This window comes from Zea mays, chromosome 5 (genome assembly GCF_902167145.1).
Source record: "Zea mays cultivar B73 chromosome 5, Zm-B73-REFERENCE-NAM-5.0, whole genome shotgun sequence".
NCBI lineage: Eukaryota > Viridiplantae > Streptophyta > Magnoliopsida > Poales > Poaceae > Zea > Zea mays.
The window spans coordinates 156,676,708-156,747,745 of NC_050100.1; the positions used below are offsets into that span (position 1 = coordinate 156,676,708).

The 71,038-nt window shown below is 46.0% G+C and overlaps 3 protein-coding genes across 5 annotated transcripts; 1 reads left to right on the forward strand and 2 right to left on the reverse strand.

The window, feature by feature from the left end:
* Positions 1–14,167: 14,167 nt before the first annotated feature.
* LOC109939953 (protein MAIN-LIKE 1-like) lies at positions 14,168–17,881 on the forward strand. Of its 2 annotated transcripts, XR_002748359.2 has the most exons (9): positions 14,168–14,257; positions 14,334–14,500; positions 14,573–15,079; positions 15,157–15,343; positions 15,426–15,634; positions 15,725–16,019; positions 16,089–16,172; positions 16,249–17,416; positions 17,492–17,806. XR_002748359.2 is itself a non-coding variant. In XM_020538515.3 (8 exons), exons 1-8 carry the CDS (start codon positions 14,186–14,188, stop codon positions 16,525–16,527), a joined length of 1,800 nt encoding a protein of 599 aa, XP_020394104.2. In that variant the 5' UTR covers positions 14,168–14,185; the 3' UTR covers positions 16,528–17,881. The 2 variants fall into 2 exon arrangements, 1 of the variants encoding a protein (XP_020394104.2); XM_020538515.3 differs by having other exon boundaries at positions 16,249–17,881.
* Positions 17,882–17,957: 76 nt separating this feature from the next.
* Positions 17,958–19,119, reverse strand: LOC109939552 (uncharacterized). Its single transcript, XM_020537732.3, has 3 exons — positions 18,686–19,119; positions 18,419–18,611; positions 17,958–18,334 (listed from the first exon to the last, which is right to left on the reverse strand). Exons 1-3 carry the CDS (start codon positions 18,796–18,798, stop codon positions 18,038–18,040), a joined length of 603 nt encoding a protein of 200 aa, XP_020393321.1. The 5' UTR covers positions 18,799–19,119; the 3' UTR covers positions 17,958–18,037.
* Positions 19,120–20,257: 1,138 nt separating this feature from the next.
* On the reverse strand, positions 20,258–28,667 carry LOC100191655 (KH domain-containing protein). Of its 2 annotated transcripts, none has more exons than XM_020553012.3 (7): positions 28,230–28,667; positions 24,763–24,869; positions 24,461–24,646; positions 24,281–24,379; positions 24,018–24,089; positions 23,611–23,727; positions 20,258–21,789 (listed from the first exon to the last, which is right to left on the reverse strand). In XM_020553012.3, exons 1-7 carry the CDS (start codon positions 28,576–28,578, stop codon positions 20,647–20,649), a joined length of 2,073 nt encoding a protein of 690 aa, XP_020408601.1. In that variant the 5' UTR covers positions 28,579–28,667; the 3' UTR covers positions 20,258–20,646. The 2 variants fall into 2 exon arrangements, with proteins under 2 accessions (XP_020408601.1, NP_001130556.1); NM_001137084.1 differs by lacking the exon at positions 28,230–28,667 and adding an exon at positions 25,776–26,203 and having other exon boundaries at positions 20,362–21,789.
* Between the last annotated feature and the right edge of the window lie 42,371 nt (positions 28,668–71,038).

Below are 71,038 nucleotides of genomic sequence, written 5' to 3' on the forward strand. Positions count from 1 at the left end.
AGTTGGGACTGAGATTGTGCAGCTCCACCCCGTAGACGTGCAGAATCGCCCGCATGAAACGACTTGCCGGCACTCCGAACCCCCGCTCGTGAAAAGAGACGAAGCTCAGCACATACCCCGGCGGCGAGGACGGGGCGGCTCCGCTCGGAGGGGCCATCCACTCCGGCTGCGAGTCACCGGAGAGAGGACGAAGCAAACCATCAGGAACAAGGGCCTCCAGATCATCCGCCGTGACGGTGGAGAAAGGCCACGGGTCGCGCGGCGAAACAACGGTCACCCGGTTGGCCATCACCAAGCAGAAGAGGTGGCGGCGGAGAGGACAAGGTGTGCGGTTTCCTTTCTCTGGCTATTCCCTCAGGTTGCGAAAACCTAAGTGGGAGGCGAGGAGCAGAGTAAAGAACCGTCACCGGTCCCTCTCCCGAATATATAGAGGCCCAGGCGAGACCCGTTCAACACTTCGCCCGAACCCGCCGCGAGATTCAAAACTCAAAGGCGAGACGCCCGTTCCTCGAACGGCTCGCGCGCGCACAACGGCTGCCCCACGAACCACTCGTCCCGTCGCATTAACTCTGCGGCAGGACAGGCGGCACCTTTGGCAGGCGAAGCAGGCGACGCTTCACCTCCGCCATAATGACCACGTCAAAAAAGGTGTGCCACGACGTTCGATTTCGTATCCTTTTCCTCTTCCTCTTTCTCTCTCTTGCTACAGGGACCGGGAAAGGGGATACTCCGAAAGGGATCCTTCTCCGCGAAGGAAGCGGGCCCCGAGCCCCCTACTGATCAGAGGTTCGAAGGCTGGCCCCTCGGAAGGGTTCGACAGCCGCCTCAGAGCACTCGGGCCCCGAGCCCCCCTACTGATCAGAGGTTCGAAGGCTGGCCCCTCGAAAGGGTTCGACAGCCGCCTCAGAGCACTCGGGCTCCGCGCCCACCACTGGTCGGAGGTTCGAAGGCTGGCCCCTCGGATGGGTTCGACAGCTGCCTCAGGCCACTCAGGCTCCGCGCCCACTACTGATCAGGGGTTCGTAGGCTGGCCCCCGAAGGGTTCGACAGCCGCCTCAGAGCACGCGGAGCGAGAGATGACTCTGGGTACGTTCGATACACAACCAAGGCTCGGGCTACGCTCCCGAGGTACCCTAGGACATTTCCGAGACCAGCGGGAGCGATTTTGTAACGGAATCCCATCAGAGTGAGGCATCGAGCCCTCGGACCCTATCAAACGGGACCGGGTCCGGCAAATCACCTGTAGGTACTTTTGGAGCGCGCCTCTGGGCCACTAGCCGACCCTTATCGAACGGGGCACGGGCATCCACTCGGATCACCCGCTAGCAACTCACTGGAGACACCATGTTCGGCGCCCTCCGAGGGCAACATGGTGCTTTCCCCCCCCCCCCTCCTCCTTGCGGAAAGGCGACGCAGGGGCGTATGAAAAAAGCTGTCTGTCCTTGACCGTTCTCTCGCTCTGTGCGGAGGCTCGGGGGCTGCTCTCGCAAACCCTGCTCCGGCCGAACCGTTGACAGCGTCAACATACCAGCCCGAGAACTTGGAACCTGACTATGCACCCGGGCTACGGCCAGTTTGCATGAGGGAACAACCAGACCGGCCAAAGCATCACGAAACGCGCTAAGACCTCGAAGGAGTCAAACCACTCCTCCGAGGCCTCGGGGGCTACACCCGGCGGGTGCGCTCGCGCGCGCCCACCGGAACGAAACGCAACCGAGAAAGGCTGGTCCCCTTGCAAAAAAGTGCGACAAAAGCCTCCAAGCGAGTATCAACACTCCTTTCGAGGCTCGGGGGCTACTGTCGGGGACCATAATTAGGGGTACCCCCAAGACTCCTAATCTCAGCTGGTAACCCCCATCAGCACAAAAGCTGCAAAGGCCTGATGGGCGCGATTAAGGTCAAGGCTCAGTCCACTCAAGGGACACGATCTCGTCTCGCCCGAGCCCAGCCTCGGGCAAAGGCGGCCGACCCCGGAGGATTCACGTCTCGCCCGAGGGCCCCCTCAAGCGACGAACACACCTTCGACTCGCCCGAGGCCCAGTCTTCGCGGAGAAGCAACCTTGGCCAGATCGCCACGCCAACCGACCGTATCGCAGGAGCATTTAATGCAAGGATCGACTGACACCTTATTCTGACGCGTGCTCCTCAGTCGATAGCCGAAGTGACTGCAGTCACTTCGCCGCTCCACTGACCGACTTGATAGGAAAACAGCGTTGCCTGCCCCGCTCCGACTGCTGTGCCACTCGACAGAGTGAGGCTGACAGCAGCTAAGTCCAGCCTCGGGCGCCATAGGAAGCTTCGCCTCGCCCGACCCCAGGGCTCGGGCTCAACCTCGACGCCGGAAGACGGACTCCGCCTCGCCCGACCCCAGGGCTCGGACTCAGCCTCGGCCTCAGAAGACGGTCTCCGCCTCGCCCGACCCAGGGCTCGGACTCAGCCTCGACCCCGGAAGATGGACTCCACCTCGCCCGACCCCAGGGCTCGGACACAGCCTCGGCCTCGGAAGACGGTCTCCGCCTCGCCTGACCCAGGGCTCGGACTCAGCCTCGACCCCGGAAGACGAATTCCGCCTCGACCGACCCTAGGGCCCAGACTCGACCTCGACCTCGGAGGAGCCTCCGCCTCGCCCGACCTCGGGCTCAGACCCGCCACGTCACAGGGAAGGTCATCATTACCCTACCCCTAGCTAGCTCAGGCTACGGGAAACAAGACCGGCGTCCCATCTGGCTCGCCCCGGTAAACAAGTAATGATGGCACCCCGCGTGCTCCATGACGACGGCGGCTATCAGCCCCTTACGGAAGCAAGGAGACGTCAGCAAGGATCCAACAGCCCCGACAGTTGTACTTCCACAAGGCTCAAGCACTCCTCCGACGGCCACGACATCACATGAACAGGGCGCCAAAACCAACTTTTTTGCAAATTGGCCCTTTTCGGGTTTTTTTCCCACAAATACGCCCCTGACAGTTTCATTTCAAAAAATGGACCCTTATCTCGGCGCCGTCATCATTGGCGCCGAGCTTCCATGTGCCGGCGCCAATACTATTGGCGCTTATACGTCAGACGTGGCGGTTGGCTGGCAGTGACGTGTCAGGGGGTCGGCGCCAAGATCTACGGCGCCGACCCCCGTGTCGGCGGCTCAACACGTGTCCGGGGGGTCGGCGCCATAGATCTTGGCGCCGACCCCCTGTATTCAACCTCTGTCGACCTTCTGTGCAAAAAAAATTGAACTCACCGCCGCCGCACAGACCCCGCGCCGGCGCTGCTCCTTCCCCGGCCCGCGCTACTCCCCGGCGGCGCTCCACCACCGGCCGGCGCCGCCCCGCCCGTCACCGGCCGCCGCCGCCCCGCCCGCCCCCGGCCGGCGCCGCTCCTCCACCGGCCGGCGACGCCAAGCCCGTCCCCGCCCGGCGCCGCTCCTCCCCGGCCGGCGACGCCCCGCCCGCACCCGGTCGGCGCCGCTCCTCCCCGGCCGGCGACGCCACGCCCACACCCGGCCGGCGCCGCTCCTCCCCGTCACCGGCCGCCACGCCCACACCCGCACGCCACCGCCCCGCAAGCGCCCCCGCCGCCCCGCCCGGCGCCGCTCCTCCCCCGACCGGCGCCGCCCGGACACGCCACGCCCGCCCCCCGGCAGCCCCGCCACGCCCGCCCCCCAGCAGCCCCGCCAGCCCTGACCGCGCCGCCGCCCCGACACGGCCGGACGCCTCCCACCGCCGCCGCACGGCCGTCGACCCGTTCCGGGCGCGCTCCTCGGTCGCGCTCGCTCCTCGCCCGCGTCGTCGACGTTCATCCCCGACCGTTTAGGTAAATTTTATATGGTTTTTGTTTATTGTGCAAGCATTTTGTGTTAATTATGTTAAATTGTTTTGCTATAATTTGTGGTTTTTTGAATGTGATGAATGTTAGTTATTGTGATAAATGCTAATTTGATTGAATATTATGAATGTGAGTCAAATGTGCATGTTTTTTATCCTCCCCGTGCAGGGGAGGTGCTGTCAAAATTTGCAATTATTATATATGAGTATTTTATAATGTGATTGTTGGGGCCATGCTTCGTTGCGCCGAAGGTCTTGCGTGAAGAAGCAGCTTCGGCTGAAATCGTCCCCAGGAAATGGCCGAAGGTTCCTTTTTATAGAGCTTCGGCGTTGCAAACCGACTTAAAGATGAAAAGACTACGTGGACCTTGTCAGATTTCCATAAGTCATTGATAAATGTAATGGACATAAATGTAATTTTACGTGGGCTGCGTCCCGCGTCTATAAATAGATGAACAGTACCCCCGTACTGTTCACACTGACTTGGCATTTGCTTTTGCGTCACGCTTGTACTTTTTACCTTCTCTCAGGACCGAAGGTACATTTGTAATTTGAAATCATTTCTATTTTTCCATGTTAATAAAATAGAAATGATTCTATGATGATGCTTATATTATATTTCATGCTTTATATGAGTCCTTCGTCATTACTTGTTATGTTTACGAAGGTATGTCTCTTATGACCTTCGTCCGAAACTCATTATTTCCCGAAGGGACATAATGCTTCGAAGGACGAAGGACTTTAACACTTAACACTTTTTATGTTGCCTTGTTCTTAACTCTTAGCATTTGAGAACAAGTCCCCAACATTGGCGCCCACCTCCGGTGAACTCACTTCCACTTCGAGTTTTTTGAACACCTTCGGAAGCTATAGACCCTCGCTATGGCGCCGAAGAAAGCTTCAGCGACTGGGGCTGCAGCACTGCAACCGCTGGACCCCAACCAGCTCAATACTTTGCTAGGAAGCCTCCTCAGACCCTGGAGAAGCTGCTCCAAAAGATGGACGAGTACATTCGTGCTGACAATGACTTTCGCCAAAGAAGGGAGGAGGCCTTCAGATTTTCTAAAATGACCAGGGGCTTCGGAGGAAGATCCTATCCGAGGCATGTCAGGTCCATCCACAACTCTACTCAGAATGATGATAAGGGGAGTCAGCAGAACAGACCGCAGTGCTCCTCACAGGCTTCGGGGCAACAACAAACTTTCTTCCGGCCACCAGCTCCAAAAGGCAGAGGCGCCAGGGGCTTCGGCGGAAGATTCGGAGATCAACCAAGGAAACTGTTTTGCTTGTTCTGTGGAGAAAGCAAGGGCCATACCACCAGGACGTGCCATATTACAATCCAGAAGCAAAAGGAAATAGCCGAAGCTGCATCTCAACAAGCTCAGCCGAAGCAGGTCATGCATACTGCTTCGTATCATCCACCTTACATCCCACAATACATAGACAACCACCCTGCAGCTTCTGTAGCTTCGGCAAGTCAACCTCAAGCTTCCTGGCAGCAGCCTCCGCCTCCACCTCCACTGCAACAGGGTCAACAGCCAGAAGGGAGTCAATATGCCCCACACCAAAGGGACTTCAGAGAACAATCCGAAGCTCGCACAGTCAACAGCACTGTGCCAGAGTCGAAGCACATTTATTGACACATATCCTACCTTTGATAGCAGTCTTTTCTATTCAGTTTTATTTTCTGTGAAACAAAGAACATTGTTAGTTTTCATGTAACAATTTCGTTGTTTCCCACGAGGAAAACCCATTTTCTTCACAGGCTTTACCCCATTCAAGTTATTATTCGGAGACGAAGCAATAACCCCGGAAGAAGCCAAAGCTGGATCAATAAGAGTAGTAGCTTCGGCAGAATCAGGTCCCGAAGATGCTTGCCTTGTGGAAAAGGATGCTTTAGAAGGGATCAGGCTTCAGGCCGTGGAGAATATCAATAGATATCAGGCTGAAACAGTTAAATGGCGAGATAGAAAAGTCCGGTTAAAAAATATTGAGCCGGGACACTTGGTGCTTCGGAGAGTGGCTAACCCAGATACAGTGGGTAAGCTACAGTTGAAATGGGAAGGACCATTCTTAGTAGTATCTTCGTCAAGGCCTGGATCGTACAGATTAAAGGACATGGATGGCAACCAAATTCCAAGGTCTTGGAATGCGGATGAGCTTCGGCGATACTATGTATAACATGATGTAATTTTTTATGTTTTTTCTTTTCTTTTTCATGGCACCCTTTTCCTTTCCGAAGGGGGCGAAAGGTTTTTAATGGGGCCATCATGTGTAATTTCCTTTTTTAGTCTTATAAGAGCAAAATCCCCCAAAAAATGTAAATGTAACAGCTGAGAACGCACCATCGAGTGCAGGAACTGAAAAAGAAAAAAGAGAAGAAGCTCCAAAGACGTCCCTAAGGGGATGCAGAGCTTATACCGCCTAAGTAAAAGGCGAAGAAACTCCAAAGACGTTCCTAAGGGAATGCAGAGTTTATACCGTCTAAGTAAAAGACGAAGAAGCTCCAAAGACATTCCTAAGGGAATGCAGAGCTTATACCGCCTAAGTAAAAGGCGAAGAAACTCCAAAGACGTTCCTAAGGGAATGCAGAGTTTATACCGTCTAAGTAAAAGACGAGGAAGCTCCAAAGTCGTTCCTAAGGGAATGCAGAGCTGATGTGTGGTTGATTCCAAGGAAATAATGGTTGAGTGTGGCTTCGGTTATATGCTTTGGACATTCATTCGCACATTACATCATAGCATTTGCATTCATAAGCATTCATTCATAGCATTTGTGTTCCTAAGTGGTTGCTTCGGCAAAAGGAAGAAGTGGTCTTTTATGTTCCGTTATGTACAAAAAAGAAAAAGCTTCGGCAAGAGGAAGAAGCGGTCTTTTATGTTCCGTTATGTACAAAAAAGAAAAAAGCTTCGGCAAGAAGAAGAAGTAGTCTTTTATGTTTTGTACAAAAAAGCAAAGCTTCGGCAGAAAGAAGAAGTAGTCTTTTATGTTTTGTACAAAAAAAGCAAAGCTTCGGCAGAAAGAAGAAGTAGTCTTTTATGTTTTGTACAAAAAAGCAAAGCTTCGGCAGAAAGAAGAAGTAGTCTTTTATGTTTTGTACAAAAAAGCAAAGCTTCGGCAGAAAGAAGAAGTAGTCTTTTATGTTTTGTACAAAAAAGCAAAGCTTCCGCAGAAAGAAGAAGCAGTCTTTAATGCTTCGTTGTGTACGAAAAGAAGGGAAGGTGTTTTTCGCCTTCGGCTCAAAATATTGATTTCGTCCACATCAAAGCGTCTTAATAAAAGGGTAAGGATATATTACAAGGTATGTACAAAGTTCCTTGAGAACGGTTTAATTGTATTTACAACAAGTTGTTACAAATTTTCTAGCCTACTACTACTAATCTTCTTCAGGCTCCCGCTTCGGCGGCATATTCTTTAATCACCTTCAGCTTCGTCATCCTACATGAATCCAGGTATCCAGAGTAAAAATCAAGTATGAAGGAGAAGGTAAGTACAAAGTAGGATTTCTTACTGGTTCAAGATGACTTCGAGCTTCGTCTCCAGCCTTCTCCCGCCCGCCTTTTGTCCATATCATTTTTAAAAATCTATTTGAGATACTTCGGGCGAGGTCAGGTATATCGTCCAGGATTGATGGAGACAGGGTGAAGTTGGGCCTGTTGACGATCTTTCCATGCTCGCAGCCAGCCTTCAGGAATGCTGCAGCAGTACCCCGAGAAGCTACCCAGGCACAGAAGTCACCGTGCCCAGCTATAACTTCGTCAAGTTCTTCAATTTCAGCTTCGATATGATCGAAGGCTTTTGGTAAATCTTCATCCGAAGGGGTAAATTTCCCGCTGCTGGCTCCAACTGAGTAAAAGATCTTCTTTAGTTGTTGGATACAATTGTTGCTAAAATTCAAACATTTATCCTGAAGGCTTGTTAATGATTTCTTCAAATTTGAGTTGGCTTGGACTTCGGCTTCAAGTTTAGAATTAAGCTCTAGCTTTTCTTGTTCAAACTGTTTTGATTGACCGATAAGCTTCGAATTCAATTCTGATATTTTAGCTTCGGTCTCGGCCAGCAAGCCTTCGGTTGATTGAAGTTCGAAGTCTTTCTTTTCAATGATGACTGATTGTTCTTTTATTTTGCTCTCTAAATTTCTAATTATAGCTTCGTGTTTTTTGTCCTCTAAATCCTGCTGCATCTTCAGAGCCTTGCTCAGTAGCATGCTCTGCACAAAAACAGTTTTCGTTAGTAACATTTTCATTATCCAAAGCAATAAGGAACAGAGAAAAGATTGTTTACCTTGAAATTGGAATAAAATAAGCTGCCGACGATATGCTGTCGTCGGTAGCGGCTGATATCTGTCTCTAGCTTCGGAAAACCGATACTCTTTGACAGAGTACCGATGACCTTAGCTCCGGTTTGGTCTCGAATGCAGCCTAATTTTTCATCGTCCACACCTCCGAATAGAAGAGCTCCTGGCCTGTATCCGCAAGATTTGGCATAGTCCTTTAGCTCTTCTATTTCGTCCTCCGAAAGTTTTTGCCCAATTAAATTTTGAAATGAGTAGGCTTCGTCGTCCGAAGCGACTTCGGCTATTTCTTTCCCCTTCTCAGGCACTGCGGCCATGACTTTTTTAGCAGCAGCGGCAGCTTCTTCTGCAGCCATGTCTTCTAAAATTTTGTCGATATTCTCAATGGTAGTCTCTAAGTTCACATCTTCGGCTGTAGCGGCTTCGGTAGCCGCGACCTCCGAAGGTGCGACTTCGACGTTTGTTGTGTCTTCAGCAGCTGCTGTTTTCTGAATTGATGCTCTCGGTGGCGTCTTGTCAATAACTTCTGTTACGGCAATAATTCTTTGCCTTTTTGCTTTGGTTATCTTCGTTTTTTCCGGCTCCGCCACCTTTTGAAAAAGCTTCGTCAGTCGAGGCCCTAATGGACTTAGCTTCGTGGGCATGGGTTCAGTCATTACCTTTAGAATTTCCTCCACGTCGCTGGTAGAAGGTGGTGTGGGGGTCCCCTCTCCTTCGGATAGTTTTCGCTTTGGAGTTGATATCTTTCTCTTGACAATTTTCTTCTTTTTTGGTGGTTGTTCTTCATCCTTGTTTAAAGCTTCGGCCTCTCTTTTTCTTCTCTGGCCCTCAGCATCCTTGTTCAGCTGCGCATAGTCAGGATATTCGAAGCCCAGTGCATCGAGCACTCGGTTCAGCCTTCGCTTCGGACGGGTACCGAAGGCTGCTGTCATCAGTTGATCTTCTTTTTTCGAATAATTTCCAAGAATTTCATTACACATCACCTCAACTGTGTCCAGCCACTCTTGGCAGGGCTTCTTAAAATATTTCTTGAATTTGAAGTGGTAAGGAAGCCGGACAAGATCCCCTTCCTTCTTCTCCCCCTTTAACTTTGGCATTTCCCATTTTTTCAGAGTAGGGAAGACTTTGAATGCTAAGAATTCTTGAACCAGATCCCTGGTACCAATATGCTCTGCAATGATTCTGAATTCATCCATTGCCCGTTGAGTTTGACCCTCTGGTGTCATGTTGCAGTGGGGTCGGGTTTCTCCGAAAGTTAGCTCGAGTGGACTTTGCACAAGCTTCTCCTTGTCCTCATCGACCTTGACATAGAACCATTCTGATTTCCAGCCTGCCGGCCATTTGCTTCGGTAGCTAATTACAGGAAACTTTGCGGTTTTCCGGTAGGCAAAATTGTAGCAACCGAAGTTTTCATGAAGCCCATCTTTTCTGGCCTTTGTTTGATAATGCAATTCATGAACTCGACAGAAACTGTCAGCAAAAGGCTCCACTGCTTGGCTTCGGAGGGCCCAAATATAAACGCTAAGCCTAACGATAGCGTTAGGAGTTAATTGGTGAAGGTAGATGCCAAACCTCTTCAATATCTCCGCAACAATCTCGTGAACAGGGAATCTTAGCCCAGCCTTTAAAAAGCTTTTGAAGATGACAACCTCGTCCTTCTCTGGCTTCGGGGTGGTCTCTTCTCCCCCGAAGCGAAGTAGCTTCTTCTGATCTTCACTGAAAAAACCTGCTTTTACCATCTTGGCGAGATCAACCTTTGAAACAGTCGATTTTCCGAAGTCTAGGTGGCTGGGTTTGCTGGGCATGGCAATACGGTAGTCATCTTCGGAGTCGGTTTCTTCAATGTTCCCTTCTCCTTCGGCAGCTGTCGGGTTTGCTCCGGCAGCAGCTATTTCTTCCGTAGTCACCAGTCCGGAGCGCTGCATCGCTTCGGAGATGGGCACAGTCTCCGAAGCTTCAGTTTCGTCCCCCTCACGCTCAACCCTAGCTGTAGAACGAACTCTGGCCATTTAATCATGAACTTGTGAAACTTTAATACTTTTTTCTCCGAAGCAGGCTTCAAGATGGAGCTTCGTTCAAAACTGACAAACAAGCTTCGGTGATGGTTAAAAATTTTGGCAGCAAAACAGTGCAAATAGCAGTAAATGCTGTGGTAACTTCACACCTACTCGTCTGTTTATATAGTGCTGCAGGTAAGAAGGCGAAGCGGCAGGGTTTTTACACCAGGCGGGCAGTAACTTGTACTCGCTGCGCAGTGGACCGCAAAGACCAAACAGTGACTCTGCAAGGTGGGACCGACACGATCTCGGGAAATGAATCGTTTCTCGGCAACGAGCTCAGGGAAGGTGTTTTTCGGACCTTCGGCTTCCCGAAGCTTGAGAGGATTTTTTCACGGTTCAAGCTCGTTACGAAAAACGATCTAGCGCCGCGAAAGGGGCTACTGTTGGGGCCATGCTTCGTTGCGCCGAAGGTCTTGCGTGAAGAAGCAGCTTCGGCTGAAATCGTCCCCAGGAAATGGCCGAAGGTTCCTTTTTATAGAGCTTCGGCGTTGCAAACCGACTTAAAGATGAAAAGACTACGTGGACCTTGTCAGATTTCCATAAGTCATTGATAAATGTAATGGACATAAATGTAATTTTACGTGGGCTGCGTCCCGCGTCTATAAATAGATGAACAGTACCCCCGTACTGTTCACACTGACTTGGCATTTGCTTTTGCGTCACGCTTGTACTTTTTACCTTCTCTCAGGACCGAAGGTACATTTGTAATTTGAAATCATTTCTATTTTTCCATGTTAATAAAATAGAAATGATTCTATGATGATGCTTATATTATATTTCATGCTTTATATGAGTCCTTCGTCATTACTTGTTATGTTTACGAAGGTATGTCTCTTATGACCTTCGTCCGAAACTCATTATTTCCCGAAGGGACATAATGCTTCGAAGGACGAAGGACTTTAACACTTAACACTTTTTATGTTGCCTTGTTCTTAACTCTTAGCATTTGAGAACAAGTCCCCAACAGTGATAAATGCTAATTTGATTGAATATTATGAATGTGAGTCAAATGTGCATGTTTTTTATCCTACCCGTGCAGGGGAGGTGCTGTCAAAATTTGCAATTATTATATATGAGTATTTTATAATGTGGTTAGTATATTAGTGGGTGGTGGTTATATTTGTACTTATTTAGGTACAAATTAGTGGTTTGTGGTTAGGTAATAACCATCCACAGTTTATATTGAATGTTTAATTGGTGTTTCAAATAGATGGACAATTTTTTGAGCTTGTATCATGGAGGCAATGTGGAACAAGATCCGTATGGAAATGCCAAGTTCATTGACATGCGACACGTGCCGGTACTATTCGATGGTAGACCCTCCTTGAGAGATGTGTTTACAAAGGCTAAACAAAAGTTAGGTTTCCATCAAGCTGATGACATTGCGGTTGACGGAGTGCTTAATATCGGTCATCCACCAAATGTCATAAGACGAGTCATCCCAATTGATTGTCAACTGGATTGGGATAATTATATTACTTCGGCTATGAAGACCCATTTGCAACTCATGGAGGTTGTGGTGCGTCCGGTTGTAGTAGACCGTCCCCCTGAAGATTTTGATCGTGCTATCGATGACGTGCCAACTGTTCCTGATGCTCAATCTGGCCCCAATTTGATCCCATTAAGTCAGCCAGGAGATGGTCTGCAGACAGATTTAGCTGCGTGTATCCCTTTGGCACAAACCAATTGCAGTAAGTCTTATTGGCATTACATCTTCATTTTGGACCATGAGCACTTTGCTCATTCCATTTGACGTGGGACTGATCATCTTGTACATGTTGCAGGAGAGACTCCTACTCTTGTGGTTGATCCTCAGACTGAGGCACGTGGCTGCTTCGGTGATGGTTTTATTGCCTCCAACAGTCCTGAGTTTAGGAATGAAGAGGAGCCATATGACTTTGCTATGGCTGCCGATTCAGATGATGATCGCCCGGTTGGTGAACTCACAGAGAGTGACATTGAGATGTTGCAACGTGTTTTTCCAGACGGTCGGGATCCTAGAGTGCATGAGTTCAGCGATCTTAGTCTTTCTCATCAGGCAAATGCAGAGGGCAGGGATGATGAGCTGCTTGACGCTCCTGAGGCCGGTCCTAGCATGATGATTGAAAAGGGTAGGGTCTTCAAGGACCTAACTGCCTTGAAGAGGTGGTTGCAGCATTATGCAGTCTTACGTAAGAGGCCGTATAGAGTACTTCATTCGTACGAGAAACGTCGTTACACGGTTGTATGCGACAAGGATAACTGTTCATGGAGGGTTTGTGCTAGGATACAAAAGATCACCGCAAAGTGGAAGATAACAAAAGTAGTGGGGCCACACACATGTGCTGAACATGAGTTAACGATGAAACATCGCCAATTGACATCAACCCTCATTGGGAAGCGACTTATGGGAATACTGCAGTCGGAACCAAATATGAAGGTTAGGACAATCATGAGGATCGTGGAGAATGTGTTTGATGGGTACAAGATAACATATGGTAAAGCTTGGAGGGCTAAGCAGTGTGCGTGGAAGATGATATATGGGGACTGGGAGTCTGGGTACGAGCAGCTACCTGTTCTTTTAAATGCAATGAAGGCGGTCAATCCAGGCATGCATTATGAGTACATCCCTAAACCAAATGCATGGATTGATGGGAGACAGATATTCTTCCGTGCGTTCTGGTGCTTTCCCCAGTGTGTGGATGCCTTCCGGCATTGTCGTCCTGTCTTTTCAATTGACGGCACGTTTCTTCTCGGCAAGTACCAGGGCACTCTTCTAATTGCCATATCCGTTGATGCAAACAACAAGCTAGTTCCCCTAGCATTTGCTCTGGTAGAGAAAGAGAACAAAGACAGTTGGGGCTGGTTCCTGCGACTGGTCCGGATACATGTGGTTGGCCCAGGACGGGAAGTTGGTGTAATATCAGATCGGCACCAGGGAATACTCAACGCGGTCCGTGAGCAGATCGATGGGTACCCTCCTTTGCATCACAGGTGGTGTACTCGACACCTTGCTGAGAATCTTCTGCGTAAGGATGGTGTCAAGGATAACTTTGAGCTTTTCCAGGAGACATGTCGACAGCTGGAAGACAAGTTCTTTAGAGAAAAGTTAGAAAAGCTCAAAGTCGCAACAAATGCCGAAGGTAGAGATTGGTTGAATGGATTGATGCCGGATTTGGAGAAGTGGACGAGAGCTCACGACTTAGGTGGATGGAGATATGAGTTCCAGTGTAGTAACATGGCCGAGTCATTCAACAAATTATTGTTGGGCATACGTGGTATGCCGGTCACTGCTATAGTGACATTTACCTTTTACAAGCTTGTGGCATGGTTCAATGATAGACACACCCACGCAGTTGGATTGCAGAATGAGGGAGAGAGATGGGCTCCAAAGCCTAAGACCTTTCTAGAGAAGGCAAAGGAAAGGGCAAACACACACACTGTTGATTGTTTTGACTTACAGTCAGGGACATATGAGGTATTCCTTCAAGCTGGTACTACTTCTGACGGCGAGTCACAAGAGTCGAGGAAGCATGTGGTTGTCCTTAATGACTTGTCATGTACTTGTGGCGCACCCAGGCAATACCATTTTCCATGTTCTCATCTAATCGCAGCTGCTCGAGCTCGTAACTTTGACTTAGAGAGGAGGATACCTCAAGAGTTTACTATTGATAAACTAGTGTTGACTTGGAGTCCAAGATTTATTCCTTATCGTGACGCGGGTGAGTGGCCTCCGTACGATGGCCCAAAGTATGTCGCTGATCCAAGTAGTCGTTGGACCAAGCGTGGATCCAGGAAGAGGACGAGGCACAAGATGGTTATGGATCAGGTTGGTGGTAGGAGTAGAAGGGGAAGGAGAACACCATTTCTTACCGACCCCGAGCAGTATGAGTGTGGCAAGTGCGGTAGACTTGGTCATAATTCACGCACTTGTCGTTGGCAGATTAGCGAGGTTTGTATTTTTAGTTTAATGATACTACCTTAATTTTATTTAATAAGGCTATATTACTTACTAACATTAATTTCATTTTGTAGGATGGCACAGTTCCACCTTCTCGACCCGTTCTACGACGAGAGCCACCGGGGGCGCCTTCTGTCGGAAGGCCAGGTATTTAATTGTAAATATCTTTTGTAGATTTGTTGTTGTACAAATGGTGTTGCTTATATAATATTTTTCCGTGTAGGACCTAGCAACGCTTCGTTCTAGGACACACAATGGGTTCCTAGACATGGTGTTCGACGACAGGTACACTAATTACCTCAGACGAGCAGGTCTAGATGTAATATCTTACCAGTTACGACGCGGGTTGCCTACTATTGATTCGGCGGCCATTACTGCACTTGTGGACAGGTATTGTTATGATTTTATAAAAATATTCTTGAATCATTGAGCTCTTTTACACTATTTTTTTTAATTATGTAGGTGGCGTCCTGAGACACATAGTTTTCATCTTCCTTTTGGTGAGATGACAGTCACATTAGAGGATGCACAGAAGATACTTGGACTCAATGTTGGTGGCAGAGCAGTGACAGGCCAATGTGACTCTGACGGATGGAGGGCTAGAGTTGAGGCCTTTCTTGGTAGGGAGCTTCCTGCTGAGGGCGTTGAACGGACTGCTGGAGTAGGCATCACATGGCTCCGTCAGTCTTTTGGTGTGTGCCCTGCTGATGCTGATGAGGCTACAGTCCAGTTCTATTGTCGAGCTTGGATCTTGCACATGTTTGGTTGTGTCCTCTTCCCAGACGCCACAGGAGACTGCGCGTCCTGGATGTACATCCCATGTCTAACCGACTGGGATACAGCTGGACAGTACAGTTGGGGCTCCGCTGTGCTTTCTTTTTTGTACCGGCAGCTTTGTGAAGCTTGCCGTCGTACGTCCTCCTCTTCGTCTATAGGCGGTTGCGTCTACCTCCTGCAGATATGGATGTGGTACGTCTTGGACCGAAGTCTTCAAAATTTTATTTAATAAGGCTATATTACTTACTAACATAAATTTCATTTTGCAGGTTTCGCATACCAGTTGGTCGACCACGTGTTTTCCAGCCTAGACCCTGGCCATGGATGATTCATGGAAATGATCGTCTTCGACCGACGTATGCTTATATTTGGGACCAAGTGGCAGCTCCTTTTGCGAGAGCTAAGAGGGCATACATGGAGTATGTTAACGAGTTTGACACCCTTTCTGCCTCTAGCGTAAGTACTCAACAATGAAAAACTTATCGTTATGAAATTTGTTTTATTATACTTAACATAGATTGCTTCATTTTTGTTTTAGGTCACATGGCAGCCATACAACGCACCTGAGTATGCTGGGATGATCTTTAGTGTAGTATGCAGCAGTGAAGATGAACTCTATATGATGCAATGTCCTTTGGTCTGTTTCTGGTGTGTTGAGTGGCACCTACCTCACAGGGTTCAGAGACAGTTTGGTAGGAACCAGCTATGGCCGGTTGAAGATGTTCCTACTTCAAAGGAGCTACACAAGTAAGTTCGCAATCTATAAATCCAGTTTGCAATTTATAACATCAATCATTCTTAACTTTGTGTTATTTATATGATATGATTTGTGTGTAGATTTGACCGGCGGAAGCAAAAGAAGATAACGGACTTTCGTCAACATCATCTGATATTAGTAAATGATTGGGAATCGGGTGCTGAGAATGTATATTCCAACGATGAGTTGCACAACAATAGTGATTACAGGCGGTACCAAGCTTGGTACCAGGGTGCGACTCGTTGTAAGCTTCGCCAGCAGTGGACAGCGGAAGACTACGCCGACATTGATTCTTCAGACGATGAAGAAACGGAGTATGACCTGACCACTAGACTGGGAACCCAAGTGGAGGCGGCACCCATATTAGATCGAGTGGTAAGTTTTACTCGATTTTAATACTCGACATGTATAAATAGTATGTGTGATGCAAATTGTGTTGTACAGGGTAACACATTGCGACGGTCGGTAGAGGACATTGATCGCCAACTTTTGACTACGGGCGACAGCAGCATGCGCAGCTTCTTGCAGGTAAGCCCACATGCATCGTTTATAGCCTTTAGCGTGTTATGAATATGTTGTAAACTAATATGTCTTTGGCATGCAGCGTTTATCTAGGCGCCTACGTGGAGCTGCTGCTCGCTGTGGCTGCAGGACTACTGTTGCACATGACGTCCATGTACCATCGTGTACCGACACAGCAACGCCCTCCACAGGTCTTGGTGCTGGCTTCGACTACGATCACGACGAGATAGGACCTTCACAGCTTGAGGGGGCTCCTTCGACACAGCCATTACAACCACAGGATCGTAGGCGACACCGCTCTCCACAACGTTACACTCCAGGCACCGACGCTTTAGGCAAGGGTAAGACTAGGAGACGTTGAATTGGTTTGGACTCTATGGACTTGTTATGTAACGTATGAATTATATAGACTTGTAATGGACTCATTTGGCCTCTACGGGCTTGTATGACATTTTAATGGACTTGTATGAATTCTATGGACTTGTAATGAACTTGTTTAGACTTTTATGAGCTTGCTTGGAATTGTTTACAATTGTATGCACTTGTATGTTATGCTTATCTATGAGTATGTCTTGGATTGACAAAAAACAGAGAAAACTCTGCCGAAATTTTGTGAAATTGTTGGTTATGTCATGTAGCCTTTACATAACTATTACATAGCCTTTTCAGAAGCATTAATTTTAGGACTAGCATCTATACTTTTCAGATCCATTTCGTAGCCTTTTCAGGAGTGCTTATATAGCCTTTTCAGAGTGTAAAAATAGCCTTTTCAGGATTGTATATATAGCCTTTTCAGAAAAAGAACATAGCGTAGGACATGTAGCCTTTTCAGAACTAGAACATAGCCTTTTCAGAGTTTTTGTACATATCTGATGTTTATAATCTATTACACTATCTATCCTTTAGCCTATATATACACGATCCTTTGTACATTTGCTTCATTGTGCAATAGAATGGCTTCAGGGTCTTCTAGGGGCAAGGGTGCGGTAAATGAGAGACGAAAGGATGGAGGGAAGTTAACTCCAATGTCTTTTGATGGCCCTCTTGGTCCAGATTTTTTTGAAGAGGCGGTTTTTAACTTTCCAGTTCAAAGTAAAAAAGATTTCAACAAAGAGGTTAGACTTAGGTCCTACGATAATAGGAGAGAAGATTGGCCGAAGTGCATGCATGGCGAGGATTGCTTGGTGCAGATGTTCGTTGAGGGTGGAATTGATGGAGGCCGGCGTTTCTTCAGATGTCCTTATGCATATGTACAAATTAATTTCTAGTCCTTTTTTCTAAATACTTTTGTTGTTCAGTGAAACTAACTATAAACATTTATGCAGCATTCATTGGTCAAGGAGAATTGTGGGTTCACTCGTTGGGTAGATCCTCGTCCAATTTTTCCTCATGCGGAATACATATCCTACCTACAGAATAGGATATTTGATCTAGAGAGAGAAGTAAGCAACAAAAATGATGAGGAAGAAAGAGACACAAACAATGGTGGTGCTTCACAGGTGCAAGTATGCCCAGATCCATATTGTTGCTGCCCTTGTCACAACAAGAATGTTGGTCCTCCGTCGTCTCCACCGCACCCACAGCAGACACCAACAATGGGAGGATACTATGGGGAAGGCTCAACTCAATTTGGAATGTGGGAGCACTACTAGAAAACTCTTATGTATCAATTGCTTTTAGCGTGTTGGTTATCTATTTCAATTGCTTCAAGTCGCCTTCAAGAATTGCTTTAAATCTACTTTTCATCAATTATGTATTTATGTAATTTTTCATCAATTTGAAGGTAATTCATTACGAAATATCATTGTTCGACAATACATATTACCGAATAATAAGTTCATTATTACATAACTTCAAATAAAACACCAATACTACTGAGTACAACGGGGCCATTTGCCTTTGCGAAATGCATCAGGGTTCTCCTCCATTGCTTCCTTTGCACGACGTGCACGCTCAAGCTTCTTCTCCTTATCTTCCCTGCATTCAGCAACACGCCTCATTTTCTCTTCGTCTTCACGTTGTTGCTCGGCAGCAAGCTCCTCTCGTCTTTTTTTCATCCTCTCTTTGTCCTCTGCATCCCACTTTTGAAGATTCTCCAGCCACTTCTTATCTTTCTCTGATATTTCGGTGTCAATCCACTGCTCAAAAACACATAGCGGTGGAGGAGTCTACAAAATGTGCAATTATTAGTACGCAAAAAAACATTTACAAAAACATTCACAAATGTAAACATATTACAAGACTATTCTCACCATTAAATTCATCCGACGTTGAACAACAGTTGGCTCAAATGCAAAGTTAGCACACATCCAATACCTCTGTCGATAGGTGTCATGATCTTCAGACTTATCGACCTTACAAGGATCACCACAAAAACACATAGGCACTGGAACACCACTTGGCAAAGGCAGCGGGTCGAAGGCAGTTCCGGTCAAAGGACCCTTCCTAAATTTCCATAAACTCTATAACAATCAGAAATATAATAGACTCACAAAATAAGAGGCAGATCCAAAACTTACCTTTGTTTAGCATATTTACCACGCCTAGACATCTCTAGTTTAGAAGAATTGAAATGAGCACAGCAACAAGCCAGACGTAGGGTACTATTTATAGGAACGTACCTCGGCGCCATAGATCTTGGCGCCGAGGTAGGCGTCGTTGACCGGGCGCCTACCTCGGCGCCAAGATCTATGGCGCCGAGGTACGTGCCACGTCAATCCAGATCACACCGGCGTCTGACGTATAAGCGCCAATAGTATTGGCGCCGGCACACACATGCTCGGCGCCAATGATGACGGCGCCGAGCTAAGGGTCCATTTTTTGAAATGAAACTGCCAGGGGCATAAATGTGGGAAAAAAACCCGAAAAGGGCCAAATTGCAAAAAAGTTGGGCGCCAAAACCTCTCCGGCTGCCACGACGACATGTACTTAGGGCTCTAGCTCCTCTCTGCTAGACACGTTAGCACACTGCTACACCCCCCATTATACACCTGAGCCCTCTCCTTACGCCTATAAAAAGGAAGGTCCAGGGCTCTCGTACGAGAGGTTGGCCGCGCGGGAGAACTGGTCGTCTCTCTCTCCCTCGTGGACGCTTGTAACCCCCTACTGCAAGCGCACCCGACCTGGGCGCAGGGCAACACAAAGGCCGCGGGTTTCCCCTTTGCCTGCCTCTTCCCCCCTTCGTGCTCCGTCTCGCGCCGACCCATCTGGGCTGGGACACGCGGCGACAATTTACTCGTCGGTCCAGAGACCCCCCGGGTCGAAACGCCGACAACAATACAAGAGCAAAAGGCTACATTGCAAGACACAATCAATAGATCAAATCCTTTCCAAGCCTCCAAATCAACTCAATTGCTTAGTGACTTGAGAGAAGATGTTTTGTGTTCTTTTGTTGCTCTTGTTGTTTGGATTGCTTTCTCCTCATTCCTTCTCTTCTAAGTGTTTTGTAAAGCAAGCAAGAGACACCTAAATGTATGGTGATCCTTGTGAGGTCTTAGTGACCCAAGTGATTAAGGAGAAGCCTCGACCGATCTAAGTGACCAATTGAGACAGAAAAATGGTTGAAATAGAACCGGCCTTTGTAGCCTTCTCAACGAGGATTAGATTCTTTATAACCGAACATCAATAAAATAAATCATCGTGTTCACTTGCATTGATTTTCACTTGATTTGTTTCCTCTCTTTCCTCTCTCCAAAGTTTCCTTACTAATATTGATTTGAGTTTGCTACCAAAGTTATCCGCATTAATTCAAACAACTCATAGTAAGAGAAACAATTTTCCGCATATCGATTTAATTTTAACGCTAACCTCGATCTTAGTACGAGTTTAAATTTATAAATTTCAAGTTTCCCCTCTAGAGGGCTTTCATCCCTAATACTATAACTAATAAAGGTTTTAGTTCCACAAAAGGAAATTCACGATCAACTATCGCCTGCTTTAATATACAGCGTGCAAAACCAACCTTTTCCCGTCCACAAAATAACACCTAAGAATTTTAATTTAGGTTTAGAGACTCAGAAAAAAGAACACCGGCAAAAACCAAAAGCAGATTTCCATGCAGCTTAAACCTTTTATGATCATCTTAGACAATATTGAAACCAAATTTTCATCCATAACTATCACCAGCTTATGGAAACGTCCGACAGTTGTACAGCACACATAATAACCAATGTAAAAGGAGGCTAAAAACAAATATAGGACAGTATATGTCCAGACCAAGCCGGTAGGTACCCATTAGAGTCCAACAAGAGTAACCGCACAAACACATATATCACCAGTCCAAACATCTAACCAGCAATAAAAAAACAACAAAGTACTAATCAACAGCACGGAAAGAGCGATTCATGGGGTCAAAACAACAGGCAGAAAGATATAACCTGTAGATGTGGAGCCTAAACTAGATGTGTAATATTAAGCAACAGTGGAGGAAACGACACAACAGAGGCTTGTAAAAAGTTTGTTCCCAATTAGCTGTTGAAGATCAAGTTTCCGCAGAAGTTTTGGCACCCCCATTGTTGTCAGGAGCTGGCGCAGCTGTTGTTCCAGGGGCCGCGGCAGGTGCGGCAGAGTGATCCTGGGATGCAGCAGGAGCTGCTGCTTCAGTAGTGTAGGCTGTAGGCTGCCCATAGCTTCCACTACCATAAGCATCGCCATAAGACTGCTGTTGGCCATAGCCCGGGTGGCTTGCAGTGGGTGCACCAGGGTAAGCTGGTGGTGCACCGTATGCAGGTTGGCTGTAACCATACTGCACATAACCACCCTGAGCAGATCCAGGAGGCGGAGCTTGTCCATAAGGTGAAGATGCAGGAGGTTTCTCGCCGTGTGGAGAAGGCTGCCCATAAGCGCCCGGACCATATCCACCTTGCTGTGGAGGTTGGGTGCCATAGCCAGGCTGGGGTGGTGGAGCACCATATCCAGATGGAGCTGAACCTTGAACTGGATAGCTTGCTGCAGCACTAGTAGGCGGTTGACTGGCATAGCCAGGGTGGCTTCCAGCAGCTGGGGTTGAAGTTTGCTGCCCCGGAGATGCCTGGGTGGCCCCACCAGGACCACCATAGCTGGACCCATCCTGGGTCGAGTTCGCAGCTGATCCATAAGCAGATGCACCATATCCCTGCTGGTCATAACCAGTCTGCTGAGAGTAGCCCTGCTGCTGGCCTTGGGTCTGGTAACCAGAGTAGCCATCATGTCCATATGCTTGCTGCCCACCACTATGCTGAGTATAGGTAGAATCATATCCTTGTGAAGCATATGTTGAAGGCTGGCCATAATTGTAGCTAGTGGCATCAGTAGAAGCAGCAGTCCCAGGGGCAGATTGTTGTTGTTGAGGTTGCTGCTGCTGGCTATAATAATCATACCCAGTACCAGGGGGAGTTGTATGAGATTGCTGGTTTTGAGACTGATCCCACCCAGTCTGATAGCCACCAGATGTTGGGGGATAGCTACCATAAGGTTGCTGAGGTGCACCATACTGTGGCGGTGCCCCAGGATAAGCCCCAGGCTGCATATAACCATAACCAGACTGCTGGGGTGGCGCAGAAGGCGGGCCCCAGTTTGACTGAGGACGAGGAGGGTGATAGCCCTGCTGAGAATAGCCACCAGACATTGGATTCCTGGCACGATTCTGCAAAATATAGTTTGCACATGTGTATATGTATACATGAAAGGGGCATGGAGAACAGAATAGAAGAAAAAAATAGCAGTGCAGATAGCAGACATACAAAAGCAGAAGACATATTGTAGATAAATTCAATAACCAACAAGAAAAATGGAGGGAGCAACTCACCGATCAAAATCGTCAGGCTAGTGATGCCCATCTAGCGTTGCCCATGTGCAAAACTATGGGGCTAATGAAGATTGGACTAGACGAACATATACATATACATATGTTGAATAGCAATGCCGTGGAATAGAGTTCCAATAGATGTCTAGAGATGTATGTGATATAGAAAGGTGCTTTCACTACCATCTAAAATATTCAATTCATTGCTAAATGACAGGATATATAAAAATCAGCTAGATTACTTTACTGAGGTTGAAAAATATTAAACAGAATGAAGCATCAAAGACAACATTCAAATGATACTATTTAAGCACAAAAACAACATTGGACAGCAACCTGCAGATCCACCAGGCACATATAATAGAGACAGATAACACATAATAAAATAGCTTCATGCAGGGTTTTCTGAATCCTTCGGTTGCAAAACAGTTTGGCATATATGATATTCAGGAATATTCCAAATTCCAAATAAAAGTTATGTACAAGATGGACTGTATTTGGATCCCAAATTTTAGCCTCGTTTACCTATTTTTTCCAGTACAACCCTTCTTTAGTTGCACTATTTACTGGCTTCTTTTATGATCTATGCACAGTTTAGAGAATATAAATCCTTAATTCTTGGGATCAACTCTAAAACAAGTATAGTGAATCAGAGGCAATAGTAAATGAGGATACAACTCATAATCCACCACCAAGTTGTATAGGTGGCAATAGTGGACAAAAAGGAAAACCTTGCCTCCGTAATGATCACAAACATCATATCTACAATCAACTAGAACAAAAGGATCTAAATACTAAATTGGTGTGCATGACCACCATAAACAACCAAACACCTGGTGACTTGGGGCTGTTTAGAGCATTTCTCCCTCGCAAACAAGACACGAATAAAGCAATGTATATGTATCCCTTGTGCTCCAGAGGGACAGGAGAAGTAGATGAAAATTTTGAAATGATAGAGGCCAGAAACAGCATGTCAGCTCAATAATCCATAAACCATGCTATAAGTGAAAACACATTGTTCTATCCAGTAGGACATTGACATTAAACAGTAACAAACCTGCTCTCCAGGATAGTTTGCAGTCCTCCTGGCAAGCTATTGACACTAATTGGCTCTTTGTGGAGAAATGAATAAACAATAACCACTGAGCAACAAGGACTCATTGGTCTTTGCCCAAGAGTATCATCCATATTCCATATGACGTGAACAATCATATGAATTTCAAATCAAGACTTGTCAAAACTTTAGCTGCAGATTCTATGGAATACCATTTAACAGGCCTACGGTAGTGGCTAATTGATAAAGAACAAGTTAGTTTACAAATACAACTCTTCGCTTTATTATATAATACTTAAGTCATGAAAACCTTGCCCAAAACTATTAATAAGCTATGTTCAGAAAAAGGGAATAAGTCGTATAACAATCTCCTTGCATGTTGTGGCTGTACCCACGAACAATATGTTTCAGACATTGGTTAGCACAGCAGTATAATCAATGTACGGCGGCAAAGAAGCAAAAGAAACAAGATTTTCAAAAAGAACAGGGGAAAATCATAAAACAATATAATAAACAGAACGAACCAGAAGCAACCTAAATGACAGGTTAAAGCACAAGAGAGCAAAGCAATCACAGATATCAGACACAACAAGAGAAAGAAAGCAGACCTCACTGGTAACCTCAGCCACCAGCTGCTTTGCATGTTCAATTTGTTCTTGAGTGCCATCAATATGCACAGTTCTTTCAGTTGAAGTATCACCAGCAGGCAGATGCAAAGGAATAACCTGCACAAGAATTTGTAAGGACAAGAATAACATGCAAACATGGATCAACAGAAAAAAAAAGTAGACCAAAACGATTTGAGTATAAATGAACAGCTTAGACCAAATGGAGTGGTCAAGGCAAAATATGAACGACAAACTCAAGGATGACAAAATATCAATTACTTGGATGTGGCATTTAAATTTACTAGGCAAAGAAAAAACAAGCAGGACAAACAACCACATGCAAACTTAGTGTAACCTTATTTCTGATTGCAGCTAAGGTTAGGAATGTGGATAACAAGATTGCAAACCTGAATGCGGGCTCCAGATTTGGCCTGCATAGACTTTATGGTCTCACCACCCTTCCCAATAATCAATCCCACCTAAAAAGAAAACAAAAATCAGAAGCAGAAGAAAAAATAGCATTGTGAGGCAATCGCCACAATACTGATTGTTGATTGATATAAAATTGACAAACAGGCACCCATGCACATGTCAAAAACTTGTGGTATTGTGATAAAGTGTATTTTTTGTATGATAAGGCAAACCCTCGTCCAATCGACAAAGTGCATACCTTATTATTAGCAATTTTCATCTGGAATGTCTCAGCGCCTGGCTGTGGTGCATTGTATTTCCGGCCACCAGATACAGCACCGGATGACCCAGCATCAGCCTAGATTGCAAGATCAAACATTGTAATATAGATGAAAACACACAGAAGTAAGCAAAAATCTAGGAGCATAATGAGTAATACCTCTGCTATAACTTCTTTGATCAACTGTTCAGCTTTGCTTATCTGCTCAGGATTGCCAGAAAGCTCAACTTGCCTTGTCAGTGCACCAGGTTCAGCTTCATGGTCTCTCGTAACTTGAATCTTTGCTCCTGATTGAAGTTGGATATACCTAATAGTTTCCCCAGCTTTTCCAATAATAACACCAACCTACCGCAAGTCGACAATAGTGCAAGTTGAAGGGGATATAAATATCACACTTCCAGATACACTTTCTTATACGACTATACATTCAGAGACGGAAAATAAACTTTACAAAAACTTACCCTTCCATTTGGAATTTCAATCTTTTTGCTTGTACCCTGATGTCCACCATATGAGTACTGTGGTGCACTGCTCTGAGAAGATAACGGTGGGATAGAAGCCCCATGCCCTGATACAGAAACCACCATCATTCTGAATCCATTTGCTATCATCAGAACTTATGCTGATTATTGAATTATGAACTATGATAAATAATAAATTCATATGGGCCACTAGTCATGGTAAATGAAGGGATGCATGCATAAGCACAAAAGCAACAGATACACATTATGCTAACTGCAGAAATTAAAATTGAATTAACATGCTACTTTAAGACAGTGGATAAAATCAGTCTTGAGTCAAGACAGTGTATATGCACAGGTTCGATTTTGCATTGACGCAAGGTTTTAAAAAGAAACAAGGCATCCAAACAAAGGAATTAAACATCTAGATCTACACCATGTATGAGCAGATCAATGAATCCTATAGTTTAGCAAAATCACAATAATATCTGAGATGTTTCTAGCCAGTCTATCCAGAAAATGGCATGTTGTGGAAGAAAATACTAAATGATAATGACAGTGAGTACCTCAAGATGACAAATGTTTTAGGCCCTAGACTTCTCCACGAGGTGAGGCGTGTAAAACGAGCAAAAAAAAGATGAAGAACGCTGATTGATTTGGATTCGCATTGCAGCTTGTTACGAAAAAAAACTAACCCTCCCCAGTTGCATCCCGTTGTTATATTAAGGTGATCTTGGCCTGCGAGCTCTCAAAAAAGTATTCGAGATCGTAACAATAAGATTGTGCATCTAAATAGCTCACAGGTGGCAGTTTCATTAAACATGAACCAGGTTTGAGCATCCGCAGCCCCCGCACATTGATGTATCGATCCGTCCCCAAAATCGAATCGTGACACCGAGCATAGAAAACACCCCTAATAATTTTGGACGAGAAGCCGAGTCCTCCCCAACCAAGCACAGACAAACAGATCTACGGGACCAAGCATGGGATCAACGAGAAGTACTGTCACGCACCACCACCGGCAGAGGACGAGAAGCCAAGTCCTGCGCCCCCGATGCGGCCACCACCACCACCACCGCTGCCACCCAGGGAACTTCCTCCACCGAAGCCGCCGACGTCATCGTCGCCGTTGTCGACGCGAGGGCGCTTGGCCTCTGCGGCGTTAAAGATCCGCGCCGCGATCTCCTGCGCACGCTGCTTCGCGAGCTGGATCTCATCGGGGGGCGGCGCAACGCTGTTGTACGACGGGGCGCCGCCAGCGGGCGGCGAGGCAGGCGGCGGGCCAGAAGAGAACCCCGTGCGCCGCGGCGGCGGCGAGGGGTCGTCGTACTTCCGCTTGGACGAGTAGTGGTCGTCGGCCATGGCGGAGGACGGGTTTGCTAGGGTTTGGGCGGCGGCTGCGGGAACGAGGAAGCGATAAGACGGGGGAAACCCTAGCACGCTTCAAGGTGTCGATGCCTCGCCAATTTTTTAAGATGTGGTATATACCGAATTTTTTCTATTTCAGCCCTACTTTTGAAAAATATTTACGTTTGGACCCCAAAAAAATTTATATGCAAGTTTGGACCCAATACTCGGCGCCCTAGACTGTGGCGCCGAGGTAACACAGCTCGACGCCACAGCTTATGGCGCCGAGATGTGACGTGACAGCAACGGCTCCCTACGCCTAGGGCTGATATGGCACTGACGCGGTGCCGATGCGGCCTCGTAGCTCGGCGCCACAGATCTTGGCGTCGAGCTACGGATGCCTATAAAAACGGCCGCGCGGCTGGCCGAGAGCAGCATACTTTCTCTCATTTCAAAACTTCGTCAAAATTTGCTGGATTCAAAGATTCGAGTTGGTTCACTTCGTAGACCAAGGTATGGTGTCCAACTGATTCGTTTTGTATATTGGGTTGTTAGTTTCATACTTGCTCATAGTTTCATAGTTTAATAGTTTGTATAAACCTATTATATTATCATTTCGATTATTAGTTTCATAGTAGCTTATAATATATATAGTATCATTAATATGATGAGTATATTTTATTTGATAGTTTGTGTAAATCTATTATAAAGCATATTAGGTACAAGTGATAATTATAATCGTTTATTAGATGAAAGACATGTATCGAGAGGCATTATGGCAGAAGAGAGATCGTCCTCGGGAGTTATATCCGGACGTATCTAGTAAGGATGCTCTTGTTCCTCCTGAACTCCCTGTGCCTAACTGTGACTGTGGCAGACTGGTTTGGGTATGTCAATCCAAACATCCAGACACGGTTGCTCGCTGCTTCTACCTTTGTGGCGGTTTTGACGTACGTAGCTTATGACTTGTGACTTAATTTTGTTCGCATTTATTATTTAGTAGATGTGTAATAGTGCTTGTTGAGGACTTGTTCTCAAATGGTAAAAGTCAAGAACAAGGCAACACGAAGTATTAAATGTTAATGTCCTTCGTCCTTCGAATCATTATTTCCCTTAGGATATAACGATCTTCAGACGAAGGTCATGAAGGATGTACCTTCATCATCACGGTTATAGGAAAATGAAAGATGAAACATATAAAACATGAAAGATAAACACAAATAAGCACATAATAATATCATTCATATATTATCATTATACAAACTTGGATATTTAAATACGATATTTAATTACATTTATACCTTCGGCTTGATAGAAGGCAAAAATCCAAGTGTTGCGCACGAGCGATTACAAGATAGCGTGAACAGTACGGGGGTACTGTTCACCTATTTATAGGCATAGGGCGCAGCCTATGTGAAATTACATTTATGCCCTTTACAATCGATTACAATCATGACACAAACTATCATGGGTTTATTGGTCATTTCATCTTTAAGTCGGTTCACTCCTTCGTCTTGAAACATGTCATTATCCCGAAGCTTTATAGGTGATAGCTTCAGCATTGCTTTTGAGAGGATCTGCTGAAGGTGTTTCTTTCTTCAGGATCTTCGGCTATGAAGCATACCCCCAACAGTAGCCCCTTCGCGGTGCTAGATCGTTTTTCGTAATGAGCTTGATCCGTGAAAAAGTCTCTTAGGCTTCGGGATGTCGAAGATCCGAAAAACACCTTCCCTGAGCTCGTTGCCGAGAAACGATTAAAATAATTCGGTTGGCATTGCAGCTTGTTACGAAAAAAAACTAACCCTCCCCAGTTGCATCCCGTTGTTATATTAAGGTGATCTTGGCCTGCGAGCTCTCAAAAAAGTATTCGAGATCGTAACAATAAGATTGTGCATCTAAATAGCTCACAGGTGGCAGTTTCATTAAACATGAACCAGGTTTGAGCATCCGCAGCCCCCGCACATTGATGTATCGATCCGTCCCCAAAATCGAATCGTGACACCGAGCATAGAAAACACCCCTAATAATTTTGGACGAGAAGCCGAGTCCTCCCCAACCAAGCACAGACAAACAGATCTACGGGACCAAGCATGGGATCAACGAGAAGTACTGTCACGCACCACCACCGGCAGAGGACGAGAAGCCAAGTCCTGCGCCCCCGATGCGGCCACCACCACCACCACCGCTGCCACCCAGGGAACTTCCTCCACCGAAGCCGCCGACGTCATCGTCGCCGTTGTCGACGCGAGGGCGCTTGGCCTCTGCGGCGTTAAAGATCCGCGCCGCGATCTCCTGCGCACGCTGCTTCGCGAGCTGGATCTCATCGGGGGGCGGCGCAACGCTGTTGTACGACGGGGCGCCGCCAGCGGGCGGCGAGGCAGGCGGCGGGCCAGAAGAGAACCCCGTGCGCCGCGGCGGCGGCGAGGGGTCGTCGTACTTCCGCTTGGACGAGTAGTGGTCGTCGGCCATGGCGGAGGACGGGTTTGCTAGGGTTTGGGCGGCGGCTGCGGGAACGAGGAAGCGATAAGACGGGGGAAACCCTAGCACGCTTCAAGGTGTCGATGCCTCGCCAATTTTTTAAGATGTGGTATATACCGAATTTTTTCTATTTCAGCCCTACTTTTGAAAAATATTTACGTTTGGACCCCAAAAAATTTTATATGCAAGTTTGGACCCAATACTCGGCGCCCTAGACTGTGGCGCCGAGGTAACACAGCTCGACGCCACAGCTTATGGCGCCGAGATGTGACGTGACAGCAACGGCTCCCTACGCCTAGGGCTGATATGGCACTGACGCGGTGCCGATGCGGCCTCGTAGCTCGGCGTCACAGATCTTGGCGTCGAGCTACGGATGCCTATAAAAACGGCCGCGCGCCTGGCCGAGAGCAGCATACTTTCTCTCATTTCAAAACTTCGTCAAAATTTGCTGGATTCAAAGATTCGAGTTGGTTCACTTCGTAGACCAAGGTATGGTGTCCAACTGATTCGTTTTGTATATTGGGTTGTTAGTTTCATACTTGCTCATAGTTTCATAGTTTAATAGTTTGTATAAACCTATTATATTATCATTTCGATTATTAGTTTCATAGTAGCTTATAATATATATAGTATCATTAATATGATGAGTATATTTTATTTGATAGTTTGTGTAAATCTATTATAAAGCATATTAGGTACAAGTGATAATTATAATCGTTTATTAGATGAAAGACATGTATCGAGAGGCATTATGGCAGAAGAGAGATCGTCCTCGGGAGTTATATCCGGACGTATCTAGCAAGGATGCTCTTGTTCCTCCTGAACTCCCTGTGCCTAACTGTGACTGTGGCAGACTGGTTTGGGTATGTCAATCCAAACATCCAGACACGGTTGCTCGCTGCTTCTACCTTTGTGGCGGTTTTGACGTACGTAGCTTATGACTTGTGACTTAATTTTGTTCGCATTTATTATTTAGTAGATGTGTAATAGTGCTTGTTGAGGACTTGTTCTCAAATGGTAAAAGTCAAGAACAAGGCAACACGAAGTATTAAATGTTAATGTCCTTCGTCCTTCGAATCATTATTTCCCTTAGGATATAACGATCTTCAGACGAAGGTCATGAAGGATGTACCTTCATCATCACGGTTATAGGAAAATGAAAGATGAAACATATAAAACATGAAAGATAAACACAAATAAGCACATAATAATATCATTCATATATTATCATTATACAAACTTGGATATTTAAATACGATATTTAATTACATTTATACCTTCGGCTTGATAGAAGGCAAAAATCCAAGTGTTGCGCACGAGCGATTACAAGATAGCGTGAACAGTACGGGGGTACTGTTCACCTATTTATAGGCATAGGGCGCAGCCTATGTGAAATTACATTTATGCCCTTTACAATCGATTACAATCATGACACAAACTATCATGGGTTTATTGGTCATTTCATCTTTAAGTCGGTTCACTCCTTCGTCTTGAAACATGTCATTATCCCGAAGCTTTATAGGTGATAGCTTCAGCATTGCTTTTGAGAGGATCTGCTGAAGGTGTTTCTTTCTTCAGGATCTTCGGCTATGAAGCATACCCCCAACAGTAGCCCCTTCGCGGTGCTAGATCGTTTTTCGTAATGAGCTTGATCCGTGAAAAAGTCTCTTAGGCTTCGGGATGTCGAAGATCCGAAAAACACCTTCCCTGAGCTCGTTGCCGAGAAACGATTAAAATAATTCGAGCGCAAGGTGGCCCCGCCATGTAGCAGTTACACGCGTCCTGACGATTCACCTTCTCGGGCTCTGTGGCCCACCGTTCAGTGGGTGCGGGCGACTGTTTGTCTGGTGCGGAAGACTTGACGATTTGCCTTCCCACCTGCGGCACTATATAAACAGACGGGTAGGTGTGAAGTTACCACAACATTCATTGCTATTGCACTATTTTGCTGCCAAAAATTTGACCATAGCCAAAGCTTGCTTACTGCATTGCCAACCGAAGCTATTCATTTTGCTCAAGCTTCGTAACAAGAAAGAGCTTCGGTAAAGTTAAAAAAAATTCAACTTCGTCAAAAAACAAGAAATTCAATCATTAGATGGCTAGGGTACGCTCAACAGCTAGGGTTACTCGCGACGGAGAAGAAGCCGAAGGTGCCGAAACCGCTCCAATCTCCGAAGTGATGCAACGGTCAGGGCTGGTAGTATCGGAGGATGCACCTACCGCTGAAGCTGAGCAGGTTGATGCTGAGGAAATTGAATCTGAAGATGATTACAGCGTCGTGCCATCTAAACCCAGCCACCTGGAGTTTGGGAAATCCACCATTACCGAAGGTGATATGACTAAGCTGATGAAGCTAGGCTATTTTAGTGAAGCAAAAAAGGAGTTGGTTCGTTTTAGCGGAGAGGAAATTACTCTGAAGCCGGAAAAAGATGAGGTAGTAGTGTTCAAAAGCTTCTTTAAAGCAGGACTAAGATTTCCTTTGAATGGGATGATTGCTGATGTTTTGAAGAAGTTTGGGATTTATCTTCATCAACTAATGCCTAACGCCATTGTTAGGCTTAGTGTTTACATCTGGGCCCTCCGAAGCCAGGGGGTAGAACCATTTGCCGAAGGCTTCTGTCGAGTACATGAGCTTCATTATCAAACAAAAGACAAAGAAGATGGGCTGCATGAAAACTTCGGCTGCTACAACTTTGCCTATCACAAAAATACAAAGTTTCCAGTTATCAGCTATCGTACCAAGTGGCCAGCTGGCTGGAAGACCGAATGGTTTTACATCAAAGTTGATGAAGAAAAGGAGAAGCTAGTCCAAAGTCCACTGGAATTAATCTTCGGAGAAACCAGGCCCCAGAGCAACATGACACCAAAGAGTCCAAGCCAAATTGCACTGGGCGAATTTCGAGTTATTGCGGAGCATATTGGCACTAGGGATCTGGTGCAAGAATTCTTGGCTTTTAGAGTGTTCCCAACTTTAAAATTGCAAAGTTAAATACGGAGCTTCTCTCGAAGTCAGAAAGCTTCGAACAGGAGAAGCAGAAGTTAAACGCCAAATTTAAGACCGAGGTCGAGAAAAGTTCGAATCTGCAAAAATCATTGTCAGATCTTCAAAACAAATGTCTGGAGTTCAGTAGCCGATGTGTACAACGGCTGAAGCAGATCTTCAATTCGGTTGGAGCCAGCTGCGAAAAATTTAGTCCTTCGGCTGAAGACTTGCTAGGGGCCTTCGAACATATCGAGGGTGAGATTGATGACCTTGATGAAATTATAGCCAGACATGGTGATTTCTGTGCCCTGGTAGCTTGTCGGGGCACAACTGTCGCCTTCCTGAAATCTGGTTGTACACATGGAAATATTGTTAATAGGCCCAACTTTAGTTTGTCACCAGCAAATCTAGTTGATATTCACAATCTTGCCTGAAGCATAGGAAACAGGTTTATAAAACTAATATGGACGAAGGGTGGACGAAGCATAGCTGGTGACAAAGCTCGAAGTCATCTTAAGTCGGTAACAAAATCATACATTGTGCTTACCTTTCCCTTTAAACTTGAATAATTCTTACAATACTTAAATATGTACAGGATGACGAAGCTGAGGAGCAAGTTGACGAAGCTGAAGAGCGCGAAGCCGAAGCTTAATAGACAATGATGAAGCTTAAATAGATAGATGTGGAAAAGACTAAGAATTCTTGTAATAACCTTTGTGAAGAATATTGTAACTTGAGAATTAGATTTTACTCTGTAAACTTTGTTCATACCTTGTAATATATTTTTACCTTTCCATCAACGTATGAAGTGCTTCGATGCGAACGACACTTGTACTTGCATTGATTTGCTTTGCTGTGGACGAAACTAGCATTTTTTGAGCCGAAGGCGAAAAACACCTTCCCTTCTTTTCGTACACAACGAAGCATAAAACTGCTTCTTTTTCTCTTTTTGCCGAAGCCTTATTTTTAGAGTCGAAGCATCCGCCTTTGTTTGTATGTTATGATGATGATGATCCTATGTATGTCTAAATGAATGTTTATGAATGCAAATGTATGATGTAATGTGTCATGCAAATGAATGTCCAAACACACATACGAAGCCACAACCATAGCCTTCATTCCCTTGTGAATGACTGAAGTCTCTTTGCCGCTTATTTTTTGGTGTATCAGCGCTGACTTTTCGCTGTAAGTTCTGCATCCTCTTAGGAACGTCTTTTGAACTTATTCGCCTTCTATTTCGGTGGTATTCCGTTGACTTTTCGCGCTTTGCCTTATATTTCGGCGGAATCAACGTTAACTTTTCGCTGTAAGCTATGCATTCCCTTTGGAACGACTTTTGAGCAGAAAACTTACGCTGCACTCCCTTAGGAACGGCTTTTTGTAGCTTCGTCGTGCTCTGCATCCCCTTAGGGACGACTTTCGAGCTTCTCCCTGTTTTTTTCCTTTTTGCCTGCACTCGATGGTGCATGTTGAGTTTTTACATTTACATTTTTTGGGGGATTTTGCTCTCATGGAGCTGAATAAAAAAGGGAAATTACATGCTATGGCCCCATTAAAAACCTTTCTCCCCCTTTGGAAAGGAAAAGGGTGCCATAGGAAAAATAAAAAGATTACATCAGCTAAACATAATATCGCCGAAGCTCATCCGCATTCCAAGATCTAGGAATGCCGTTGTCGTTCATATCTTTCAATCTGTAAGAGTCGGGTCTTGACGAAGATACTACCAAAAAAGGTCCTTCCCACTTCAGCTGTAGCTTGCCTACTGTATCTGGGTTGGCCACTCTCCGAAGTACCAAGTGCCCTGACTTAATGTTCTTTAGCCGAACTTTTCTGTCACGCCACTTTATTGTTTCGGCTTGATATTTATTGATGTTCTCCACTGCCTGAAGTCTGATCCCTTCTATAGCATCTTTTGCCACAGAACAATCAGCTTCGTCATCTGCCGAAGCCATTGTTTTTATTGATCCTGCCTTAGCTTCTTCTGGGGTTATTGCTTCGTCACCAAACAGTAATTTGAATGGTGTAAAGCCTGTTGACCTTTATATTGTTGCGTTGTGGCTCCACATCACTTTGATCAATTCATCTGGCCACTTTCCTCTGGGCTGATTGAAGATTAACTTCATTATTCCCGTCATTATAATGCCATTAGCTATTTCAACAAGTCCATTTGACTCCGGATGTCTGACCAATGCAAAATGAATCTTCGTGCCAATTTGTTCACAGAATTCTTTGAAAGCTTCAGCATCAAATTGTGTCTCGTTGTCCACAGTAATAGCCTTCGGCACTCCGAAGCGACAAACAATATTTTGCCAGAAAAATTTCTGGACAGTGACTGAAGTTATTGTGGCTAAAGGCTTTGCCTCAATCCACTTGGAAAAATACTCTACCGCCACCACAACATATTTTAGATTTCCTTGTGCTGGTGGAAGTGGGCCTAATAAATCGAGGCCCCACCTTTGCAATGGCCAAGTGGGTTGTATTAATTGAGTGAGAGATGAAGGTTGCTTCTGATCTCTTGCACATTTTTGATAGCTTTCACATTTTTGGACTAAGTCTGCCGCATCCGAAGCTGTCTTCGGCCAATAAAATCCTTGTCCAAAAACTTTTCCCAACAAGGGCCTAGATCCAATGTGAGATCCACACAGACCTGCATGTATCTCTTTCATTAGTTCCATATCTTCGGTTCTTGATAAACACTTAAGGAGTGGTGAACAAACTCCATGTTTATACAATTCCCCTTCTATTACCACATATGGTCTTGTTCTTGCCTCCATTCTTTTGTTATAAGCTTCGTCACTTGAAAGACAATTGCCTTGAAGAAAAGATATTATTTCAGTTCTCCAGTCTTCACTGTGTACTGGAGAAATAGTAAGCACTGCTCTCTCCATGAGCTCAACCGAAGGTGCTTTTATTGCTTCAAAAAATACTTCGGAGGGAAGGGGAAGCCCCTGATTTGGCTAGCAAATCTGCATGCTCATTTTCACCTCTTGGAATATTCTTGACGGAAAAACCTTCGAAGGAAGCTTCCAACCTTCGGACTGCATCCATATATTTTTCAAGCTTCGGATCTCGTGCCTTGCTGCACTTATCCACATGGCCAGCAATAACTTGAGAGTCAGTCTTTAGGATGGCCCTTGTTATTCCCATTGCCCTTAGTTTCCGAAGCCCCAATAGAAGTGCTTCGTACTCAGCAATATTATTTGTGCAACTAAAATTCAGTTTGACTGCAAAACATGTTTTGACTCTTGAAGGTGCTACTAGAACCGCAACTACTCCTGCACTAAAGGTTCCCCAAGAACCATCGCAGAACACCGTCCAAGCTTCGGTATCCTTGCTTGTCCCTTCTTCGTGAGCCCCTGGCGTCCAGTCAGCGATTAAGTCTGCTAGCGCCTGGGATTGAATTGAAGATCTGTGCACGTAGTCAATGGTGAATTCATTGAGCTCTGCGGCCCACTTTCCAACACTTCCAGTAGCTTCTATGTTCCTCATAATATCCTTCAAAGGTTGTGACGAAGGAACAATTATATGGTAAGCTTGAAAATAATACCGAAGCTTCCTGGATGCCATTAACACAGCATACAACACTTTCTCCAATTCTGTGTAATTTTTCTTTGATAGGCTTAATACTTCGGAGACAAAATATACTGGGACTTGCTTTTTAGTTTGTCCTTCAAGCTTTTCCTGTACAAGCGCCGCACTTACTGCAGAGTGCGATGCTGCCACATACAATAGCAGAGGAGCCCCTGGTGTGGGTGGAGTTAGCGTTGTTAGATCTATCAGGTATTGCTTTAGCTCTTCGAAGGCTTTCTGCTGAGCTGATCCCCATTGAAAGACTTCAGCCGACTTTAGCACTTCAAAGAATGGTAAATTTCTCTCTACTGATCTAGATATGAATCGATTCAAAGATGCCAGTCTTCCTGTCAGCTGTTGAGCCCCCTTCTTTGTGCTTGGCGGCTCCATCCGAAGAATAGCTTCGATTTTGTTCGGATTAGCTTCGATCCCTTTTGTTGAAACTAGACAACCAAGGAATTTTCCCTTCTTTACTCCGAAGACACATTTCTTTGGATTTAATTTAAGGCCAGCTTGCCTAAAATTAGCAAATGTTTCCTATAGATCAGCAATGTGATTTTCCTGCTTCGTGCTCTTTACTATGATATCATCGACATATGTTAGCACATTTCTGCCTATCTGAGAGTGAAGGACTTTGGCTATCATTCTACTGAAGCTTCCTCAAAGGGAATTAGGCTTACACCTAGTTCCTATATAATTTTGGTGGTTGAATTGCCCAACACAAATCTTTGGACTAACTTGTTTGCCCAAGTGTATAGATGATACAGGTGTAAAAGGTTCACACTCAGCCAATAAAAAGACCAAGCTTTGGATTCAACAAAGGAGCAAAAGGGCAACCGAAGGCACCCCTGGTGTGGCGCACCGGACTGTCCGGTGTGCCACCGGACATGTCCGGTGCACCAGGGGGACTCAGACTCGAACTCGCCACCTTCGGGAATTTCCGGAGGCGACTCGGATATAATTCACCGGACTGTCCGGTGTACACCGGATAGTGTCCGGTGCGCCAAGGGAGGTCGGCCTCAGGAACTCGCCAGCTTCGGGAAAAGCCAACGGCTCGTCCACTATAATTGACCGGACTGTCCGGTGTGCACCGGACTGTCCGGTGCGACTCCAGAGCAACAGCTATCTTCGCGCCAACGGCTCTCTGTCGCGCATTTAATGCGGGCTCTACGTGCGCAGATGGCAGGCACGCCCATGCTGTCACACCGGACAGCAAACAGTACCTGTCCGGTGTGCACCGGACACCCAGGCGGGCCCACAAGTCAGAAGCTCCAACGGTCAGAATCCAACGGCAGTGATGACGTGGCAGGGGGCACCGGACTGTCCGGTGCGCCATCGAACAGACAACCCAGCCAACGGTCAAGTTTGGTGGTTGGGGCTATAAATACCCCAACCACCCCACCATTCATTGCATCCAAGTTTTCCACTTCCCAACTACTACAAGAGCTCTAGCATTCAATTCTAGACACACCAAAGAGATCAAATCCTCTCCAAATTCCACACAACACAATAGTGACTAGAGAGAGTGATTTGCTTGTGTTCTTTCGAGCTCTTGCGCTTGGATTGCTTTCTTTGTTCTTGATTCTTTCATAGCGATCAAACTCACTTGTAATTGAGACAAGAGACACCAAACTTGTGGTGGTCCTTGTGGGAACTTTGTGTTCCAAGTGATTGAGAAGAGAAAGCTCACTCGGTCCGTGGGATCGTTTGAGAGAGGGAAGGGTTGAAAGAGACCCGGCCTTTGTGGCCTCCTCAACGGGGAGTAGGTTTGCAAGAACCGAACCTCGGTAAAACAAATTTCCGTGTCTCACTTGCTTATTCGCTTGGGATTTGTTTTGCGCCCTCTCTCGCGGACTCGTTTCTTTATTACTAACGCTAACACGGCTTGTAGTTGTGTTTATATTTGTAAATTTCAGTTTCGCCCTATTCACCCCCCCTCTAGGCGACTATCAATTGGTATCAAAGCCCGGTGCTTCATTAGAGCCTAACCGCTCGAAGTGATGTCGGGAGATCACGCCAAGAAGGAGATGGAGACCGGCGAAAAGCCCACTACAAGCCACGAGAGCACTTCATCGGAAGAGTCCCGCACCAAGAGGAAGGAGAAGAAGAAGATCTCCTCCAACAAAGGGAAGGAGAAGAAATCTTCTTCTCACCACAAAGAGAAGAAGGAAAAATCTTCTTCGCACAAGCCGCGTCGGAGTGGGGACAAGCACAAGAGGATGAGGAAGGTGGTCTACTACGAGACCGACACTTCATCAACATCAACCTCCGACTCCGATGCACCCTCCGTAACTTCTAAACGCCAAGAGCGTAAGAAGTTTACTAAGATTCCCCTACACTACCCTCGCATTTCTAAACATACACCTTTACTTTCCGTCCCATTAGGCAAACCACCAACTTTTGATGGTGAAGATTATGCTAGGTGGAGTGATTTAATGCGATTTCATCTAACCTCACTCCACAAAAGTATATGGGATGTTGTTGAGTTTGGTACACAGGTACCATCCTTAGGGGACAAGGATTATGATGAGGATGAGGTGGCCCAAATCGAGCACTTCAACTCTCAAGCAACAACAATACTCCTCGCCTCTTTAAGTAGAGAGGAGTATAACAAAGTGCAAGGGTTGAAGAGCGCCAAGGAGGTTTGGGATGTGCTCAAAACCGCGCACGAAGGAGATGAGCTCACCAAGATCACCAAGCGGGAAACGATCGAGGGGGAGCTCGGTCGGTTCCGGCTTCGCAAAGGGGAAGAGCCGCAACACATGTACAACCGGCTCAAGACCTTGGTGAACCAAGTGCGCAACCTCGGGAGCGTAAAGTGGGATGACCACGAAGTGGTTAAGGTTATTCTAAGATCTCTTATTTTCCTTAACCCTACTCAAGTTCAATTAATTCGTGGTAATCGTAGATATACTAAAATGACCCCCGAGGAAGTAATCGGGCATTTTGTAAGTTTTGAGTGCATGATCGAAGGCTCGAGGAAGATCAATGAGCTTGATGATCCTTCTACATCCGAGGCTCAACCCGTCGCATTCAAGGCGACGGAAGAAAAGAAGGAGGAGCCTACACCAAGTCGACAACCAATAGACGCCTCCAAGCTCGATAATGAGGAAATGGTGCTCGTCATCAAGAGCTTCCGCCAAATCCTCAAGCAAAGGAGGGGGAAGGATTACAAGTCCCGCTCCAAGAAGGTTTGCTACAAGTGTGGTAAGCCCGGTCATTTTATTGCTAAATGTCCTATATCTAGTGACAGTGACCGAGGCGACGACAAGAAGGGGAGGCGAAAGGAGAAGAAGAGGTACTACAAGAAGAAGGGCGGTGATGCCCATGTTTGTCGGGAGTGGGACTCCGACGAAAGCTCAAGCGACTCCTCCGACGACGAGGACGCCGCCAACATCGCCGTCACCAAGGGACTCCTCTTCCCCAACGTCGGCCACAAGTGCCTCATGGCAAAGGACGGCAAAAAGAAGAAGGTCAAATCCAACTCCTCCACTAAATATGAGTCTTCCAGTGATGATAATGCTAGTGGTGAGGAAGATAATTTGCGTACTCTTTTTGCCAACCTTAACATGGAACAAAAGGAGAAATTAAATGAACTAATAAGTGCCATCTATGAGAAGGATGATCTCTTGGACTCCCAAGAGGATTTCCTAATCAAGGAAAATAAAAAACATGTTAAGGTTAAAAATGCTTACGCTCTACAAGTTGAAAAATGTGAAAAATTGTCTAGTGAGCTAAGCACTTGCCGTGAGATGATTGACAACCTTAGAAATGAAAATGCTAGTTTAATTGCTAAGGTTGATTCTCATGTTTGTAATGTTTCAATTCCCAATCCTAGAGATAATAATGATGATTTGCTTGCTAGGATTGAAGAATTAAACATTTCTCTTACTAGCCTTAGATTAGAGAATGAAAATTTGATTGCTAAGGCTAAAGATTTTGATGTTTGCAAAGTTACAATTGCTGATCTTAGAGATAAGAATGATATACTTCGTGCTAAGATTGTAGAACTTAATTCTTGCAAACCATCTACATCTACCATTGAGCATGTCACTATTTGTACTAGATGTAGAAATGTTGATATTGATGCTATTCATGATCATATGGTTTTAATTAAACAACAAAATGATCATATAGCAAAACTAGATGCTAAAATTGCCGAGCACAACTTAGAAAATGAGAAATTTAAATTTGCTCGTAGCATGCTTTATAATGGGAGACGCCCTGGCATTAAGGATGGCATTGGCTACCTAAGGGGAGACAATGTCAAACTTAGTGCCCCTCCTAAAAGATTGTCAAATTTTGTTAAGGGCAAGGCTCCCATGCCTCAGGATAACGAGGGTTACATTTTATACCCTGCCGGTTATCCCAAGGACAAAATTAGGAAAATTCATTCTAGGAAGTCTCACTCTGGCCCTAATCATGCTTATATGTATAAGGGTGAGACATCTAGTTCTAGGCAACCAACCCATGCTAAGTTGCCTAAGAAGAAAATTCCTAATGCATCAAATGAACATAGCATTTCATTTAAAACTTTTGATGCATCCTATGTTTTGACTAACAAATCCGGCAAGGTCGTTGCCAAGTTTGTTGGGGGCAAACACAAGGGGTCAAAGACTTGTGTTTGGGTACCCAAAGTTCTTGTTTCTAATGCCAAAGGACCCAAAACGGTTTGGGTACCTAAAGTCAAGAACTAAATTTGTTTTGTAGGTTTATGCATCCGGGGGCTCAAGTTGGATACTCGACAGCGGGTGCACAAACCACATGACAGGGGAGAAGAAGATGTTCTCCTCATATGAGAAAAACCAAGATCCCCAAAGAGCGATCACATTCGGGGATGGAAATCAAGGTTTGGTCAAAGGATTGGGTAAAATTGCTATATCACCTGACCATACCATTTCCAATGTTTTTCTTGTAGATTCTTTAGATTACAACTTGCTTTCTGTATCTCAATTATGTCAAATGGGCTACAACTGTCTATTCACTGATATAGGTGTCACTGTCTCTAGAAGAAGTGATGATTCAATAGCATTTAAGGGAATGTTAGAGGGTCAGCTATACTTGGTAGATTTTGATAGAGCTGAACTCGACACTTGCTTAATTGCTAAGACTAACATGGGCTGGCTCTGGCATCGACGACTAGCACATGTTGGGATGAAGAATCTTCACAAGCTTCTAAAGGGAGAACACATTTTAGGATTAACAAATGTTCATTTTGAGAAAGACAGGGTTTGTAGCGCATGCCAGGCGGGAAAGCAAGTTGGAACCCAACATCCACACAAGAACATCATGACGACCGACAGGCCACTTGAGCTACTCCACATGGATCTATTCGGCCCGATTGCTTACATAAGCATCGGCGGGAGTAAGTATTGTCTTGTTATTGTGGATGATTATTCTCGCTTCACTTGGGTGTTCTTTTTACAGGAAAAATCTCAAACCCAAGAGACCTTAAAGGGATTCTTGAGACGGGCTCAAAATGAGTTCGGCTTAAGGATCAAGAAAATAAGAAGCGACAACGGGACGGAGTTCAAGAACTCTCAAATCGAAGGTTTTCTTGAGGAAGAGGGCATCAAGCATGATTTCTCTTCTCCCTACACACCTCAACAAAATGGTGTAGTGGAGAGGAAGAATCGAACTCTATTGGACATGGCAAGGACCATGCTTGATGAATATAAGACTTCGGATCGGTTTTGGGCCGAGGCAGTCAACACCGCCTGCTACGCCATCAACCGATTATATCTACACCGAATCCTCAAGAAGACATCATATGAACTCCTAATCGGTAAAAAGCCCAACATCTCATATTTTAGAGTCTTTGGTAGCAAATGCTTTATTCTTGTTAAAAGAGGTAGAAAATCTAAATTTGCTCCTAAGACTGTAGAAGGCTTTTTACTTGGTTATGACTCAAACACAAGGGCATATAGGGTCTTTAACAAGTCCACTGGACTAGTTGAAGTCTCATGTGACGTTGTGTTTGATGAAACTAACGGCTCTCAAGTAGAGCAAGTTGATCTTGATGAGATAGGTGATGAAGAGGCTCCATGCATAGCGCTAAGGAACATGTCCATTGGGGATGTGTGTCCTAAGGAATCCGAAGAGTCTCCAAATACACAAGATCAACCATCCTCCTCCATGCAAGCATCTCCACCGACTGAGAATGAGGATGAAGCTCAAGTTGATGAAGTAGAAGATCAAGCAAATGAGCCACCTCAAGATGATAGCAATGATCAAGGGGGAGATACAAATGAGGAAGACAAGGAGGATGAAGAGCAGAGGCCGCCACACCCAAGAGTCCATCAAGCAATCCAACGAGATCACCCCGTCGACACCATCCTCGGCGACATTCATAAGGGGGTAACTACAAGATCTCGGGTTGCACATTTTTGTGAACATTACTCGTTTGTTTCCTCTATTGAGCCACACAGGATAGAGGAAGCACTCCAAGATTCGGATTGGGTGGTGGCAATGCAAGAGGAGCTCAACAACTTCACTAGAAATGAGGTATGGCATTTAGTTCCACGTCCTAATCAAAATGTTGTAGGAACCAAATGGGTCTTCCGCAACAAGCAAGACGAGCATGGTGTGGTGACAAGGAACAAAGCTCGACTTGTGGCCAAGGGATACTCCCAAGTCGAAGGTTTGGATTTCGGTGAAACCTATGCACCCGTAGCTAGGCTTGAGTCAATTCGCATATTATTAGCCTATGCTACTTACCATGGCTTTAAGCTTTATCAAATGGACGTGAAAAGTGCCTTCCTCAATGGACCAATCAAGGAAGAGGTCTATGTTGAGCAACCTCCCGGCTTTGAAGACAGTAAGTATCCTAATCATGTCTATAAGCTCTCTAAGGCGCTTTATGGGCTCAAGCAAGCCCCAAGAGCATGGTATGAATGCCTTAGAGATTTTCTTATTGCAAATGGATTCAAAGTCGGTAAAGCCGATCCTACACTCTTTACTAAAACTCTTGAAAATGACTTGTTTGTATGCCAAATTTATGTTGATGATATTATATTTGGGTCTACTAACGAGTCTACATGTGAAGAGTTTAGTAGGATCATGACACAGAAGTTTGAGATGTCTATGATGGGGGAGTTGAAGTATTTTCTAGGATTCCAAGTGAAGCAACTCCAAGAAGGCACCTTCATCAGCCAAACAAAGTACACTCAAGACATTCTAACCAAGTTTGGGATGAAGGATGCCAAACCCATCAAGACACCCATGGGAACTAATGGGCATCTCGACCTCGACACGGGAGGTAAGTCCGTAGATCAAAAGGTATACCGGTCGATGATAGGTTCTTTACTCTATTTATGTGCATCTCGACCGGATATTATGCTTTCCGTATGCATGTGTGCAAGATTCCAAGCCGACCCTAAGGAAGCTCACCTTACGGCCGTAAAACGAATCTTGAGATATTTGGCTTATACTCCTAAGTTTGGGCTTTGGTATCCTAAGGGATCCACATTTGATTTAATTGGTTATTCCGATGCCGATTGGGCGGGGTGCAAAATCAATAGAAAGAGCACATCAGGGACTTGCCAGTTCTTGGGAAGATCCTTGGTGTCTTGGGCTTCAAAGAAGCAAAATTCGGTCGCTCTTTCCACCGCCGAAGCCGAGTACATTGCCGCAGGTCATTGTTGCGCGCAATTGCTTTGGATGAGGCAAACCCTGCGGGACTACGGTTACAAATTAACCAAAGTCCCTTTGCTATGTGATAATGAGAGTGCAATCAAAATGGCCGACAATCCCGTCGAGCATAGCCGCACTAAACACATAGCCATTCGGTATCATTTTCTTAGGGATCACCAACAAAAGGGAGATATCGAGATTTCTTACATTAACACTAAAGATCAATTAGCCGATATCTTTACCAAGCCTCTTGATGAACAATCTTTTAACAAACTTAGGCATGAGCTCAATATTCTTGATTCGCGCAATTTCTTTTGTTAGATTGCACACATAGCTCATTTATATATCTTTGATCGTATCCCCTTCCTATGCTATGACTAATGTGTTTTCAAGTCTATTTCAAACCAAGTCATAGGTATATTGAAAGGGAATTGGAGTCTTCGGCGAAGACAAAAAGGCTTCCACTCCGTAACTCAACCTTCGCCGTCGCTACATACCACCCTCCATCCTTGGGGGAGAAAGCAAAAGGACTTCGTCTTTGGTATAATCTTAACTCATTTGTTTATGACCAAAGGGGAAGAAACTACTTCGCGGGCTCTAATGATTCCGTTTTTGGCGATTCATGCCAAAAAGGGGGAGAAAGGAGCCCAAAGCAAAAGGACCGCACCACCACCGATTTCAAAAACTTAGTGTTGAATATTTATCAATTGATTTTCCTATTGTGTTCAAAAAGGGGAGAAAGTAGTATTTCAAAATGATATATCAAAACCCTCTTGAACACTAAGAGGAGGATCTCCTTTAGGGGGAGTTTTGTTTAGTCAAAAGAAAAGCATTTGAAACAGGGGGAGAAAATTTCAAATCTTGAAAATGCTTTGCAAAAATCTTATTCATTTACCTTTGACTATTTGCAAAAGAACTTTGAAAATGATTTACAAAAGAGTTTGCAAAAACAAAACATGTGGTGCAAGCGTGGTCCAAAATGTTATAAATAAGAAACAATCCATGCATGTCTTGTAAGTAATAATATTGGCTAAATTCCTAGCAACCTTTACACTTACATCATGCAAACTAGTTCAATTATGCACTTCTATATTTGCTTTGGTTTGTGTTGGCATCAATCACCAAAAAGGGGGAGATTGAAAGGGAATTAGGCTTACACCTAGTTCCTATATAATTTTGGTGGTTGAATTGCCCAACACAAATCTTTGGACTAACTTGTTTGCCCAAGTGTATAGATGATACAGGTGTAAAAGGTTCACACTCAGCCAATAAAAAGACCAAGCTTTGGATTCAACAAAGGAGCAAAAGGGCAACCGAAGGCACCCCTGGTGTGGCGCACCGGACTGTCCGGTGTGCCACCGGACATGTCCGGTGCACCAGGGGGACTCAGACTCGAACTCGCCACCTTCGGGAATTTCCGGAGGCGACTTGGCTATAATTCACCGGACTGTCCGGTGTACACCGGACAGTGTCCGGTGCGCCAAGGGAGGTCGGCCTCAGGAACTCGCCAGCTTCGGGAAAAGCCAACGGCTCGTCCACTATAATTGACCGGACTGTCCGGTGTGCACCGGACTGTCCGGTGCGACTCCAGAGCAACGGCTATCTTCGCGCCAACGGCTCTCTGCCGCGCATTTAATGCGGGCTCTACGTGCGCAGATGGCAGGCACGCCCATGCTGGCACACCAGACAGCAAACAGTACCTGTCCGGTGTGCACCGGACACCCAGGCGGGCCCACAAGTCAGAAGCTCCAACGGTCAGAATCCAACGGCAGTGATGACGTGGCAGGGGGCACCGGACTGTCCGGTGTGCACCGGACTGTCCGGTGCGCCATCGAACAGACAACCCAGCCAACGGTCAAGTTTGGTGGTTGGGGCTATAAATACCCCAACCACCCCACCATTCATTGCATCCAAGTTTTCCACTTCCCAACTACTACAAGAGCTCTAGCATTCAATTCTAGACACACCAAAGAGATCAAATCCTCTCCAAATTCCACACAACACAATAGTGACTAGAGAGAGTGATTTGCTTGTGTTCTTTCGAGCTCTTGCGCTTGGATTGCTTTCTTCGTTCTTGATTCTTTCATAGCGATCAAACTCACTTGTAATTGAGACAAGAGACACCAAACTTGTGGTGGTCCTTGTGGGAACTTTGTGTTCCAAGTGATTGAGAAGAGAAAGCTCACTCGGTCCGTGGGATCGTTTGAGAGAGGGAAGGGTTGAAAGAGACCCGACCTTTGTGGCCTCCTCAACGGGGAGTAGGTTTGCAAGAACCGAACCTCGGTAAAACAAATTTCCGTGTCTCACTTGCTTATTCGCTTGGGATTTGTTTTGCGCCCTCTCTCGCGGACTCGTTTCTTTATTACTAACGCTAACACGGCTTGTAGTTGTGTTTATATTTGTAAATTTCAGTTTCGCCCTATTCACCCCCCTCTAGGCGACTATCACTTCCTCCAGCATTCTTGAGCCCCTCAGGCATCCGAAGATAACAATATGTACCACTAGGGGTTATGAAGCTGGTTTTTGGCTCATCTTCCTTCTTCATCCAAATTTGATGGTAGCCTGAATAACAATCTAGTAGACTCATGAGCTCTGATGAAGCTGCTGCATCTACTAGAGAATCTATTCTTGGTAATGGGAACTCATCCTTTGGACAAGCCTTGTTCAGGTCAGTAAAATCAATGCACATTCTCCATTTATCATTGGCCTTCTTCACCACAACAGTGTTGGCTAGCCATTCTGGGTATTTCACTTCTCTGATGACACTAGCACTGAGAAGTCTTTTTACTTCGTTCTGGGCACCTTCGGCTTTATCGTCAGATATTTTTCGAAGCTTCTGTTTCCTGGGTCGGAAGGATGGATCGACATTGAGTGAATGTTCAATGACGTCCCTGTTGACACCACAGAGATCGTTGGGTGACCATGCAAAAACATCTTTGTTGTTGAATAAAAACCTTAACAAGGTTTTCTCTTGCTCTTCAAATAGTTGAGATCCCAGCAGTACCTTCTGCTCTGCTATGTCTTCACATAGAAGCATGGGCTTCGGCTGATCAGCCGAAGCAGCCTTCTCCCTTCTGTACTTATACTGTTCATAAGCTTCGGCTCCATCTATATTATGGATTGCTTTTGAATCTGTCCAGTTTCCTTTAGCCTTTCTGGCAGCTTCCTGACTTCCATGAATAGCAATAGGCCCTTGATCCGAAGGTATCTTCATGCATAAATATGCTGGATGAAGAATTGCTTCAAAAGCATTGAGTGTCCCACGACCAATGATTGCATTGTAAGGGTACTCCATGTCGACAATATCAAACACAACTTGCTCAGTCCTTGTATTGTTGACAAATCCGAAGGTCACTGGCATCGTGATCTTGCCAAGTGCTACGATCTGCCTTCCTCCGAAGCCATAAAGAGGGTGTGTAGCATCATGAATCGTATCCTCTGGCTCTTGCATCTGTCTGAAGGCCTTGGCAAATATAATATCCGCTGCACTGCTTGTATCAACCAGAACATTGTGGACCAGAAATCCCTTGATGACACAAGAAATGACCATAGCATCATTGTGTGGGTAATCCTTGAGCTGAAGGTCCTCCTGAGAGAAGGTAATTGGGATGTGGGACCATTTTGACTTGATGAAGGGTCCCTGCACCCCAACATGATGTACCCTTCTCTGAGTCTCCTTCTTCTGCTTCTTGTTGGCTGGCTCTGAGCATGAACCGCCTGTTATTGGGAGCACCAGCTTCGTAGTCGAAGCAGCTTCAGCTTGGTTGTTGAACGAAGCCATCAGCTCAGAAAGTGGAAGTGAGTTCACCGGAGGTGGGCGCCAATGTTGAGGACTTGTTCTCAAATGCTAAAAGTCAAGAACAAGGCAACACGAAGTATTAAATGTTAATGTCCTTCGTCCTTCGAAGCATTATTTCCCTTAGGATATAATGATCTTCGGACGAAGGTCATGAAGGATGTACCTTCATCATCACGGTTATAGGAAAGTGAAAGATGAAACATATAAAACATGAAAGATAAACACAAATAAGCACATAATAATATCATTCATATATTATCATTATACAAACTTGGATATTTAAATACGATATTTAATTACATTTATACCTTCGGCTTGATAGAAGGCAAAAATCCAAGTGTTGCGCACGAGCGATTACAAGATAGCATGAACAGTACGGGGGTACTGTTCACCTATTTATAGGCACAGGGCGCAGCCTGTGTGAAATTACATTTATGCCCTTTATAATCGATTACAATCATGACACAAACTATCATGGGTTTATTGGTCATTTCATCTTTAAGTCGGTTCACTCCTTCGTTTTGAAACATGTCATTATGCCGAAGCTTTATAGGTGATAGCTTCGGCATTGCTTTTGAGATTATCTGCTGAAGGTGTTTCTTTCTTCAGGATCTTCGGCTATGAAGCATACCCCCAATAGTGCTTCGTTCCATTGTTTTAGGGGCACTTGAGGTGTTTCTTTTTCTAGTGGATCGACGGTCCTGATAAATTTGACCCTCGATATCTTCTTTTCGCTAATTGGTTGTGTGGAAGGACTAGTCATGAGCGTTTTAAGCGTTGGGTACCTCCTCCCCCGAATCCTCCACCAATGACGGATGCAGAGAAGGAGGTAGCAACAGAAAGACGGATGGACTCACCGCCTCGATGTGATTGTGGAGACCGTGCTGTCATCGACGAAGACCATGAGAAGCAGTTCTGTTGTCCGAACATTAATCATGTGAGCCCATCGATACGCTAAATATCGATACACTAAATGTATGAACTAGTTATTTTTTACAATAAATTACTAATTTATTCTCCTGCAGCCATACGGGTGGCGTAAGTGTCGTTTCAAAGAATGGTTGTATGGTCCTTTGTCCCATTGGCTAGAGCCAGAGGTAAAGGAAAAGAAAAAAAATCAGTGGGCAGAAGAGTTGAAATTTGATCCAGTACTCTGCAAATGTGGTATTGAAGCTAAGTATGGATTAGTTCCTTCCGAGCTTGGTGTTGGATATTTTTGTGGACATATGGTCGATTACGATGAGGTTGGTATTTATTTATTTTTTTGCACCAGCTGTAATGTTATAGCGGTACTTACTATTTTTTTTGTAGGAGACGAGGAAATGCAGTTGGGAGAGTTACGACGACAAAGGAGAGGTGATGCGCACAATAGAGTCCAAGAGACTAATGGGACAGAAGATGCGTTGTGGATCTCAGCTCGTCGATTCGTACATTAACGATCACATACGCGACATGCGTAGGGACACAAAATTTGTCTTTTATGATAGCCCGAAGCGTGCAGAGTATAGGAGGTTGAAGGCGGCAGATGAGAAGAGAGCACATGATGCAAGGGAATGGGAAGCGGCTCAAGCAGAGAAACAGATGTTGGATAATCTTGCTGATCGCCTCAAGGGAAGTGAGTGAGAAAAATGATACTATAATTATGTTAGTACAATTTATTTATCTTGACTTTGCTAACTTATTTTGCTCATTATATTTGCAGAGATTGGATGTGGCGTAAACTATTTGGCCGATGAGGCGCATGCAAGATATGTTGAGGATAAAATGGCGACGGTTGAGCTGATGGAGGAGGAGGAGGACGACACATCTAGATTGAGTGAGCTTATCGCTCTCGCAGAGGCAGGATTACATGAAGAAGAGGAGGACGGCACATCAAGGTTGAGTGAGCTCATCGCACTAGCTGAGGCAGGATTACGTGCTCAAGAGGAAGAGGACGAGTTTATGTCTCAGGCCGCCGAAGAGGTAGAGGCGGCTTATTACAAGAAGAAGTCTGATGAGGCTGAGGCTGAGGATGAGCTATTCTCCCAAGCTGCAGATGAAGCAGAAGCCAATTATTACAAGAGAACTGTTGACAAGTGTGATGCAGGACAATGCAGCAAGTGGAATGAGGTTGTCGTTGAGGATTGCGCGACGGATGACTCCGAAGATGAGTTACTTATAGATTGTGATTCAGATTGAAGAAACTTGTAGCCTGTTATGTAGTATTTTCGTATCCAAAATAATTTAGAACTCTACTTGAATATCTAAAATAGTTTAGAACTACGAAGATGCGTTACTTATTGCTTGTCATGCTTTTTACAATTCACAAAAAAAATTCGCAAGAGTTGCCCTTGTTTTATTAACAACCACAGTTCAAATAATCACATATTATAAGACATGACCACATTTCAACATACAATACATCACAAAATAACATAGAATATAAAAACATCCACATAACATAGTTCTTCATACAATGTCCACAAAACATAGTCCAAAATACAATGTCCACAAAACATAGTCCAAAACACATAACATAGTTCACATTACAACGTCTCCAGCATGAGTCCAAATCACAAAGTTTTCAGCATAAGACCAACATCACAAAGTATTCATTTCCTCCTAGTCTTACCCTTGCCCTTGGCCCCAAGAGCGTTGGTGCCTGGAGTGTAAGGGTCACGTGGACGCCTTCTACGTGGTGTCAGCTGTGATGGCTGAGTTGTAGGAGCATCCTGCAACTGTGATGGTCCAATCTCCTCCTGACCTGCGGCGCCAGCGCCAGTGTCGTCGTCGTGTTCGTCGTCGTCGTCGTCGTCCTCCTCGTCGTGGGCCACGTCCTCAAACGTATCCCGCATCGATCGCAAGGAGCTCAGTCCAGCTGTAGATGGTCCAACTGCACAAATGGGAGGCTGAACGTCCGGCTGCATAGGAGGCACAGGCAGCTGCACGTCAACGCTCGCTAGAGACCGGCATCCACAAGCCGCTGCACGACGAAGACGACGTGATACCCTCTGTAATCGAAATATTAGTTACAGACATATGTTACAACATATAAATAAACAAGTTTTCTTTTAAACATTGATACTCACTGATAGTAACGAAAGCATAGTACTATCTGAAGTTCTCTGTGAGATACGCTCAAGTTCAACAACAGATACGAGCATAAAGTTTCCCTATTCACAAGTTAAAACATTAGGATGCACAAAACTAGACATAAAGCATTGAATTGAAATATCTAATTTTAGTAAAGAAATAGTTACCACTATGTCAAGGATTGGAGCAGCCTCAATTTGGGACCCGTGCTGAGCAGCTACGTCGAAAGCAGTGTCTTCGTCGTCTGACGATTCTTGCTTCGCATAGTCTGCAACTGTCCACTGTCCCTTAAGCTTGCACCTAGTCACACCAGCATACCAAATCAAATACCTTCGGAAGTGGTAGTTTGTGTGCGCCTATTCGTTGACATAGTTAAGATCCCCGTGCTGTTCCCATTCATCAATGTAATCACGGTGGTGGGTCTCGAAGTCCGTGACCTTCTTCTGTCTCTGTCTGTCGAACCTGCAAAAGTTAGAAACATATAATAGTAACTCATTGAATATTTGAAATAATAGTTAGAATAACAAGTGGATGTAGTCACTCACTTATGAAGTTCTATTGAAGTCGAGAAGGGCTCCACCGGAAACTCCTATCGCAATCCGAACTGTCGAGCAACTCTGTGGGGCAAGTGGTACTCAACAGCATAAAAACAAATGAGGGGACATCTCATTAGGTGATGTCCTCGTCTATTGAGCACATGCTGCTCAACTGTATGCTGGCGAAATATGGATCAAGATACGGTTGCCAGGTCACCTGGAAAAGTTTTTGAAAGCACATATAAGTTTATAGTCATTTTACCGACTGTTTAAGAAAAAAGATAAAAGTAGACAACTCACCATCGAAGGAGTAAGTGCGTCGAACTCGTTTGAGTACTCCACGTGCGCACGCTGGTGTCGTGCGAATGGCTCCTCGACCTGGTCCCAGCGGTAAGCAGCCGTGGGCTTAAGCCGATGTCCAGCTACCACGAACCACTCACGAGGAGCAAACTCTTTTTTGGGTCGCCCGACGGGTATGTGTGTCCTCGACGAACGACGACAAGCCTCGCAAAGTTGCCTGTACAGGAAGGCCAACACTGCAGAAGCCCAGCTGTAACCTCCTGTCGTATCCCAGTCAGTCAGGCAGGGCAGAAACATCCATGACACGTTGTCGCCTGTCGCGTCTAGAAAAAGAACTAAACCAAATAGGTGGAGAATCCAAGCTCGACAATGGTAGCCAACCGTCTGGTGGATGGGGACGGCGGCGGGCGGCTCTGGTGGCGGCGGGAGGAAAAAACAGGAGAACGAAGGGAGTGGGAGGAAGGAGAAAGAAGAAACGCGGCGCACCGGTTGTCCTAGCTCGGCGCCAAGATCTGTGGCGCCGAGCTAGGTGCCACGCGTGCTAACACGTCAGGTCTGGCCGCCATGGCCACGTCAGCGCTCGGCGCCATAAGCTGTGGCGCTGAGCTGTGTTACCTCGGCGCCATAGCCTATGGCGCCGACCTAGGGGTCCAAAATTGAGATTAAAATTTTTTAGTCTAAACGTGATTTTATTCCTGATAAAGGGCTAAAATGCAAAAAAAATCGGTGGTATATATATCCAATGTTAAACTAATAAGGATAAATAATATATTTTATATTAGTCAAAAGACGGAGAAATATCTCTATATCTCTATACTATATCTCTATATACAATATTAAAACACTAGTTTTAACAGTCGTCCCGCGTCATCTTTTTACAAATAAACTTCTCACATCTATTTTAAATTAACCTGTTGCACGTATATTTATATCTATATCTATACAATATTAAAGCACTAATTTCAACAGTCGTCCGGTGTCATCTTTTTATAAACTAGTCGGTTACCCGTGCGTTGCGATGTCTCACAACAATATCAACGCAAATTATCCACCAAAAAGATCTCAAGATTTTTTATTGATTATCTCCGCTCTTCGCATAATATTTTTATGAACACACGGGTACCATAGGCAGCAAATCAGAGACCCCATCCCTCGTCTCCCCCACTTCCAAGATTTCGTAGAGCGGGAGAGAAAGGGAAGAGGTGGACATACATGTTCATTGCCGGAGAAGGACACGACGAAGACTTAGGCATCTGGAGACGACATAGGTAGTATACCGCTAGATATATAGGGAGAGAGCACGCAAGCGGAGAAAGAAGTCCAGCTGGAGCAGCTCTAAACCGAGAGGCACCCGCACCAGGCGTCAATCCGAGAAGGGCGAGAGAATGCGAGCGTCTTCCAGCCTTGGACCCGCCGAATCAACACAATATCTCAGACCTGAACTCCTCATCGCTAAGATAACCTAAGCGTTGGCAGACGCCACCATGTCCTCCTCGACGGTACGCACGGAGAAAGGCCAGGAGCATGACCAACTCGCCCCGTACCCGCGTCGATGAGCGTCGGTCGGCTCGTGGCTACGACCGTGGGCAGGGGTAGCAGGTTGGGGAGGAAGAACAGGGCAAAGGCCGGAAGACGAACGGGACGTCCGACGACGGCGAAAACGATGGTTCCCGCATGATGTGAAACGTCCTCGTGGACGTGCAATAGCCACTGCACGAGTCGGTGTCGGAGCTGGTGCCGGATGAATACGGGGAGGAGGCGCATGTTCCTACGCCCTCTGCCAAGAATGGGGTGGCGTAGAGGTGTAGGCATGAGGGGAGAGAGAAAAGAAGTAGAATAGCGAACGAGGTGGTGACAACTGAGGCGAGGACCATCATTATCGTGCGGAGGTATAGATGGGCAAATGGGCCGTGTCTGGGGTGCCGGTCTGAAGCACGACCCATTTAATAGTGTCTGGGCCAACCCGGTACGAGCACCGTGCAGTGCTTGGGCCATAGCCTCAGCCCGTAGTGCTGGCCCGGCCCGACACGATTATTTTTGTATTTTACAAAAAAATATGTATACATATGTACAATTTATATTCAATACTATAAACGCATGAGCATGATGTTCTACTGTTTAGACAACTTTGTCTAGTGTCTTCCACCCTCCTTCTATCACGGTGTGGGTTCAAACCCCAACTCCTACACCACTTTTTAACATAACCCACCTCCTACACCGCTTTTTAATATTTTACACTAAGTTGATTTGAAAGAAATGTAAGGACTTTTTTGTAAAAAGATGACCATTGAAACTGGTGCTTTAAATATAGTAGAGATACATCATCACATTTATTTCAAATTAACCCGCTACATGACCACGTCCCAAAACACACCTCCGCATATAGATGACCAAACGACGGCCTGTTAGCCTGACTGTGTCGGCCCGTTAGCCTGTCGGGCCATTTGGTTAAACTGCGTAAAATTTTGAAAAAAGCAATGCAAGAGGTGGGGTTTGAACCCACACCCTAATAATGGAAGAAGGGCAAGAGGCACTAGGTGAAACCATCTAACCAGTAGAACATCATACTCAAGTATTTTTAATATTGAATATAAATTGTACATATGTATACAGGAAACTAGTTAAAGAACGTGGGTGATAAACCGTCGAACTTAATGTAATAAGCCGACGAACTTACAATAAGAACGTGGGTTACCGACGAATATAGCCGACAGTGATTTTTGGACGAACTTAGAGAAGTAAGTTCGACGGCCCCGACGAACTTAACCTTAAGAACATGGGTACCGTCAAACTTAACATTAAGAACGTGGGTATCGTCGAACTTATGGGACAAATTTGATGGCCCCCGTCGAACTTAAAAACGGTACCCACGTTCTTAATGTTAAGTTCGACGGGGCCACGTGGTCGACAAAGTTATTTGGACTGCGTGGGCCTGCGTGGGCTGCACATTAAGTTCGACGGTACCCACGAACTTAACCTTAAGAACGTGGGTACCCACGTTCTTAACCCTTTTCCAGAAAAAAATAAAAATTATAGAAATGAAAAATTAGACAAACATAATATCACATGCAACACAGAATATCACATACAATACAGATTTCAAACACATGGATATATGTTCATATCACAAATTCACACAAGTCCAAATACATAAGCTCACAAATTCACATAAGTCCAAATACATAAGTTCACAAATTCACATAAGTTCACATCCATAGTGCACAATTTTAGTTCACAAGTTCAAACACACAAGTTCAAACATTAGCTCCATCGCTCTCGATCAGGACATCAGATTGTTGTTCGTAGCTCCACCACTAGAATTGAGACATCTGCCCGCAAAGTCATCGTGAGGGGGAGGAGTCACTTGATGAGAGCCGAAATCCTACAAAATAAACCAAAATTCTCATAAATATACAACTGGCATTAAATCACATGTACACAAAGATATAGGAAAGCATGATAAACACAAAATATGGCTTCCAAGAAGATCACAAAATGCTGGCATTAAATCACATGTACACGAAGATATAAGAAAGCATGATAAACACAAAATGTGGCTTCCAAGAAGATCACAAAATGACATGTACACCAAGATATAGGAAAGCATGAACAAGTAGCAAGCAGCATGAATCAGGAACGTACCGCTAGTGATGGAAGTGGCTGTGTTGGCCAGGGGGGCGTCCCCATGGCCCCATTGGATGTGTAGGATATCCCCATGGTGGTGGCGGCCAATATCCCATACCTGGTTGTGGAGGAGGAAGAATCTGTCCTCTAGGAGGCATCGACCACTGCATGTCCATCTGTGGGTTTCCTTGTTCGGTCTTAGAACCCTATAACCAAATCAAACTATGTTTGATTATAATTGTAAATTAAAGTAAATATACTACAAAACTATACATGTGTTTCGTTGGTGTTTGGGGTCTGTCCAGATTGTCGTACGGGTGAACTGGGGTCCCATTTGAGATCCCATCTGAGCACTATACATCTGCAAATACAATAAGCTTGAGTTTTATTTTAAACTAATGTATATATAGAGTTTATACTAAACAACTGGAAAACATATTTTAAATAGGAGAACCACTTTTCTCAGAAAATCGGCTCCCATAGAGAATCCAGAGCTGTAGAAACTCTAGAAAATAAGCCCACAAGTTAACTTCCTCCAATCATAGATCCTTTGTACTTTCCAGATAAGTTTTAAACTAGCCCTCCTTTTCAGTTTTGAATAGAAGGGCAATAGTTAAAAGTTCCCAGATATATCTGAATATGGCAATAGAATAAACCTTGTTGGTATACCGATCAAGTGAAGCTCCTTGAGTTTGACATCATGTCAGTTAAAGTAGTGGAGAGCATCATAGGGGATGGGGGATTTGGCCCCTGCCATTAATAATTTAAACACAACGTGGAAACCTTGGTACTGCAGGAATTATAGTTTAACTTTCTTTATCCAAATCAATTACAATGTGCATCGGACAGTTGAAAACGAGAGAGATAAAGAACTCATGTTTGCTTTAAAAACTTAGACCTGGCGAATCAAACTAAGCACGCAAAACAACAGATTTTTGGTGCCTTCTGCGGTAGAGGTCTATCAATATTAAAAAATAAAGCTGGAGACTGATATAGTTCTCTAGATACTGTCTACCTAATAATCCTAAAGATGTTAATTAAATTGGTACTTCTTGCAACCTGAAGGTAATAAAGTGTGACATCTTACAGCAGGAGCGATTCTTGTGCTTGTGAGAGGGAAAAATAAATTCTGTATTGTTGTATTCTAAGTGACTGATATGGAATATAATTGAGTATTGAGTCCACGCTCTTGTTATTAAAATAAAAAACATATGGATATATCATGAGTACTTTTCTATGGGGAATATAGTTGAGCAATCTTTTTCCAGGAATATAATGAGTTTTTGCGTAGAAGTATATACGATGAAGTCAAAATCCTATGAAGCTCTTATTAAACATATAGACAAGCGGCGTGATGATCCATACATTATAAAAAGAAAATGGCGAGGCCTACATTATTGGTTGCACTTGTGACAACAAAACAACCATAGGATAATATACTTGTAGTAAGAACATACATGCATGCTCCCCTAGATTCAATACTGGGGAGATTCATTAGTAAACTCTCGCCAGAAAAATCTGTTTATGGTTGTTTTTTGTAGATTGCTTTCTCGTAGACCTTTTGCTTCCATAAGGTTTAACAAAACAGGGAGCTAAACTGAATTTAGTTCATACACCATATAGTGAGATAGCAACAATCCAGATTATACCAATTTTTCAGTAACTACTGGGAGTTTATGGCAAGTGAACATGATGCAACAACTACTGGGAGTTATGAGAAGTGACTACAACATTTTGTGCATGTTTGTGGACGAGCAATATAGAAGTATAGAAGTAGTAGTACCACTACCACCCTGTCTGGATTTTGCTGGGCTAATGTTTTTCAATTCACAAGACGAATCCAAACAGGCCGGGCGGCCCACTACGTTGGCGGCCCACGTTAGTTAAATCCATCCAAACCCATGGGTATCAACCTGTTTCCACCCACAATATAAAAGAAACCCACCCAACTCATCCCGTTGGTAATTAAAACCATCACAACCCACCAAAACAAACCCTTTTCTAAAACCCACTCAAAATATCCATTTACACCTGCCCCATTTGTAGGCCTAAATGCATCTGGAAATCGAATGAATGGTGGATTACTAAAATTATTACCTGCATCAGCATTCCCTGCATCATCTAAACTTGTTGAGATAGTTGTTGAACTTGTTGTTGTTGTTGTTGTTGTCTTAGCTGCTCATCAAGCTCTGATTCCCTCGAAGTTGAAGTTCGAGATCTACTCCCCACCGAGGAAACAAACCGACGACCAAAGCTATCGTGACTCACAACTCCATCACCGATCCCCAACCTAGAAACATCACAAGTTATGAACCAATAGTTTTTATTTATCACAACTTTGATCTTATCATACCTCCCATGTGGTAGCCCACCACCAGCAACATATGCTGCGTCCGGATCGAAAGGTGCCTCCCTCCAATCTAGACCATCGTCTCCTGCTTTCCTCCTAACCCCCTCAACATAACGAGTCTACAAAACAATTTATGTTAATTATAAAAATGAGTCACAAGTTAGTTAAGAATAGATAGTTATGATTTACACCTACCAGCTTATCTGTCGCGCTGTTGTCACATAAAATTTCTGGATGCTCTGGATCTGGACCTCGGTGTCCCTCCATGTAAATGTCAATGAATCGGGGTTCAACACCATCACGAGCCTCCTGCGGTAAGAGACATAATGATATATACAAATTTGTCATAGGGAAAAAGACTAAATGTTACTTAGCTCGTCATACCATTCGTTGTGATTTCCCAATAAATCCATCTGCTCCAAATCGATGGAGGCCCGGTTTGCTCTTCCGGTTCAAACAATTTCTATCTGAAATAACTTTATACTCATCTGAGGCCCAGTACTCACAGAGCTTGACCCAAGCTTCGGGATGAGCAGTGAGCCAGTCCACTTCACTTTGTTTGTACTCCTCAGCTGTCAAGTGGATTTCACACGCCTGCTTGTTGGTCATTCTTTGACGCTTCACTTTCTTGAAGTACACGGTAACAGCTTTGACCCATGCATCTGACATTGAACCATTTATAACTTTTCTAGCAGCATTGTGGAATACATGTTTTGCATGTTCTTAGTTCGCTATTTCGTCCAATCTAAATTGTTCCTGCATAATGTAGGGCATGATGAAAACCGACCAACAAGAGTATGAAGTGGAACTATTGTCGTAAGGAGTGAAACCATCAGTGGACAAGCCTAGACGAACACTCCTAGCGTCTATGGCGGAACTGCCCGAATTATTCCAACTTAAGTGCCTAAGTCCCGCCTTAGAGGCTAGACCACACTTAATTGGGAATAACCCGTCAATCCCTCGGATCTAGTCCGACGAGGCCACTGATAGGATCAAGTACCACAGTCTCACTCGATGGTGAGTCACAGAGCAAATACAATAAAGCATAAGACCATACATTAAGGAGTATTAAACTTATTACATCATCATTGGTGTTTTAGCAAAAGTAGTCATCATTGTTCGAAGTGCAGCGGAATAAAACTAACGGTAAATAAACAGAGAGATGGGGAAGCCTGTCCCATCACTCCTCATGCTCCTCCTCAGCCGAGGTAGGGTCCCACTCGACTGTCCAACCCGGTGGCAAGATGGACGGCCAAGTCACTCCAGCAACCATGTCCTCCGGTGAACCTGTAAAAATTAAGCCACAAGCAAGGCTGAGTATACTAATACTCAGCTAGACTTACCCGGTGTGAGGAGTCTACTCCTCTACCTCTAGACATGCAACTGTTTGGCTGTGGGGTTTGGTTGCCAAAAGCACTAGCTGAGTTTATAAGTCAAGTTTTAGCTTTGTCAAGTTTTAGTGTGACTCTCTTAAGACTAAATGTATACCTATCTAATCATACATGGTATCAAACATTTAGCAATCAACAACTTTTGCCAAGTCATCTCATTTACACTTGTTACTCAATGTAGCAGCATGGATCAAGCAGTCTCATTAGCTGCGAGAAGCAGACGATTCGAATCGAGTTTTTATCCTTGCAAGGTAAACCTAAACACACGACGTGGCGAGGCACTCCGTCCCCACACACATCAACCGTCCCCATCGATTCCCCGTCAGCAGATCAGGGCTCACCGCCTTGGCGTACAATGCCTCACTGACCCCGACTGCCGTTGTGCAGTGACCGCACTTGTACCCACCATAATCGGAATGGGAGACCACGTCTCAGGTCGCGTGAGGGGTAAAGTCCACTGCCAGGTTCAATCAGGTACTAGGCTTACCGATTTACCATATTTCTCGGCATGTGCTTAGTACGTTCAAACGCTTGACTCACGGTACCACACCTTAATCCTTATTCCAATTTCCGTCTCGTAGACAACGCATCCCCATGGACCGTTGTCCACAGACTATCATCATTACGATATCAAAATGGATACAACCAATTCCTGACCTCGCGCGAGTGCTAGAAAAATCACTCGACTTCTACCGAGATCCCTAATTAATAAAGCAGCTACTCGACCTAGCATACTAGTATCCATCACAAAAAGGAATCCTGAGTTCATGCAACTAGGGTTTCATTCAACTCCTATACTTAAGTGCACAGTACAAGCCTACAAACATTAATTGTAGTAAAATAGCATATATAAACGGTTATGCATAAAACCGGGGCTTCCCTTCCAAAGCTGGGGCAGGCAGATCCTCTGGGGCAGGCTCTGGTGCTGGATCCGGGGCTACCTCCTGAGCAACTCCTTGCTCCGGCACGAGGACGTACTCTCCGTCGGCGAGGTTGCAATCTATCGAACGCAATGAATAAGAATATGTATGCCATGATTATGCAGGATTTAGTAATCCTTATGCTAAGTGAAGAAAAACTTAGTTAGTTAGCAACTTAGGGTTTCCTGGTCATACGTGACTCTTAGTGGTGTATGCTTATCAATTTAGGTTTGGGTTTTGTTTAGGGATAAGCATAGTGGATTGGATTCCCCTCAGATATTTTAGTGGGCACTTAAGGGGTTTTGCTGGTTGGGTTAGGGTAACATTAGTCTCCACTATTAATTCCCCTTTTTCATTTTCTATTTATGAATTCTAGTGTGGGTTTGAACTAAAACAGTGATTTAACTTTTTCCAAAAATTCTGTAAACTTGTGCCAAGTCGTGTCAAACGACTTAGGGTTGGGTTCAAACTTTTCTAGGGTGTTCTAGAGGTATTTTGGCGCCACTTTGTCAATTGGGCCGAGTGGTTTTAAGTTTGGGATCAAGGTGAACATGTTTGATCTTTGGAAAGGGGGTGGTTTTGGACTTAGAAGAATTCTGATTTTTCTTTTGTGCTCACCCCTTTTGTGAATCTTTTGGGGCTTTTCTGAAATCTTTTTGGGGTTACTTTCTAACTATTATTTCTAGGGTATTAAGTGCACTACATCTTTTATAATGGGCCCAAGACATGATCAAGTGGTTTTCATAACTTTTTGGTCATGCTTACCTATAGTACTCCAATTGTCCACAGGGGGTGCATTAGGGTTTTGGCAAATTTCTCCCCCTTTAAAGTACATGGTAAGCCAAGGCTTGACATCTAAAATAGGTTGCACTTACTTAGGATCTTGAGCTCCAACTTTGGTGTACTTTTCCCAACTTAAGTCACATGTGATGATGGGTTTACTTGTATAGTCTTGAGTGAAAACCCTAAGTAACACCTGGGGTGTTACAGTCCTCCCCTCTTAAAGGAATCTCGTCCCGAGATTTTAGGTAGAGTCCTTTGGAGGGGTGCCATGAAGGTGTGCTGGTGTGTGGTTTCTTCCTTTATCCAAGTTTCTCTAGTTAACTGCTCTTCGAATGTCATTCTCTTTGCGACTTCAGAAGGAAGTCCTTTTTGAGTCATTTCTAAAGCTTACCACACCTTTAGCATCTAAGTTTTTCTTATATTTGAATTCAAAGGGTAGGTGGGGTGGGGGTTTTGGATTACGTACCGACTCCGTTGGGCAGAAAGTCGGGGAAACGAGAACGTAGAAAATCCTCAGTCTCCCATGTAGCTTCTTCTACTGAATGGTGACTCCACTGAACCTTATACATTTTGATCGACTTTGCGCATGTTGATCTCTCCTTTTGGTCCAATACCTTGACAGGGTGCTCTTGATAAGACAAGTCTGGTTCTATCTCAATTTCTAGTTCAGGTAATACTTCAGTGGGTAAGCGGACGCATTTCCGTAGCTGAGACACATGGAACACATCATGAACAGCTGACATGTGGGGTGGCAACTTCAACTGATATGCTACGGGTCCACAAGTTTCCTTGATCTCATAGGGTCCAATGTAGCGAGGAGCTAACTTGCCCTTGATTCCAAATCTCTGGACACCTTTGGTGGGTGACACATTAAGATAAACATGATCTCCCACTTCAAACTGTAGAGGCTTCCTTCTCTTGTCATGATAGCTCTTTTGCCTGGCCTAGGCAGCTTCTAGATTATTCTTAATAACTCTGACCTTTTCCTCTGCTTCAAGTACCAAGTCTGGTCCAAATATTTTCCTCTCTCCTGCTTGAGACCAATTCAGCGGGGTCCTACACCTTCTTCCATACAAGGCTTCAAAAGGTGCCATCTTCAAACTGGACTGGTAGCTGTTATTATAGGAGAATTCTGCCAAAGAAAGATACTTGTCCCAATCCTTTCCATAGTGTAGCACACATGCCCTCAACATGTCTTCCAAAATCTGATTTACCCTTTCTGTCTGGCCATCTGTTTGAGGATGGTATGATGAGCTTCTTATTACATGGGTCCCAAGTGATTCCTGTAATTGCTCCCAAAATCGTGCCACGAATGGTGCTCCCCTATCCGATACTATAGTCCTTGGTATTCCATGCAAGCGAACTATCTGGTCAATGTAGATTTCTGCATACTTCTCTGTCCTGTGGGTGGTGTGTACCGGCAAGAAATGAGCTGTCTTGGTCAATCTGTCCACAATGACCCAAATGGAATCATGGTGCCGGGAGGTATTGGGCAATCCCACAATAAAATCCATGCAAATGTCCTCCCATTTCCAAGATGGTATGGGAAGGGGTTGCAAAGGGCCTGCTACCTTCAAATGACTGGCCTTGATTCTCTGGCAGGTGTCACATTCGGATATATACTTGGCAATTTCCCTCTTCATTCTGGTCCACCAGTATAAGGATCTGAGATCATGATACATCTTGTTACTGCCGGGGTGCATGGAGAATTTTGAAAGGTGAGCTTCATCCAATATTTTCTTTCTGAGCTCAGGGTTCTTGGGGACCACCAGTTGGTCTCCAAACCATAGAATTCCTTTGCGGTCCTGATGGAAGCATCTGTATTTTTCTGCTTTCTGCTCGACCATTTCCTTGATAACCTGAACACCCTTGTCACCAATCTGTGCCATGACTATTTGCTCTTGTAAGGTGGGTGTAACACCCTGAATTTGGGGGTAGAATTTTTTCTTCTTTTCTCTCACCAAATTCGGGCGTTACTCTCTTTTCTCTTTCCCTGTTTGCTCCTTCTCCCCAATTTCAAACCAGTATAGCGACAGGTGTCCGTGTCATGTATAAACCAAAACCTAAGTGTCATGGGTGTTGCATCATGCCGAAGCACATTTCTTTGTCTGATATTGAGTGTTCGTCTCGTTCCGTTCCGGATTTCGATTCGCGATTTAATTCCGTTTAGTGGTCCGCGCTCGTCGTGGGTTTTCGATCCGCGAAGTGGCCTGGCCCAACCTAGTCCAGCCCAGCCGGCCCGGCCCACCCCGGCCTACGCGCCCCTGGCGCCCAAACCCCCCATGCGCCCCCTCCCCTCTCCTCCCTCTCTCATTTGGATCTCCCGCGCAACAACCTCTCCTCTCCCTCTTCCACCTCTCTCTCCCCGTGGTGCCCTAGGATTTGGAGACGGCGATCACCGGATTTTGGACCCCGAGGTGAGCTCCCCTCCCCTCCCCTTCTCCTCTCTCTCTCCCTCTCCCTCCTCTCCTTCCCCCCCCCCCCGCGCGCGCCCTCCCTTTTCCCCCTGCCCGCGCGCGACCCCGCCCGTCCCCGCCCCTGCCCGGCGCGGCGGCGCCCGACCCCGTCCCCGCCCCCGTCGGCGGCGCTCCCCCCCACCCTGGCCCGCGGCGGCGCCCCTGCCCGCCTCTCCCCGCTCGCCCCCCCCGCGGCGGCGCTCGACCCCGCTCGGCCTCCCACCCCACGGCGGCGTTCGGCCCCCCCGCTCGGCCCTCCCCGGCGGCGCTCGGCCCGTCCCCGGCCTCCCCTCGCGCGGCCCCGCCCGGTCTCCCTCCCCGGCGGCGCTCGGCCCCTCCCCCCTCCCTCCCCGGCGCGGCGGCGCCCGCCCCCGGCCTCCCCTCGCGCGGCCCCGCTTGGCCTCCCTCCCCAGCGGCGCTCGGCCCCCGCCCGGCCTCCCCGGCGGCGCCCGCCCCTGCCCCGGCCCCTGCGCGTGGCGCTCGCCCGCCCCGCCCCTCGGCTCGGCCGGCCGTGGTGGCCCGGCGCCCTCCCGCGGCGCGGCGAGCCCCACTCGCCCGCGCGCCCCCGCCCCTGGCTCGGCCGCCCCTGGCCGGTTCAACCACCCCCTTGCCGGTTCAACCGCCCCGGCCCCGGCTCGGCCGCCCGTTCCCCCGTCCCGACCTCGCCCGACCGTATCTTCGCTCGCCCGCGCTCGCGGTGATTATTTGTTAATTAGTGTGTTGCGTCGCGCGCTTCGCCGCGCGACGGATTTGTCTAAATTCAGATTCTATCTTGTGTTGCGTCATGCGCTTCATCGCGCGACGATCCATTTTTGTTTCAGGTTGTTTAAGGTGTAACGCCGCGTGTGTATTCACGCGACGTTCCACTTTGGACTCAGTTTAGCCGACGTATGCCGTCGTGCGCTTCGTCGCGCGACGCTTAACGTCTCCTCTTAACTAAGGCGAAGTGTCTCGTTGCGTGCTCGGTCGCGCGACGAGTCGTTAACTTCTTAATTTGTTTTAGAGAGCTTTGTCGCGCGTCTCGCCGCGTGACCATCTTTTTATTTATCTCCACCTGCTTATAATAATTAGACATGAAACATGACTTTACTTTATGCTAAACATAGTGTCTACATTAAATTTCCTTCCATTAAGCGAGTGGTTAATTTATAATCATGTAACGTGATCGTTTCTCGACTGTCTTTTCCTCTTTCTCTCTTAACCGTACTCGTGAGCCCGCGTGGAACGTCTGTTTACTTATTGCATTCTATTGTATGGTGTACTGTTCTTTTGTATTAAATATGTGGATGTATGTATGTTTGCGCTCGCATAGAGAACGATCCGGTTGAAGAGCCCGAGGAACTCGTAGGAGAAGCCCCTGAGCAGCAGTCGGTTGGTGGAGGCAAGTGTCCCTTGACCTATCTCTGTCCTATTCATTCTTTAATTCACCTTCCGCTTTACACATTTATGCCTAAGGATTGACTAGCTTTTGTTATCCATATCCTTGTTTACCTATTTGGGTTGGATTATTATTATTTAGCTTTATGCTATTGCTTAACTCTAATCAATGAACATGATGAGATTATCTATGATACGCTGTTTTCCCTTCTCTTATTATGATGTTGTACTTGTGGTCATCAAGGGGGCTCGAGCGGTTTCTCGAGTGCCTCTCCGTAAGGACCTGTTCTATGGATGACCGCCCGGGAAAACAGTGCAACCATGAGGGTGGAATGGGATGCCCTTAGCTGAATAATTAGAGGATCCGGGGTGTAGTTCACTTAGCCGTCGTGCCGTCAATGGGGCTCGGTGTATGCGGCTCGCTCTGCCAAGTTTGGGTTCGCCCCTTGGGGAGGAGTGCGGTGCATTTAGGAAACCTAACGGGTGGCTACAGCCCCGGGGAATCTTTGTAAAGGCTACGTAGTGATGCCCTGCTGGGTCACCTTGGTAGTGATCAATGGAGAGTCATGATCTCCGGGCAGAATGGGAATCACGGCTTGTGGGTAAAGTGCACAACCTCTGCAGAGTGTTTGAAAACTGATATATCAGCCGTGCTCGCGGTTATGAGCGGCCAAGGGAGCTCCAGTGATTAGTGGTACTTGATCAGAGATACTTTGGTTTACAGGTGGCTATGAGATCAATGGTTTTGGTTATGACTATGATGCTGGTAAGTGGTATTCTTTCCATTTGGAAAGGGTACATCGGGCTAATAACTTGGGTAATGCTAAAACCTGGCTTTCTACTAGTAAATAATAATCTGACCAACTAAAAGCAACTGCTTGACTTATCCCCACATAAAGCTAGTCCACTACAGCCAAACAGGATACTTGCTGAGTATGTTGATGTGTACTCACCCTTGCTCTACACACCAAACCCCCCCATCCCCAGGTTGTCAGCATTGCAACCACTGCTCAGGCGAAGATGAAGCTGTGGAAGGAGACTTCCAGGAGTTCCAAGACTACGACGAGTTCTAGGTGTGGGTTAGCGGCAACCCCCAGTCGGCTGCCTGTGAAGGCCGCGGTTATCTATGTTTCTTTTCCGCACTTTGATTTATTGTAAGGACTATATGGACGTCTCAGACGTATGATGTAATCGACTATTTCCCTTCTTAATACTATTTTGAGCACTGTGTGATGATGTCCATGTTATGTAAATGCTGTGTACGTGAGTAACTGATCCTGGCACGTACATGGTTCGCATTCGGTTTGCCTTCTAAAACCGGGTGTGACATAAGTGGTATCAAAGCCGTGCTAACTGTAGGACCGCTAACCTAGAGTAGAATGGTCGTTCTAAGGACTATAGACCTCTGTCTCTGCCTTGACTTTGATATCCCTTCAAAAGTTGGTCATACCGACCAAACCTATGTTCTACTATATAATATACCTTGCTGAAAATTATGTTTTATTCTAATCCTTTATTTACTTATGATTCATTATTTGCTGGTCATATTAATTCTGTTCTCACCCTTTTGCTTGCGATGTCTTTTGTAGATGGCTCGACTTAGACACACTGCACGAAAGTCAGTCATCCCCTTCTTACCCTCCCGCCTTGCTGAGCGTCCGCTTCGCCGTCCCGTGGCCGGACAGTCCAGCCACTTGGAGAGACTGCACCACCGCCTGCGTGAGGAGCAGGAGCGTCGACGACAGGAGCAGCAGGGCTCTTCTTTCTCGCTCCACCAGGAGATAGAGTCCGTGAGGAGCTGCTCCCCTGTGCTTCCTCTGGAGGCGCCCCCTGCACCACCACTGGGCGCCCCAGCTTCTGGAGTAGCTGCTGGAGGAGACCCAGACGACGGAGGTGGCGACGACAGCTCGAGCCACGACACCGACTTCTCTGCTAACCCTGAGCCGGAAGGATGGGTTGCTCGACCCATCACTCGCGACGCTGCTCGCGGGTGTCACTTCCACGATGCGCTCGACACCCTGCTACGTCGGGCATTTAACCGGCATACTTGGTCCGTCGAGTATCGCTGTGTGGTCTACCAGCATAGTCGCGGGGTCTACCCGGACCGCTGGGAGGCAACCTGCTTGGTGCGCTGTCCGGAGAACAGTCTCCAGGGTGCGGAGGCCTGCTCAGAGCACTATTCTATCTCTGAGCGGGACTCAGCTGAGGCAGCCATGCAAGATGCTGCACAGCGTGCGCTTTCGCACTACTGCTCGGTTTTCGGTGGGGCAGCTGACGGTCTTGACCTGAAGTATTACCCCCGCCGTCCATCTGGCAGCACAGGAGGCATGATTGTCTCACCTGTCGGTGAGGGCAATCCTAGGTTGAGCAGCACAGTCAACCTAGCCGCCGTGCTAAACACGGAGCTGGACCATGCATTAGACGAGCTGAGTAGGGCTCGTGCTGAGATCGCCCTGCTGCGGGCTGAGCGCGCGGAACGTCGTCACCTGGATGGTGGTTCCCCCGCTCCCGTCGGGACTCAGCACCCGTACCGCTCACCTCAGCGTGGACACCAGTCTTATGGCAATCCTGACTGCAAGACCAAGATAACTCTAGAACCATAGATCGTTAGAGTTGGATCTTGTAATTAATACGAAATATATACATAGAAGCTACAGTCTTAGCGTTAGTCTCGGTCTTAGTTAGTCTTAGTTAGACAGGGTAGTTTGCTATATCCTGTGCATTTATGTTTGTCATGATGAACTATGTTTGGTTTGGATCTTTGTAATGACTGTCACCAGAGTGTGGGTATCCCCTGCATTTTGGTTTACCTATTATGTTAATGGAGTTAGTTATATAGTTGAGAAACCCTTTATTCCACTTTCCTCTTTATCTGAGAAGCTGTGTGGTCTGTGTTGGAGATCAGTGAAGATGCTCATCTGTTCAGTGCTGTTGAAGAATTCTATACCCTTTTCTTATGCTGCAAGATTTGCCAGATCAGTTCTGATGTGTGATTGCATTCTGCAGATGTCAGAGAACAGGCGCAGAGGAGGAAGGCGTGCTCAGCAGGAGCGAGCCGCTCAACAGGAAGAGGTGCCCCAGCAGCAGCACCTGCCGCCCCCGCCCCCGATGTCCATCGAGCAGATGTTTCTGATGCAGACTCAGGCAGTTCAAGCCATCGGTCAGACTTTGGCCGCCATTCAGCAGCAGCAACAGCAGCAGGCCCCACCTCAGCCTCAGATGCCTCAGATGCCCAGAGACAAGCGTGCTGAATTCATGAGAGGTCATCCACCCACGTTTGCTCATTCTTCTGACCCCATGGATGCTGAAGACTGGCTGCGCACTGTGGAGCGGGAGTTGCATACCGCTCAGTGTGATGACAGGGAGAAAGTCCTGTATGGTCCCCGTCTGTTGAGAGGAGCAGCCCAATCATGGTGGGAGTCTTACCTCGCCACCCATGCCCACCCTGACGCCATCACCTGGGAAGAGTTCAGAAGTAGTTTTCGTCAGTACCATGTTCCTGCAGGTCTGATGACTGTGAAGAAGGAGGAGTTCCTGGCCCTTAAGCAAGGGTCATCGTCTGTCAGTGAGTACCGAGACAAGTTTCTGCAGTTGTCTCGCTATGCTCCTGAAGATGTCAACACTGACGCCAAGCGACAGTACCGTTTCCTGAGAGGCTTGGTTGACCCTCTGCAGTACCAACTGATGAATCACACCTTCCCGACATTCCAGCACCTGATTGACAGAGCAATCATGACAGAGAGAAAGCGTAAGGAGATGGAAGATCGTAAGCGCAAGATCAGTGGACCCCAGCCTGGAAGCAGCAATCGTCCTCGTTTCTCAGGCAATCAACCTCAGCAGTTCAGGCAGAACCAGCGTCCACCTCAGCAGCATCAGCAGTTTCAAAGGCAGTATCCTCAGCATCAGTACCAGAACCGTCAGAGCAATCAGTCAGGAGGTCAGTTTCAGAGGCAGAATCAGCAAGCACCTCGTCTTCCTGCCCTAGCAAGCCAGCAGAACAATCAGGCAGCACCAGCTCAGGTTGGAAACAGAGCATGTTTCCACTGTGGAGAGCAAGGCCACTGGGTGATGCAATGTCCGAAGAAGGCAGCCCAGCAGCAGTCAGGCCCCAATGCCCCAGCAAAGCAGAATGTGCCTCAGCCTGGAGCAGGCAATCGCTCTCAGCCGCGCTATAATCATGGAAGGCTGAACCACTTGGAGGCTGAAGCAGTTCAGGAGACCCCCGGCATGATAGTAGGTATGTTCCCAGTCGACTCCCATATTGCAGAAGTGTTATTTGATACTGGAGCAACGCATTCTTTCATTACTGCATCATGGGTAGAAGCACATAATCTTCCAATTACTACCATGTCAACCCCCATTCAAATTGACTCAGCCGGTGGTAGAATTCGAGCCGATAGCATTTGTTTGAATATAAGTGTGGAAATAAGGGGGATAGCGTTTCCCGCCAACCTTATAGTAATGAGTACTCAGGGAATAGATGTCATCCTAGGGATGAATTGGCTAGATAAGTATCAGGCAGTTATCAGTTGTGATAAAAGGACCATCAAGTTGGTGTCCCCACTTGGAGAAGAAGTGGTGACCGAGTTAGTCCCGTCTGAGCCAAAGAAAGGAAGTTGTTATCAGCTACCTGTTGATAGCAGTGAAGCAGACCCAATTGAGAGTATCAGGGTTGTGTCCGAGTTCCCAGATGTGTTTCCAAAGGACCTACCGGGTATGCCACCAGAGCGGAAAGTTGAGTTTGCCATAGAGCTTCTTCCCGGAACCGCCCCTATCTTCAAGAGAGCTTACAGAATATCTGGACCAGAGTTGGTTGAGCTTAAGAAGCAGATTGATGAGCTGTCAGAGAAAGGCTACATTCGGCCAAGCACCTCGCCTTGGGCCGCCCCTGTCCTATTTGTGGAGAAGAAAGATGGCACCAAAAGGATGTGTATCGATTATCGAGCTTTGAATGAAGTCACGATCAAGAACAAGTATCCTTTGCCCAGAATTGAAGATCTGTTCGACCAGTTGAGAGGAGCCAGTGTGTTCTCCAAGATTGATCTGAGGTCAGGTTATCATCAGCTCAGGATCCGACCTTCGGACATTCCGAAGACGGCATTCATTTCCAAGTATGGGTTGTATGAGTTCACAGTGATGTCTTTTGGTTTGACCAATGCGCTAGCGTTCTTCATGAACTTGATGAACAGTGTATTCATGGATTACCTTGATAAGTTTGTGGTGGTATTCATTGATGACATTCTGGTTTATTCTCAAAGCGAAGAAGAGCACGCAGATCATTTGAAGATGGTATTGCAGAGATTGCGAGAGCACCAGTTGTATGCAAAGTTGAGCAAGTGTGAGTTCTGGATCAGTGAAGTCCTGTTCTTGGGTCACATAATCAACAAAGAAGGATTGGCTGTGGATCCGAAGAAAGTGGCAGACATTTTGAACTGGAAAGCGCCAACAGATGCTAGAGGAATCAAGAGCTTCATTGGAATGGCCGGATATTATCGGCGATTCATTGAAGGGTTTTCAAAGATTGCGAAACCTATGACAGCATTGCTAGGCAACAAAGTTGAGTTCAAGTGGACCCAGAAATGCCAAGAGGCCTTTGAAGCGCTGAAAGAGAAGTTGACTACAGCGCCTGTCCTAGTCTTGCCTGATGTGCACAAGCCCTTCTCGGTGTATTGCGATGCTTGTTACACAGGTTTGGGATGCGTGTTGATGCAAGAGGGAAGAGTTGTGGCTTACTCGTCCCGACAGCTGAAGGTTCATGAGAAGAACTACCCAATCCATGATCTAGAGTTGGCAGCAGTGGTTCACGCACTGAAGACATGGAGGCACTATCTGTATGGACAGAAATGCGATGTTTACACAGATCACAAGAGTCTGAAGTACATATTCACTCAGTCAGAGTTGAACATGAGGCAACGAAGATGGTTAGAGTTGATTAAAGACTATGAGTTGGAAATTCATTACCATCCAGGCAAAGCAAACGTAGTGGCAGATGCTTTGAGCAGAAAGAGTCAAGTCAATCTGATGATCGCTCGTCCGATGCCTTATGAGTTGGCCAAGGAGTTTGACAGGTTGAGTCTCGGATTTCTGAATAATTCGCGAGGAGTCACAGTCGAGTTGGAACCTACCTTAGAGCGCGAAATCAAAGAAGCGCAGAAGAATGATGAGAAAATCAGTGAGATCCGGCGACTGATTCTAGATGGCAGAGGCAAAGATTTTCGAGAAGATGCAGAAGGCGTGATATGGTTCAAAGACCGCTTATGTGTTCCCAATGTCCAGTCCATTCGGGAGTTGATTCTTAAGGAAGCTCATGAGACAGCTTATTCGATTCACCCTGGCAGTGAGAAGATGTATCAGGATCTAAAGAAGAAATTCTGGTGGTACGGAATGAAGAGGGAAATCGCAGAGCATGTGGCTATGTGCGATAGTTGTCGAAGAATTAAGGCAGAGCACCAGAGACCTGCTGGATTGTTGCAACCGTTGCAGATCCCTCAGTGGAAATGGGATGAAATCGGTATGGATTTCATAGTTGGACTGCCTCGCACTCGAGCCGGCTACGATTCCATTTGGGTAGTAGTGGACCGCTTGACCAAGTCAGCCCACTTCATACCTGTCAAGACCAACTACAGCAGTGCAGTATTGGCAGAGCTGTATATGTCTCGGATCGTTTGTCTTCATGGTGTGCCAAAGAAGATAGTGTCAGACAGAGGAACGCAGTTCACCTCTCATTTCTGGCAGCAGTTGCATGAAGCTTTGGGCACGCATCTGAATTTCAGTTCAGCTTATCATCTGCAGACAGATGGCCAGACCGAAAGGACCAATCAAATTCTTGAAGACATGTTGAGAGCCTGTGCGTTGCAAGACCAGTCCGGATGGGATAAGAGATTGCCTTATGCGGAGTTTTCCTATAACAACAGTTACCAGGCCAGTTTGAAGATGTCACCATTTCAGGCGCTCTATGGAAGGAGTTGTAGAACTCCGTTGCAATGGGATCAGCCTGGAGAAAAGCAAGTGTTTGGACCAGACATTTTGCTTGAAGCCGAAGAGAACATCAAGATGGTCCGAGAGAATCTGAAGATAGCGCAATCGAGGCAGCGAAGCTATGCAGACACAAGAAGAAGAGAGCTGAGTTTCGAAGTCGGAGACTTTGTATATCTGAAAGTGTCACCGATCAGAGGAGTCAGAAGATTCGGAGTGAAAGGCAAGCTAGCACCCCGCTACATTGGTCCGTATCAGATTCTTGCAAGACGTGGAGAAGTGGCCTATCAGCTCAGTTTGCCAGAGAATTTGTCAGCTATGCATGATGTCTTTCATGTGTCTCAGTTGAAGAAGTGCTTGCGTGTGCCAGAAGAGCAGTTGCCAGTGGAAGGTCTTGAAGTCCAGGAGGACTTGACCTACGTTGAGAAGCCAGTGCAAATCCTTGAGGTTGCAGACAGAGTCACCCGAAGGAAGACCATCAGAATGTGCAAAGTCAAATGGAATCATCACTCTGAGGAAGAAGCAACCTGGGAGCGTGAAGATGATCTGATGGCTAAATACCCTGAGCTCTTTGCTAGCCAACCCTGAATCTCGAGGGCGAGATTCTTTTAAGGGGGATAGGTTTGTAACGCCCTGAATTTGGGGGTAGAATTTTTTCTTCTTTTCTCTCACCAAATTCGGGC

Bases quoted from the DNA above. Each gene is read 5' to 3' on its own strand.
- LOC100191655 (XM_020553012.3), bottom strand. From the start codon at position 28,578: ATGGCCGACGACCACTACTCGTCCAAGCGGAAGTACGACGACCCCTCG. The intron at 24,380-24,460 runs GTATTACTCATT...CTTGCAATCTAG, and splicing joins TCAAAGAAGTTATAGCAGAG to GCTGATGCTGGGTCATCCGG. The intron at 23,728-24,017 runs GTTTGCAATCTT...ATTCTTGTGCAG, and splicing joins AATCTGGAGCCCGCATTCAG to GTTATTCCTTTGCATCTGCC.
- LOC109939953 (XM_020538515.3), top strand. From the start codon at position 14,186: ATGGCACAGTTCCACCTTCTCGACCCGTTCTACGACGAGAGCCACCGG. The intron at 14,258-14,333 runs GTATTTAATTGT...TTTTCCGTGTAG, and splicing joins GCCTTCTGTCGGAAGGCCAG to GACCTAGCAACGCTTCGTTC. The intron at 16,020-16,088 runs GTAAGTTTTACT...TGTGTTGTACAG, and splicing joins CACCCATATTAGATCGAGTG to GGTAACACATTGCGACGGTC.
- LOC109939552 (XM_020537732.3), bottom strand. From the start codon at position 18,798: ATGGCGCCGAGGTACGTTCCTATAAATAGTACCCTACGTCTGGCTTGT. The intron at 18,612-18,685 runs GTAAGTTTTGGA...ATGGAAATTTAG, and splicing joins GGTAAATATGCTAAACAAAG to GAAGGGTCCTTTGACCGGAA. The intron at 18,335-18,418 runs GTGAGAATAGTC...CACATTTTGTAG, and splicing joins AACGTCGGATGAATTTAATG to ACTCCTCCACCGCTATGTGT.